The sequence below is a fragment of the Rhinolophus sinicus genome, chromosome 7 (genome assembly GCF_057876585.1).
Source record: "Rhinolophus sinicus isolate RSI-liver-muscle chromosome 7, RSI-T2T, whole genome shotgun sequence".
Lineage (NCBI taxonomy): Eukaryota > Metazoa > Chordata > Mammalia > Chiroptera > Rhinolophidae > Rhinolophus > Rhinolophus sinicus.
Window position 1 is genome coordinate 1,914,250 of NC_142507.1, and position 71,907 is coordinate 1,986,156.

The window sequence follows — 71,907 nt, forward strand, 5'->3', positions numbered from 1 at the left end:
ACAGTTGAGAGAACCATGGAGAGACAGACAGAACCCTCCTGTGGCTAAGCTGAAAACGTAACCAGTGTTAGAACCGTTTGCCTCTGGGCTTCTTATTATGCAACTTAGTTGAAAATGCTTTAATTGAAGACACTTTTATCCAATTATTCTACTTTAAGCCCAAAACATTTTCACTGGCAAAGTGGTCAAGTGCAGGGTGCTTAGTGGTCACTTAGTAATCAATGGTAATTGATGGTAATCAATCTCTTTAAACCTGTTTTATCGTCTACAAATTGGAGTTAATATCTTTTTTATGAGAATTAAATTAGATAATATCTTGAGATGAGCTAACGTGTTTTTCTCAATGCCTCACACAAAGTAAACTCTAAATAAATCATAGTTAACATTATTTTAAATTTAGACCTCTACCTTCTTTTATTGTAATAAACGTCTTAATAATACTCACGATTTGGCCTAACGGGACTATATAAACTGGAGGCAGGCCCAGCGTTATGCATATATTTTTTCATGTCCAGTATATGGCACATGGTAAATGCTCCATAAAATTTATAAAACAAGTGAACATAGTAAATATACAATACATTTTTATTAAGTGAATAAATAAAGGAATAAATAAGTGAGTGAGTGAACTAGTGACGGTCAGTAGTTTCTAGTAACTATTGCTTACTCTAAATTGTTGGAAAAAGCAGTGACATGCTATCTAAATAAATTCTGTAGAAAATTGAATACAGTTTTCCTAGAGAACTTAGGATAGCGTGGTAAGTGGCAAAATATGAAATATCCGCCATCGAACATTGTGTGGAACCATTACTACTGATAATGTAGTCCATTGCATCATGGGAAATCATCCTGGAGCCCCTGGAGGGAAATCTCTCTGAACTGTGTTAAGAACAGACTTTGTCTCTTACCCTAACTGGAATTTTAACTGAGAATCTTACAGGGTTATGTAGCATCAAATTTCAATTTCTGGAATACGCATTTAGCATTTTGCCCTAAACGGAACTCATTAAATCAAATGGGACGCACCAGCGAAGTAGCTATAGAACGAGGTGTTCCTCCTAAAAGCTTCAGCCTCTATAATGTTCTTCCCCTTTGGAACTGATGGGTTTATTCTGGGCACCAAGCAGAATTCCAACTCGGATTTCGTCATCTGTTGGCCCCGATCTTATCACAACAGTTTGTGTTTTTAAAAGAAATACTGTACAGAAAAATTGAAAGATAATATTATTTTCTTTTGCTCACAGGAAACATGCATTGTGTTTCTCACTGAAGGATGCTGGCTCACACACCCTTGACGTCATAACTGAGCTCAGAGCCCATCCTTGTTTTCGAATTTTTTAAAAAGGCCAGTTGCAAGTTCTACAGAAATCATAATTTTAAAAGCAAGAGCTCAAAACTTTGTGATGTTTCTGGTGCTGGTTCAACCGAATCCAAGGAAATGACTTAAGTGATTAAATTTGTGTCAAGTTCTCTGGAAAGAAGTAAATGATTTATGTCTAAATATTTTATGAGCCTAACGGCTGAATCTGAGAGATATGGTTTTGAAAAGCAAAAGCCGTCGAAGAATTAATGCTGTGCTTTCTTTGGTTGCTCTTCTGGAAAGCCATTGAAAGACTATGGGTACATGTCTGTGGTTGGGGAAAAGCCACTAATGGGACAGGCCCATATGCTTTCTTCTTCTTGTGCCTGAGCTGAAAATGGCCCTTGTTGAGTCTCAAGGGGGGACAGTCTTCCAGCCCCTTCAGTGGGAGACTCAGCTGTGGTTTGATGATGACAAATGTCTATTCACAAACTCGTGAATCAGTAATGAAGGGACAGGGCGGCTGATTGAGGTCGGATGTGCCTGCGTTGAGGACACTTTCAGCTGTGGTAAAACCAGTGAAAGAGGGCTCAGACTCCAGTGTGAGGCAATATGCAGCCAAAGAGTTTCTAAATAAGGGAAGACAAAAAGTTTGGCAATGGCCGTTATCAGTCTCCATATCGGAGGTGACGGTTCCATTTGCAAGGTCACTCTGATGATGGACGTGTGTATGACAGTGTCCCATCCTCTTAGGATTGCTGTGCAGCTTACATGAAATTATGCCTATAAGTCACTGAGCCGGTAATAAGGGCTCAGCTAGTGTTATCATCTGTGCAGTGAAAAGAGCTATTCTACAGAGGCGATTCTTTAGATGGTCTGTAGATGCTACTCGAGATCAGGCAGCTACGAAATAAGCAAGTCGGCCATCGCGTCTCATCCAAGTTTTGCTGATTTTTGTTTTCTTAGCAAGGTAGAAGAGATGAAAGAATTTCTGACATTTTAAGAGGGAGCTGTTGTGCATTCCACAAGTGTCAAGTCTTCTTAAAATGCAGGGGAAAATGTTCAGCGAAGACGAAAACGCTAACGCTGATTATTAGGATCAGAGCTCGTTGCCAAGTACCGTAGACACTACTTGTGAGACGGTGCATTCTGGCCTGGTCTCCCTCAGCACTGCTCCCCGCCCCGCTTCCCCTCCTCATTACGTCTTGCCGGACTGTATACTGCGTGCTTTCAATATTTCCAACAAGGGTTAAATATGGTTGGCTACGTGAGAACAAAGGAGAGTGTATTAAATGGCTAAATTATGTACATGGCTAAACTATGTACTCTAATAGTTTGACATTTTGAAAGGGTACATTTGAGGACACAGAAAACCAGAAAGAAGAGAATGCCCTTCAAAGCTACGGGGAGGGGCAAAGGAAGATGTGAGCCCCCCGGAGACACAGGGATGTAATTAGCACCCCACAGGGAGAAAAGCACTGGCTGGTCCCTAACTCAGTTATAGCACATTTTCTGAAGTGTACAGAAGGGCCAATTCTTCAGGGACCCGCTTCTCATGCCTTTATTTTTCTTATCTTGGGAATGGCGATTTTTCTCAACTTGCCTTCCTTGTGGTGAAAGTGATTTCCAAAACCTTGCGTTTCTTTTAAAAGTGGTCTCTCCGGTGGTGAGAATAAAATGTCAGCATGGCACACAGTGGGTTGATCCAACCTCAAAGGAACAATTCTTTCAAACGGAGGTTTAATTGATCCCGAAGCTGGTACTTTGAACAGTCCCCACGCTGGCACGGATGAAGGCGGCTCGCTCCTCCGCTGCCATCTCCCAGGGCCCGCGGTCCCTTCCTCGGGCCTCTCCGTGTAGGACAGTCCCTCTCCTCCCTTCTCAGCGTCCCCAGCTTCCGCTCACACGTGGCCCATCACAATCTCAGCCCCGACTCTTTCTGAGCTCGGTCTCTACACACCTAAATTCCAAACCTGCAAAAGAATCTGATCAGACCAGCTCACCGAGGCTATGGCAGGATGGCAGCTGTCTCCTCGTGATCCAAGCAGCGTGGCCAGGGACTGAGGTCACAGAGCAGTGGGGATTTGGGCCGAAAGGAGCTGTGAGCAAGCAGCAGCGGGCGTGCCCTCTGGGACACTCCGTCGCGGTCCTAGTCTTCTTGTACCCTTAGCCTTTCTCCTGGCTCTCCTTCCTAACCATGCTCCTCTCACTATTAACTGAACACTTTAGATCCTAAATGACAGAACCCAACTGGAATGGACTAAAGCAGGAAGGGGAATTTTTTCAGCTTCTCATAGCCGTCCTTATTGGAACTCTCCTCCACCTTGCTGTCAAAGTAGTTTTTTTCCTAAAACCAACCTCGATCATGTCACTCCCCCAAATCATAAACGCTTCACTGACCACCTTAATGCCGTAGCATAGAAACTTCAGGAACTTGCCTCTCTCCAGACTCATTTTCATCCACTGCTTCACATTCTAAAACCCCCACAGTGCTGAGCTATTCCCAGTGCCCAGGAGCCAGGCTGTCTCTTTCTTCTCCCCTTCGTAGGGATTGCACGCTTCGAGAATGCTCTTTTTCTATAGGGCGTGCCTCCCTTCCCATTGCATAACAAATCCCCACCTCCCCTTCAAGACTCAATTGAAATACTCCTTCCTCTAGAAAGCGGCCCTTGACATCTTCAAGAGGGTGGAGGGGGTCACTGAATCCCTAGGTACCTGAGTCACACCTGGTGTGATGCTGAGCACATGACTTACACACCTGTGTCCTCGGCAGCTCCTTCTTAGTGAGACCTGTCACACCAGGAGCTGCGTCTTCACTGGGTATACTGTAGGACCTGAATAAAGTGTTGAAATGATTCATTAATTTAAAGATGAAAACCTAGAGAGCGAACGTTGTGTTTGCATCTACGTGAGTCTGGCGTGCATACGGCGCTCCACAATGGCCGTCCACACCCTGGGCATGCTCCGGCCACCGTGGGTCACCGTGGACCACCATGGACCCTGCACCCCATCTCCCCACCCCCGCCCTGTGGCCCCGACCGCACTGCCTTCCCCTTGCCTCTCCACCCCTTGTCCTTGGCAAGGGCTGTCAGTCTAAGGGCAGAGATGCTTGTCTGCTGGGCCAGTTGGAGGGCCCCGCCCCACACCCTGCACAATGAGCTGAGACGTGCAGAAACGGGAGGTGCTCAGAGCTGAGCCACGTGTGGGGAGCGCGGACATCTGTGGAAGGGCCCGCAGCACCAGCTCTGGGCACTCGCGTGGCGGCTGCTTTCTGTCCTCTCCACCGTCTGTGCACCCTGCCCTTCCTGTGGTTTTGTGAGCAACCCTTCGGACACCGCTCCTATGTCATTTGGATTAGCTAGACTCGCTTTCTTTCACTGGCAAGTAAAAGAATCTCAACCGAAGCACCAATTATAAAAGTACCAAAGGATTCCAGTACAGAATCTGCCAGCAAACACCGCCGGCAGACTCTGTTCTGTGGGTTAATGGTTAGTTTCTCCTAAACCCACCCAGGGAAGCTCTCTGAGCCTGTACGTTTTATAGCCCTCTGCAAGAGTGCACTTAGAGACAAAAGCAGACAGACAGTCATCTTCCCCACACAGCCTATCAACACAGTTTAAATCATTGTTTTCTTTTGAGGAATCCTAGTTTTGTATTTTTCGTAAAAGGAATATGTTTCTCCCTCTCAAGAAACTGACTTTTCACTTCAAATGTAAAATGCCACGTCTAGCCAGTAAAGGATTTTGGCGTAAAGGGTTTGTGGAGATTAGGTCTCCTTCCCTTCCATGCCAGTCAGAGTGACACGGCCTGACATAATGTGGCATCTGACATTTCCACAGCAGCTTGCAATAAGCAGCTTTACTTACTCATTAGCCTGCAGTGCACTCAGCAATTCCTTCTGCCCAGAGACGAGAGGCTGGAAGATGGGGACTTTTCGTGAACATAATGTTCTATGACAGGAAACCCAAAGAGCAGACTTTACCCAGATGAAGCAGAAAGGGGAAACGTACTCGGCCAGGATGCCAAGTTCACGCTGAGGGCTGGCAGAACACTGGAAGAAAATGCCCTCGTGTGCTGTGATCACACACATACTCAGTGCAATACTGAATCATCAGAAGGGATTAAAGGGTTTTGTGCTGCAGTTTGGCAACGGGCATCTCCACCACCCAAGGTCCTTCAGGATCAACACAAGACATTGTTTAAAACTGATCTGAGGACCTGTCAGTTTGCCGATTGCGCTCCACCACTTCCTGTCAACAAGAACGCCAATATTATAAACAGGCTTTGCTACCCGGCAGTTATTTAACAAAGTAATCTCAGCTCTCAGGAAATAGAAAATAATGCATCGAGCCCAAGGGTGCACTGAGAATGCAAGGCTGAATCACACGCCCCGGGACTGAGGTTGACTAGAGCCCAGTTCACTCCTCTTTCAGAGCTAATTCCAACCGTATAAGAGTTTGTTTTATTGCTCCCAGTGGGTGAGCAGCAAATCAGATTGAATAGAAGAAAGCTAGAGAACAGCAATAAAAATAACTTCTATTACACTGACAGTGAGAGACGGCGCAAGAAAATTACAGAAAAGCAAAAACAGAACTACAAAACATGTACTTGGCTGCTGTCATTTCAAAGAAGGGCAGATGGGCTTATTCAGCTTAGTAGCCCCGAGGCAACTCTGTATTATCAGTATTGTTTTTTGACTTTCTTGTGACTTTTTATATTCTGAAATTAGAACCAAAGATACTTTCTACCAGTAGTATTTTTAGAATGGCAACTATAAATGTAACTCCTGGACATAACTATATACTGTGTACTGAAAGCAATGTATATATTAATATTATATATCATATATTATTTCAACCTGATACCAAAAGGGAGGGCTGAGGAGAGCGTGCTTGCACTTGGGTGGCCGCTGGTTAGGAACTTGTCGGGGGAGGCTCAGAACACAGGGGGTGCAGGGGGCAAGTCCTGGTACAGCGAGGTACCTGTGTCCCTGAGGGATAGACAGGAGTGGAACTCCAGGTATTCAGGTCCCCTGGGACCTTTCTTCAATCAGATTTTGTGGCAGATACTTCCTAAAAAGGCAAATCATTAAAATGTAAATTGTGAAAATAAAAACTAAAATTCCCAATGACCCAAGACAATGCCTTTTTTATTTTTATTTATTTATTTTTTTTAAGCTAGTTTGATAGGAGCTCTGTCATTTTACACAGAATGTATTTGGACCAAACAAGGACCTTAGTCTTAAACTGGAGGCTGTAACTTCAGGAGAAAATAAAAAATGAATTAACCACTAAGACAGTGGAATATGTGCAGACACACACACAGAAAATTGAAGGTCAGGATACTTGAGACCTGGTTCTGATCCCTCTACTCTTAGCTCTTCTGACTATAGTTTCCTTATTTGGAAAATTAGTGTTTGTTCTGGTTCTGAAATTCTGTTTCCATACCCATGTTATGCCTGTATTTCAGTATCCAGCTTAAAGCATCTCTTAGTTCTTGGTCTTTCTGGGGTGGCTACAACCCGGAGGAGATACACATGCGTTTCTTCGAAGGCTCAGTTGAACAAGGAAACAAAGAGACATTCAGCCTCATGATCCAGAGGAGGCCACGGAAGTAGATAGATTTCCTGCAGAGTGATTTACGGGTCGTACACCAATATGCCGATCTGTTGCGGAGATGTTGTGTTGATATTTAGTTTGAATTTGTGCTGTAAGGTGAAGAAGACCTAGAGAAGGGAGAATGCTTATCTCTCGGGAACATACAAACCAAATTGTGCTGACCCGGAGTCCTGAGGTCCAGGCAGGGCGTCATAAAAATATGAAAATGGGCGCTGCAAGTCCTGCTTGTATGTTATCGTGTACGTGACACATGACAGCATTTGTGGGGCGCCTGGGGGAAGCAGGGCGGATTGCCAAGGGTCAGAATAGACTGGAGAGCATGCATCCCGAGGCTGCAGGAGCCAGCAGCTCAGCTCCGTACTTTGACACATTGCCTGAGAGACTCTGGTTTAAAAAATGTATGTGACTTCTGTATCCCCATTAATTGTGTCATTGATGGCCCGAAAACTCCTTTTCACAAATACTGGCTTTAGGCTTACATCAGCTGACAGCATCATTGAGTCCCTAAAACTTAGTTTAACAAGGCTGTTAGCATTTTCACAAACTTGGCAAGAAAACCCTCAGTTTGCCTCAGCTTTATACAACAAGCCACTTGTAATTTCTGTTGAATCAAAAGGCCGCTTTTCCTGCGTGCCTGCAAAGGTCAGAGGCAGGGGACCGTTTTTTAGTAACCATGGGCTGAATTGGAGATGAGCCTTCTTAGGCTGTCTGAAGAGCCCTGAGGTAGCTGCTACGCTGGGTCCCTTGGATGGTCAAGGCATCCTCCTGCCTCGTCTTCGTGTCCGAGAGGTTAATCCTGTCACTTCTATCAGGCCCGTGAGTCATGTTTGAAATTTGCATGTATTTTCTTATCCCAAGCCTATTCTTTCCTAATTAATTTAGTAGTTACAATAGTTATATCCCGCTGGGAAAATGCAGAGGGAAAAACCTAAAAGAACTTAGAGGGTCAAAAGGGTAAAGCATTCCTTTGACTTTAAACGCCTATGCTCCTTGCTCAATATTCACAAAACACTTGCTTTTATTTAATCTTCCTAAGTTACCTCTCAAAGGATGCTTTTCTTCTTATGGCTTCAACCCACAGCCAATGTCAACGAGGAGAGAATGGGACCTGCCGAGGGCAGGTGGTCTGGGCCTTGCGGTAGTTTCTGCAGCCTGTTCTCATCTTTATAAGGCGTATACACTTGATGATGACCATGCAGCAATCCAGAATGACAGCGGGACTCCCCGCCTCAGCTGTGGGGAGACCTCAGGGGTGACATCACTGAGAGTGACGTCTTCTGATCGTGTCACATACGTTCCTCAGCAGTTCTACTCAGCACGTGTAAGTATTAACACTTCCATTTGCTGAAGGGAAAGGACGCGCAATGAATGAAACAAATCCAACAAGGAGCAGTTTGTGTACTCCTGAAACGGAGACAGAGCAGGGTGAAACTGTGACTGTATCCTTCCCACAGGTGTGTCGTATCTGTGACATCTGACATTATTAACAGCATGTTTTAAGTGGTAGACTTAAGAGTTGCTACGAATGAACCCCTTGTGGGGTTCAGGACAAGCCACCCCAAGATGTGCCTCTGGTATGTGGATTACTTTGAGCTAAAGGCAGTGTTAGCTTCAGGTTCAAGAGAACCTTTAACTACCTGGAAGAACTGGAATTAGGGGCCCTGTGGGTAATAAGAGGTTATCAGCGATAATCTCTTTCTGACCCACTTAGCTGGCAGGGCAAACTTATTTACTAACCATCTGCTCCTTACCTTCCTGTAGTGACCCTTTGAAGCCCCCAGGCACCTTACCTCACCCCTAGCTCAGGACGTCTTATACACCTCAGCCCCCTTTTTATCCCTGGCAGCTCGTGCATGTGGGGTTCCTGTACATATGTGCGCACTGAATTTAGTTATTTTCTCTCGCTAATCTGTCTTGTGTCTATTTGATTATTAGAGCAGCTGAAAGAACCTTGAGGGTGGAGAAAAGTGTCTTCTTCCCGCGCAATAGCAAATACAGGTTTTCTACTTCGGAATCTCTTATATTTTTAAAGAAAGGATGTGAGCAGTATTGGCTGTTTTTTTCTTTTTCTGGTCAGCTCTGTGTGCCAGGTGTACGGAAGTTTTATAGAGACTCACATGCTACAAACGGAACTTTATGCTTCTGAATGCGTAAAATACAATTAGTGGGGTCATTTTCTTCTCAGGCAAAGCAAGAATGAACCATAAGAAAGCAAGACATACCTTTTGTTTGGAGAAAAGCTGTGCATGTCTAAGTTATGTGGTGGCCTTAATAACAAATTTACCACCACTTACTGTGTTTCCCCGAAAATAAGACCCAGCTGGACCATCAGCTCTAATGCGTCTTTTGGAGCAAAAATTCATATAAGACCCGATATTATATTATATTATAATTATATTATATTAATTATAAGACCTGGTCTTATTTTACTACAAGTTAATTTTTGTTTCAAAAGACGCATTAGAGCTGATTGTCCTGCTAGGTCTTATTTTCGGGGAAACACGCAACATTTGGGGAACGACTAAACTGTGCAGCCCTTCCGAACCTACAGATCAGAGTGCACTGGAAAAAAGACACGATTTCCCATCACACACGGCCCATGTGGGCTACATACAGCTATGGGTTTGTGCCTGTGGAGGAACATGGAAAAGCAAGTGTAAATACCTTTATTAGGTTTGATTTTTAACACAACAAAGAAAGCATGGGGAAAGTACCAAGGGGTTAATTAAAATGAACATCTCAGGTCCGGTGAAGAGTGAGACATAAATGTGGAAACAAGATTTAAGGCTGCTGGGGGGAACAAATGAATGCTTTGTTTCAGAGTTGGTTTCCTGTGTTTCCCGTGGGTCTGCTATTCATGACAGTGCCGTGTGGCTTCCTTACGTGTAACTCAGACAACACAGCAACACCCTTCCCTGTTTTTCCCGGTAACTTCCTCTCACACGTTTGTCTGCATCCGAGGCCCCGCGCTGGGTTACAAAATTGGAATGTAGCTGTTGATTTTAGTTCGGTGTCTCTGTGAGATGCATTCTGCAATCCACACGATGTTTCTCATTTCCTGTTCCTTCAGCTTCGTGTAAGCATAAAACACCCCGTAGTGGAATTGCCTGCTGAATGCCAACACATTCATTTTCACCTGAGGAGGGATAAAAAAGTAACGTGGACCATCAGCTTACCTGGAATATCCCCCATTTACGAAGGCATATTAAGCTACAGATTGGCTTGTGCTTATACTGATAAATGCGGGTGAAAACAGCAGTTTAAAAAGTAAATTTGTAGAACTGCACACAGTCTCCAAATCTTAGCAGTATTGCAAGCACAGGGATTTAGAAACTTGTGTGTGTGTGTGTGTGTGTGTGTGTGTGTGTGTGTGTGTGTCTTTGAAGTAATATTTACTTGGCTTCTAGCTACTGGGCTTGTGTCCTTTAGGGGAAGTATTTTTCCTCAGCCATAGCGTTTAAAATTTTTAAAAGGTTTTGGGCCATCTAACTCCCCTCCAGGACAATGCCCCAGGCCCCTGCAATTTAGACTTAGAGGTATTATGAGCTTTCCTACGATGCTCTGCTGGCAACCTAACTTACAGTTTATTTGTGGTTTTTTTGTTTTGTTTTTTCTGCAGAAGGGAGATAAACAAAACAAAAATTTCAAAAAAGTATTTTTAACTGAGGGTAAAGTCTGAAATGGAACGATTCCTGTATGGTTTTCCGTTTTGAAAAAAAAATAAAAAAAAAATGGAGAGATACCGAGTCCCCTAGGCAGCTCTGAAAACCTCAAGCACAGTAGCCAGGAAGTGGGGGCCCGGCTCTCAGGGGCAGACACTGATTTTTCCTGCCCATAGAAGCTTCCGTCAGCCTCCTTGCAGCACTAGTGCAGTGGTGTGGAACTGTAAGAATCCTCATGTATGGGGCCGCTCAACGTGTTTGTACTTCTTTCTGTGACAGACCTGAGACAGTGATTGGAAATGTCCTGAGTAAGACTGACAGCAAGACCCGCCCCTCCCCATTCTGCTTTCTGGAACCTATCCAACCCGATAGTTTGGGTCGATTTCTGAGTTCTCTGTTAACTCCAGTTAATTCCAATGGAAGGGCCTGTGGTTTTCGAGAAATGAATAGAATACACTAGAAAAATCCTCAAGATGTGGGGGACCTTACCTGGTACAAAAAGGAAAAAAGCCCCTTTGTTGAGCAGCTCAGTAGCTCAGGAACTGATGATAAATGAATTAAGCACCCTCCTCCCTTTTTAGGGACAGAGTGTCATCTAGACTCTCTGGATGGATTTCCATGTGTATAATCCCTAGGTGCCCGTGACTTACACTGTAACCACAGATAAATCCTTCTCCAGGAAGGGAGGACCAGGAATGAGCTGCCCCCACAGGGTGGGTGTGGTGAGGACAGTAAGGTATGATGGTGGGGACCTGCGTTCTTCCCAGGGCACCACTGCGTGCACAGGTGTCTGGATGGCACAGCTCCACACGAGGCCACACCACAGGTGAGCCACAGGGCCCTCCGAGGCAGAGGTCTAACAAACACCCACACAAGAAGCTGTTTGACATGCAGAGTGGGAGAAAGAGCTTGGATAAGCTGACAGCGTTTCCATGCATAACATACCTCGTGCTCATAAAACACATCCTCCAACGACTTTCCCTCACTGCCGTCACCCACAGCCTCGAACAAAGGCTTGTATACCTTAAAAAAAAAGAAAAAACACAAGAGACGATTTTTAAACAAATTCTTGTTTCTTATAAATACCCGGGAGTGCCAAACAAATGTCTACAAGTGGACACTTTGGTCAACGTTACCCAAGCAGTAGTTTGCTGTAATCAGAAGTGTCTGGACGCTAATTGGAACCACTTTGAGCACGTCTTGTAATTACAGAAGTCAAAGGTGACGTGTATTCATCTTTTGTTATTGGTATATATTATTACAATTAATACAGGTTTTTCCATTCTTAAAATGTGTATACATTTTTTTGGCACCCTCTGTATGTATGAAGATATTTTCCTAACAATATAGAAATTGTGCATCAATTTTTTAAAAACCTGCCGAGGTTATGTTTCTTAGTAAGTCTTCCCCCCTCCCTCCCCCAGGAATACCTCAAAATCTGAGTGACAAGAGTGTGTGGATGGGTTTGAAGCCTACTGGCTTACTCAAACCTCCAAGGGGGTTGGGGGAAACAGCTCTCCCAGTGTACACTGGTTGATCAATATGGGTTCCTGGGTTCTTTGAGACAACTGATAAAACTCACATGGAATTTCAGGTGTGGAAGACGTGGGAATTAGGGAGAAACTCAAACTTTAGTATTAGGCTACAGAGCCTCTTGCAATGACATATGAGATGCTACAAAGGTTTATGCATTGTCCACTGACTTTTCTCACTCCTAGGGGTCTTCAGAAATCCATAGGGAAAGGTAAGCGGCGTGTCCCTCCAGTTTGGGAAAAGTTACCCGGCGGGTCTGTAGGGTACTGTCTGCAAGCTAGAAGGAATGGAATTGGGAAGAGGCGTGTCAGGCTGTCCCAGAGCAGCTGGATGTGGCTTTGGGACGGACGTAGCAGCCCTCCCGGTCCTCTTCCCTGGCCACTGGGCAGAGACTGGTACAAACAAGTTTACCCATATTCTCCCTTGTATTTCAAGTACCTCATCCTGTTTACCCACTGGGCACTTGAAAGGACCGCTGGCTCAGGCAGTTTACGTAACTTTGACCTGAGCTCACATTTCCAGAATGGCGCACCGTCTCTTGGGGAACTTGCTTTATCGGGCACTTGAAAAGAAGTGCTCAAATGACCGTTCCTTGGAGACTTAAACAAGTACTCGCTTGGCAGGAACCCGCTTGGGTTAGAAACCTGGGAGACACATTACAGCAAGAGATACCGCTTTCCACCTTACAAACAACATAACTGCTGCAGATGAGACGTGTAGATTTGACGTGTGCCTTCTAAAGTGCACGTGATGGAATAATGCAGACATTTAAGGAAGCTGGGGTCGCCACGTACTCCATAATTGTCCGCCACCATCTTCATCTGTTCGAAGTCTTCTGCTTGGGCCAGCAGGCGCAGCCCTTCTGGGTAGAGCTTGCCACAGGTCGGGTAGAGGGTCTCCCGGTCACCTTTGCTCAGTTCAGTGCCAAAGGAGTTGAGAGTGATGGTAAAAGCACGTCTGTCGGCCTCAAACTGAATTTGCAAGACAAAAAATTGGTGAAATCTAACCACCTACTAAATGCTATAAACAGAACCCTATAGAGACAAAGCCATTTTCACGGGGATTTGCTTTCCTTTCGGGTCGATGTCTAATTATAACACGGACATGTGCTGTTAATGTTCCCTGAGTCTCTTCTTATACTGAAGCGACTGCATTGGCCATGGACTCCTTACCAACCGTTAGCTCCCAGGCCGTCTGCAGTTACTTACCCACATGTCTCTGCCACGTAGGCCACTCATGTCTCCTCCATAAAAATGGGACTAATACCTACTTGTGGGGTCCATTCAGGGGTAGAACAAGATAAGGTAGGTGGCCGTGCCTAGCAGGGTGTTTGGAACAAAAAGAGCGTGTCGGACATGTTAATAATACATCTCTCTGGTTGCTGGTGTTAGTTTGGTGACTTACAGAATGAAGTGGCGTGCTACCTCCCATTCGTTTGGACTTGCGTGGTTTGGGTTTTCTTTCTTAAAGTCCTAGGTTCTATATCAATAAATCTAACTCTGTAGCTAAGCATTACATGACTTGGGGCAAGTGACTTTCATCTCGGGCCCTCAGCTTCCTCCTTTCTTAAGCTGATGGGGTTTGGCCACGTGACCGTTCAGGTAGGTCCCAGGCGCTCATGGCCGGTCGTTTCTGTTCTGAGAACCTCTAGGCTCCTGAGCCAGCAGCCCCTGTCAGGACTCTCCTGTCCAGCGAACCACTCAGTCTGCCTTGAAATTTCGTTCTGTGCCTTTGGTCTTCGGGTCCGCCTCCCACTGCTCTGACCATCCCGTGTGGACCCGTCCTTCACGGGCTCCTCTGCCTACCACGGGCGTTGGCCCTGGTGCCCTGGGCAAGAAACGCTTCTCTCTGTACCTGAGTCTCCCTGCGCCACCCCACATCATCTTAATATCTACCGGGATGTTTCTCCCTCTTCTAACATTTTTGTGGGATCATGTCCAGCTTATTCATTGCTCCTTTTGGTATAACCAGTGCCCGACACACAGGCAGATCTTAACTGTTCACTGAAGCCAACGGAATGGTCCATGATTCTGCTAAACATTTGCCAATATTCTCCACGAAATTCCTACCCAGGGTGTGTTTCACAGAGTAGTAACTTTGGCGTCAACCTGGAAGTTTGTTAGAAATGCAGAGTCTCAGGCCACTGTCCAGGCCCCGGAATCTGCATTGTGACAGGGTGCCAAGGTTATTCGGAGGTACACGGAAGCTAAGGTGAGTATCTACGATACCCTTTTGATCAGCTCACTAGGCGCTGACAAATCCAGACCTGCCACAGGTTTCACTGGAACTTCTGTGTTAGAACAGGTGTTTCCTAGAGCAGTGAGAGTTGGTTCCTTGCTCCTTCCCCTGACTCGCATGGAAATTGTGAGTGAGCCAGACACTGGGAGCGGCCTTATTTGGAAGCAAAGGCAGCTGCCTCTGGCTACCGAAAAGAACCAGTCCTGTCAGTCGTTTTAGATCTTGCAGGAATAAGAGAAGAAGTGCAAGAGGGAGATTTCATGACAACCAGAAACCCTGGAATAAAGCTCACAGAGGGAGAAGCAACCACGGAGTGAATTTTGGCAGATGTTTTTCTGCATGCTTCCTAGTTGGAAGATGTTAGGATTTTATGGAGAGAAGCGGGGCAGGGTAGGTGGCGCTGAGACCTGCAAGGACTGGCCAGAGCCACACATGGGGGGGGGCAGCGGGAGGGGCAGGAGGGGCAGGAGGGACAGGTAGCTGGGCAGAGCCCTGAGAGACTTCACAGGCCAGGCCAAGGGGAGACTGATGGAGGCGATGGCTCCCTGAGCCCTCCGCACGCTTCCTAACTTCTCGCGTTGGTAACACATCTTACAGGATGCATGCGTACAGGACGCGTACTCCACTCCTTAACGCTCCGCATGGAAATCCTACCTGCACAGCAGGGTCCCATCATATGCAGTCTTTTCCAGAAGGAGCCCTTCTGTTTCCTCCCTTATTGGGTATGGTTTCCTTTGCTCTCATTATACTTCAATTTCCCTTTTATTCAGTGTATCTGCCTTCTGTGTTCTTCTCGTCTAGACACCGTGTGTGTGTGTGTGTGTGTGTGTGTGTTCTTTTAGTGAAAAGAACTATAACTTTGAATTGTAGGATGGCTACACTGCCCTTGACTATCCCATAGCAGACGTTTGACCCAGCATCGGCTTGTAGAGGAGCGTGAATGGGGCAGGATTCGGTTCCCTCAAGCCCTGTGTCATGTGAGGGGGTGGCATCCTGCTGGGACATGTATGTCAGATATGCTGTCTTTCTTCCCTCCTCCCTACAACACTCATTCATTAGGAAGCCACAACTTTGTTGTCGTTGTTGCAAAAGATAACAATGTACTGTGGACCTGTTCAGCATCATTATCAGCTGGCTGATCATTCTTGCAGGTTCACACCTGTGGGAGCAGTGGGGGGAGGGGGAGGTGCGGGGGTGGGGGGACAGTGACTGAGCTGCAGTCGAGCCCGGCCTGGTCAGCCTGTGCTGACCGGGGAGCTGAGACAGACATTCTGTGCTTACTCTCCTGGTCCCCTCACCTCTGCAGGCTGAGGAGGAGAAGTAAGGCAGTGCCTGCCTTGAACATAAGTCAACTTCTTTTTCTGTCGAAGTTACAGGCTTGTCATTAGGTCAGATTTTTGCATGCAGGCGAGGTACATGCTCTCTCCCACTAGAGTCTCCTGTCCAACGAGATTTCGTGAGAATATATATATGGGAGAACTTTATAAACTGGAAGTGCTCTCCAGTGGCACGGATAAAACGGGAGGCAGTTACATGAGCCGACATATTTATATAAGGCCGGCAACTCTCTCCTGATCCGATCATTAGAAACATAATCGTATGCCGTGTGTAACTGGTGTTTCTATGTAAACGTATGAAGAGAGTTAAACGGATTTTTATTTTTAAAGCAGCTTGGAAGAAAACCTAAAATTGTAGCATCAAGTGTATAGGAAACGGATGGTGAGAACACTGGGTGTGAGTGCGGTCGTGCCGTCAAACCCGCCCAGTGACAAGACTTTTAATACTCTGCTGTCCTTTTCACGCCACCAAGGATGACAAAGGCATCAGTCTTATCTAGTTCTGAATTTTTATAGCATGTGCAGTGCCACTTAGCACTTACTTTTCTACAAAGACTGGGAATGGTGAATTCAACATGGGCGGAATGTAACTGCTGGATAAACATAGGAACTGGAGCCAGGCTGCCTGGGTTCAAATCCTGACACTACCACTTTCTGACCGTGTGGGATCAGCTACGCTCTGAGCCTCCTCTGTGCCTCAGTGGCCCCTTCTGAAAAACATATTAAACTACCTGCCTCGTTGTGTTACTTTGAAGTCCAAGTGAATTCATGTACTAAAGCTCTTAGGATAGTATCAGGCACATAATAAACATTAGCTATCCATAGTGCCACTGTATACCCTGTGTAAGTTTTACCATAACTCGTATGTCACACCTTTTGTCAGAATAAAGATATGAACCGTGTCTAAACCACAGGAATTATGCCATGTAGAAACTATACTTTTGAGCCATAGAGAGTGTGGCTTCTTAGAGGGTGGCTAGCAATTAGATGTATGAAGAGAAGGGGAGGAAGCTTTATGGGGCCACCAGGTTGCTTATGTTCTGTGATCAGCATGTCTGAAAGACTAACTCATTTCTGACGTTAGTAGGCCACAAAATAATAAATGTTGTTTATTTACCAATGCTCACGTTCTGTGTAACATGGACAGGGACACAACATGTTTCCTGGAGGTCTCCAGCGACAAGCTTTTTACTCCCAGGACTGCTTTGGCTCTAAGAGTTTCAACAGGGGATAACACAGTGTCCATAACTGTAAAATATTTAATGATTCGATGTTTTGAGGGGAACTAATTTTCCAACCTGCAGTTTCAGAATATTAGGTTAACATGTATACAGATGAAGTTACTCTGATTCTCTCTCTCTCTCTGTCTCTTCTCTCTCTCTCTCTCTCTTTTGCCTAAAGGGTAGTTTTTAATCAGGCTTTTCTTGAAATCAGAAGTCATGGAACTATTTAAGTATCTACCCACCAATGAAGTCACTATAACAGAGACTCTAAGGATTAAAGATATTCTTTGGATAAAACTTGGCTTCACAGGGCAAAACAAGGGCTTTTCCAAGCATAGAATAATATATATATAAAATATGTATCAGAATGACATAATAATATATATCATTCTGATCATATATATATTATTTTATATATATTACTTTGTATATCTTTATTTAAATATATATGTATTTATTTTTTAAATTCAAGTCACTTATAAAGCCAGGAAGAAAGACCACAGACAACAGTGCAAATGATGCCAGGACACCCCCCCCCCCACCCCGAGACCCCTCTGACTCCCAGCCTGAATTCCCCATGCGTTTGCGGAGCCACATTTGCAAGCAAGAGGCTTCTGAGCACAGATAAAATCTGTGATGATAAAGAGGGACTCAAAAGCGTGTAATAACATTGGTTAGGAAGGGAGAAACCAGTGGTGGCATTTGGCACATCATTAACTAAGCGTGCCAGCCTGAAGCCTCTGACCAGAGCAGACTCCTGTCAGCTCTGGAGTGAGTGCCAGGGCTGCCTGCAGAAGCTCGGGGGTCATATGAGCTCCCACAGTCCACCAATTGCCATTGTTAACTCAACTTTTAACTAATTCTGATCTTTCTTCATACGGCGGCAAAATGAATCACACCCAAACTTTTATACGCATTATTCTGTTCTAATTCCAAGATAACTCTTCCATGTAGACAACTTGGGAAAAGGCCACTCTTAACAGAAGACATCAAATAATATACATATAATAAAAAAAATTGAGTATTTAATTTTATATAAAGGAGCTTCTAAGATAAAGAGCCGTAAGTAGGATTATATAAATGAAACATGTATAAGCACATCATTTGGCATAAAAACATTCAAGGACTCTTACCTCAAGAATGGGACACATAATTTCTGCTGTGACATCACCATGATTCTTACAGAATTTATAGAATGCCTCCAGGTAAGACTTCAAAAGAAGAAAGAGCACAAAACAATAAAATAAATATATTCTCCTTTTGGAAATCAGCTCTTCATGGCTTATTAAACACTGTAATGGAAATTGAATCACTTCTCCCAGAGGGAGATACTTGATAATAAATTTGGAACAAATTTTTCACATTGAAGCGTGTTGTACACCCTGTAAAAGAAGCCTGTGGACTGACGAAGTTGTACGTAGCAGCCCTTATAATCACTGAGAAGCTTGTTCCCATGGTTCACCCCTGCTCCTCTAACAAGAGTGCCAGAACCTCATGAGCTTAGCAAGTCACTCTGGATTTGGCCCTGTGCTGACTTTTCATCGCTGAGGGCCCAGCAGACGCCTTTCGGAAGGCTCTGAGGGCAGAGGGCTCACTGAATGGCAGCGTCTGGGCTGTGGTCAGACCGCCTGTATCTCTGTCCCCACATTATCACTCACTAGCTGGCTGACTTCTGCCAGGCAACCTTACGTCTCCATGCCTCCGTTTTCTCATCTGAGGAGCAGAGACAGCACATCATTTGCTCAATGGATGGAGTGAAGGAATGCTGGCAAAGCACTGAGAGCAGTGCCTTCTGTTAGCTGTATCTAAGGGGTGCCTCCTCTAAGCCCATAAGTCTCTTGAGAACAAGGCAAATGGCCTGAATGCCACACTTCTGGGAGGACCATATGTTTCAGCATAGCATGCTGCATGCGGCGTGGCCGTATACATTTATTCAGCCTCCGTGAGAAGGTCCAAAGGGACTATGGCCACACGAGTGAAAACAGACAGACTCTGCTCGGCCCTGTTCCACAGAGCTGCCCACATGGTCCAGACAGTCAGGTGGCCAGATTTTGCCAAGTGGCACATGTGATGTAGTGTCCACAGTTGGTCATGTTGGTGTGCTCTCCACTGTCAGTAGGTTCAAAGTATGTGGACAAGTTAACCGTGCAATTCAGGGACTCTAACAGGGTGTGGGAGAGAGAAGGACTCTAGATGACACGAGGGTCACTGTGAATGCTGGTCACTTTCACGTGGACTGATGTACTTCACCCCACTCATCTACCCAGCCATGCAATCAACACCTTATATGTTCCAGGCGAAGAGCTGGGGGCACAGAGAGAATGGGGTGTGGTGCCGCCTCTCGCCCACCTTGCTGGCTGGGGGAGCTGGCATGCATGTTGGCCAGATATGCACGGATTCGTAGTTGCAGAAGCTGGCTAAGGGGCAAAGTCACGTCCAGTAAAGAACTCTGCTTATGATGTATTACGTAACAAAGAAAAACATAATATTTGGGGAAGCAGTTACCTTGTAGAGTTTATTGCGCAATATTTCAATATTCAGTTCATCTAGAGTATTTTCAGACATGCAGTCTTGAAAGAATGGAGCTGGAAAATAGAAATTATCATACAAAATAAATTAAAATCAAAACTGGTGCAAAATGTCCCCTGAACGCACCCACCTGTGCTCCCCCGACTAGGACCGTGTGGACTCTGAGTCCACAGACGCCATCAGCCTGACAGTAATGACATGACAATGGGAGTGATGGTTTACTAAGCACTTACATGTGTGAACCCTCCCAAAACATGGGACATACTGTAACTTACTCAGTCCTTACGAATTGCTCACTTTCAGACTTACTTTTTGAAGCCCTCCCCCCCCATTATCTAATAGGAATACTTACCATCTGCAACTTTACTATGTGCCAAGTTTTGAGTTGTACTTAAACTGCATCTTATTTAGTTTTCAAAACTCTAAAATGAGGAAACGGGGACTGAATGGCCCCAAGTCACCTTGTTGGGACCAGGCAGAGCCTGGCTTCATGCTCACAGATGTCTGATTCCAGACCCACCCTCTTTCCTCTGTGATATGCACCCTTAGCATCGGACACTTGAAGGTGACACAATTCTATTTTCTTTTTAAAACGTCTGTCCTAAACAGCAGTAATTTTGACAAATCATCAATAGTACCTTGCTGCTATCCAAATTTCCTGACAATAATGCCTCCAAAATTGTCCCATCAGCATCTTGAATGCTACAGCTATTGTCAGTGCTGAATTCTAAAGACATTAACATTCATTTCGTCATTGCTTCTGGTCATTTGACAGATGGGCGTTTCTGAGCATCTCAGGAAAATGGCATTTCTAAACTTCCTAAAACAAAATGCTTTCTACACGAAGCCTTATTGAAACACAAGTTTCAAATGAAAGGATTCGGAATTAATTACATAAAACCTAGCTAGAAAATTAATATTTTGAAAAAGTACAAGTTTTGTTCACTTCTTTGCTGTGGTCTGGTACAAAGTACAAGGGTTTGGGGTGGGTGGGTGGGTGGGGGTGAGCCTCAGCTCGTTTTTGGCTAGAGATGGCTCATCTGTGACGCTGGCAGGTGACTTCATTTGTCTTGCTCTGAGGAGTGAATGGTCTGTACTAGAAGATTCCTGCATGTCCCATCCACTCCAAGCAGCCTGTATAGTATGACCCTATTTACGGAAAAAACTGTGACTTGGTTGTACATTTCCTAGTGACTGTGGCAACACACAAGGGCAGCTCTAGAATCATGTATGCGGTCCTACCTAGGGGCGTTTCCACCAGGACGGCACTAAAGAGATCAGAAGGTGTCTCTGCAATGTTGACCGCTTCCATTTCCGTGAAACGGCCCAGTGGGTGGCACTTCACCAGAATTTCCTTCACAGACTTCTTCTGCAACGCGCCGTTCATCAGCAGAATCACGTTATCGATCATGTAGCTGCACCTGGTAAGAAGAATGGGGGGGGGGGGAACCCGCAGGGGAGTAAGACGCAGCCCCTGGACAAACACAACATCAGGCTGATGCTCTACGCGGAGGAGATGGGTGAGTCTCTGTTTGGAACTCCGGGGCTGGAGAGAGGTGGGTGGGTAAACATCTGACTCTGGCATGTCCGAGTTGGAAAAACCATATCCAATGTTGTAACAACGAATTGACGCTTCATAAAGCCGTGGCTGGTGAGACTACAAGAAGATGAGACAACTACACAGTAGCTGTCACATGGGTGGGGTGGGGGTGAGGGTGTGCACCGGTCGGCTTTATCAGCATGGACGGTTGGCCTTCAAAGTTGAGAAACACAGACCTAGGGAGTTTCATTCTACTTTAAAACCTGACTGTTTAAATCTGCAATGAAGCCCATCATCAAGAATTCAAAATTTAAAATATCTGAAAATAAGTTGAAAATGTGAATATACTGATTCAATTTAATAGTAAATATTTACTCTTAGTTTTTTAAAATAGTCTGTATTCCTTTCCTTCTGTGAGAGCAGACAGTGAACTTTTTAGCCCCCCTCACATTCCCCCCAACCCAGCATCCCAAGGTGTCCACGGGTTCATATCTTATGTTATTTCTTTGCCCAGGCTGAGCCCTGCCAGAATATCCTGGGTGCATGTGCTTGTCCACTCGTGCATTCGGCATCTAGGATATTCAGCAAGGTCAAGAAGTAACACACAGTCCTTTCCTTCACAGAGAGCACAGTTTAAGGGGGGAGCTGGACGCGGAATCCACGACAGTAACTGGTATGATGTATATACGCTCTGTCAAAAGAATTACAGGGTGGTGCGGGCTTGCAGAGCCAAGTGCTCAACCCGTCTGGAGTCAGCCTGCCCAGGGGGTGACGGTCACGCCGCCACCTGCAGCATAAGCAGATGTCCAGGCAGAGGGACTGGGGCAGGGGGAAGACGTCTCTGGCAGAAAGATGCACGTGCAAAGCCCTTTTCTCTGGGGCCGATGACAACCAGATGCGGAATTTGGGTGCTCAGGGTGACAGGGGAAGCCAAATGCCTTTAAACAGAAGGGGGTATTATGGTCTGTGTGGAACATGGATGAAAACAGGACAAGTGGTAAACACTCACTAGTGAGGTGCTTTACACAAGTTATTTCATCATGATAACAACACCGTGATGATAATAGGTACTATTTCTATTTCAGGTCCTGCTATTACTCATTTGACAGATGAGGGTAATTTGACAGAGGCCCAGAGAGGTAAACATATCGTCCATGAGGACACAGCTAATAGATGAGGGAGCTGAGACTGAAACTCTGGACTCTTTCTCCTAACCCTCCTCTACGCTGTGTTTAGTTGTCCCGACGGCACATAGGTTTCTGGGTCTCACGGACTGTGGGAGTGATGAAATGTGGGAGACCATTGCAGGAGAAGAGGTTGAGGTGGGAGCAGGCGCTCTGGGCAGAAAGAGCTGGCAGTGCCCGGGACGTAGCCCAGAGGGGACGCTGGGCAGGCCTCTCAAGTGAAGACAGCTGTGGACAGACGCTGGGCGTCAGCAGGGCTCGTGTGAAGGGGGAAGCGAAGTCTTGTTGGGAATGACTGGGATCACGTCCGCGCGTGTTTAGAGTTCCGTCCTGAGAACTCCAGGAAACCCCAACATTTCAGGACCTCAATGGAACCTGAGGAAGGCTGACAGATGGTCGGAGGAAAGCCCAGGGGAGAGAATTCTAGGAAGTTCTAGAGAATTCTAGGAAGAAGAGGACGGAGCATGAGAGGCTACAGGGAGGTCAGGGCAGACATGAAGTGAAGTGTCCCCAGGACACAGCCACTAAGAGGTCATCTGAGGACAGCAAGAGCACTTTCCATGGACTTTGTTTGTGGAAGGGAGGGAGAGGGGAAGCGGAGGCCGAAACCTGGTCGCTGTGTGTTTAAAGTGAGTGGGAAGGAAAGAGGTTTTTAAAACAGTGCAAACTACAAGTTGCCTTTAAAGGAAGGGAGAGATAATGATATGGAGACCCCGCGGGCAGGCAAGCTTTTGACTTCCATTCTGGGTGTTGTATTTTTAACACGGGAGAGAAGCTAACATGTTTTGGTGCCCAGGGGAAAGAGGCAGCGAGAGGGTGAGCTGTGGGTCAGGGAGCGAGGGGACAGCTGATGGGAGAGTCGCGGTCCTCCCGTGATGGGACAGCGATGGCACTCAACCACTGCCACAATCCGGGCTTGGAAATAACACCTTCCGCTGGATAAAAATTAATCCAGCCACTTGGAAGCAGTGTCCTGGAGTCTGGGGGCTTGGGTTACCAACCTCCTGAGCCAGGACGCATTTCCTCCTGGAAACGTGGAGCTTCCACAATTTGCCCCAGTGAAAATTCTACCTACAGAAGCTTTGAAGCAGACAGTTATCCCTTTATAAAAACCACACGGCTATGAAGTGTCTTCCCCTCTCAAACAACAGACCCAGAGTGAGACATTATGGAATTTTAGAATCCTTCTCTCTGGAAAATTATATTCTAGTGGGAGTGCTTATTTAACTGTCCCTGATGGCTCCAAAGCTATTACCTGACAGGGGAACTGCCAGCACTTAATAATCCTGAGCAGACATTGAATTGCTCCCCACACACGTCTGTAATGCAAAGGTGTTTGAGCTGCCAACATTCCCAGTCTGCAGACGATGGCTAGGCCAATTGACGGTCAGCCAGTGTCATTGGTGTGAGTACAGCTGTAGCCCACATCGAACCCCAAGCTCACACCTGTACAGTGTGTGGGTGGGTGTGAACACACGTGTGCATTGCATCTTTTTATTTTACTAATAGAGACTCTAGGCCCCATACAGCAAAGAGCAAGGGCTGTAGAGATTGGATCCTGTTTTATTTCAACTCATTCTTTAAGTGGCCTTGTTTCTAAGATGGGACAATACACCAGTTCTCACAATCTTGTTCAGTAAATGAGGTGAGAACCCAGGCTTGGCTCAAGGCAGGGGACAGGAGGGGTTCTCTTTCCTGTCCCCTCATCCCATCACACATATGCACAGGTATATAATAAGATTGGCTCTTTGGGGCGGCAGGGGGACAGTGTGCCCAGAAGACACGTTCCTTTCTGTGTGCCCAGAAGACCCTGTCATCTCTGTAGAGCTCCAGGGCCATGACCCTGGCAGCCACCACTGAGGTCACTGACGGTGCCGAGTGATTTCTGAGCTTAAAGATGACAGGAACTCACGTGGTGCAGACCCGGCGTGTTTCAGCTGACTGCGCACAAGTGGTGACAGAGCCGGGAGCAGGGCTCACTCACGCAGCTTACTACTTCTCCTGCTCACGCTCGAGACAGACACCCTCACATACAGCCCCTGCTAAATATGTGGTCCTATATGTCTGATATGGCACCCGCGGAAATCATGGTGTCACCTAAAATTGCGACTTAGGACTAAGTGCCTCAATTTCACAAATTTTAGGTTGTAAAAATAGTCATCTTTAAACATGCCAACTCTTTGTGAGGTGTTTACTACGCGCCAGGCATGACGTGTGTGTTCTCGGCCTCGCGACAGTTCAGCGCTGTGCAAACCACTAGTGTCACTACCTCATGGGTGACATGTAGTCGCAGTTCACACTGATGGAAAGAGGCAGAGTTGGGACCGCAAAGCCAAAACTGGCTCCCTGGTAGGCTGGGATAAAACGGCTCATGCCAGAGAATTTGTTAGCTTTTCCTTTGCGTCTCAGAGCTCTGCTTTCTTTCTCTGTTTACTCCCAAACTTGTATACTCTCTTGAGAAGAACTAAAATACCTTTCCTATACAGCTTTCCACCTCCGGGCTGAGAGGACAGCTGTTAAATAGTCAGATGATGCAGAGCCATAAACTTCTCAAGCTGTAGGAACCGTCTGAGGATGAAACTTTTAAGAATTAATTGTCATGACCAGTAGCCGAGAAATGACTGCCATTCACCAAACACCTTGGCATGAGACAGAAAAAGAGAAGTGTCTTCTAAGTGCCCTCAGAGAAGCTCAAACAAATCCAGAAGGAATGTGTCAGGTCATTAAGGAAGACGCAGCCACCAAGAGATGGGCACACGTCAAAGCTGGCGGGGTTTTCACAAATCCTTCCAGGCCTCGGGGTCAGATGGTGGGCTGCACGCACACCTGTGTCATCTGGCTGTCCCCAAACCATCTAGATACTCAAGGTATTTGCAGTGCAAAGGAAGACATTCATCATTGGAGGGACATGAGGGAACCAGAGATTTCAACACATTTCTAGAAGATTTGAAACAAATAGCATCTTACTGATGGCTTAGAGCAAAAAGAAAGTCACAGGTCAGAATGCACACATGATAAAGCAGCTGCAGTGCCGGGAAACTTCCAGGAAAGCGTCAAGCTCGGATTGGCTCAGGAACAGAGATGGGCCTGAACAGTAAGGCTAAGAGGACAATTAACGAGGGAAGGGTAGACTCCCACCCATTGTGGTCACAGGGTCACTGCAAGCTAAACAATGCATAGGACAGCAGTGTGTGAATCACAGGGTGTCACAGAAGGAGCCCGGGCTTTGTACACATGCCTCTTTCTAGGCCCAGCTCTGTGCCGTAAAAATCAGTTTGAGAGGAGCTCCACCTGCTCTGTCTGAAAATGGAAATATTTACTCGAGTTTGAGTGGCGGGCATCAGGACCAGTAATATACAAAAGCACCAGCAGAGTGGATTTGACCGAGAAGGAGAGCTATACGCTCTTAGAGATTTTTCCTGTAAACTGGACTTTGGCGGGATGGGAGCAGAAAATTATAAGCCACATAATCTTTAATATAAAAAATTCACAGCGTTGACAATCTTTTCTTACGTCTGAGATTTCTGCATCTGTAGTTTCCCACTTACTTCTAGTCAGTAGCGTCCTCCCTAAGTTTCCCTATTGCTCTTAGAAGATAAGGCGTTATCGGTCCAGGTGTGGAGAGAAGAAGCTGAGGGGTGCAGTCATTCGGAAGATGGAGCATCTACAAGACCATGCATCGTGTTACCGGTTGAGATATTAGTCTGATGTACACCTAGTTTATAAAGCCTGTCGCCATCCTATTCTGCTTCTTGCAACCCTAGAATTACCCTGTGTGGTCATTCTTGCCTATGATGTGTCCTTTAAGATTTCTGAACCGCAAGAGGTTCCATGTTATCTCTTTGGGAATGTAATCATTAATCTCGTAACACGGGTGGTTAACGAGTCTTCCCACAGGATAACTGCTTTTATTTGACCTCCCCCTTTGGGTGTGACTGGGCAGCAAATAACTGGGTGAACTTGGTGATTGCAGTGGACTGGTTGTCTGAAAGCATTGCGACTTCCTGTGGTCTCAGCGCTCATTGCTACCGGGTCCTGCCTACCTGACAGGCTGGGTGGGTCTGCAACACTTACTACAGCGGTCTCCATGACGACGATTCTGTTGTAGGTCACCAGAACTGCAGACTATATTTGCTGGTCACACTGGTCCGTGTGGAAAATACAGGGACATGAAATGCATACCCAGGAGGAATTGTTCATGTGGGATGTATATTTGCTGCATGTGAAGTCATTTCACTCCTCGGTGAAATTGCTCTAAGACAGGTGCCCATCGGCCCTTAACGGGCCACCCCAGTTACTCCTTGTGACATGCACAGTAAGGGCCATACTGTGGGAAGTACTTTCCAATGTGTTAATTGTCCAGTGAAAGCTTTCCTTGATGACACTGGCAGCCAAGTGTGTCAGACTCCCTCCAGCTTTGTTCCGTCCCACCCTCAGCGCACGTGTGCTCATGGGCAGCTGTGCTGTTTGGTCTGATTTGCTAAGTTAGCCTGTTGAGAAATATCCCCATACACATTCTGCTTACCTCTTGAAATAGGACATTTTGGGTAACATTGTTTATTTCCCTGAAGTTTCCCTTTTTTAAATAGAGGAAATGAAAATTGAAATAATTTAGAAACGCAATTAATTTTGCTGTCACACTCATTTTTCCTTCTAGCAAAATACTGAAAAACTACTCATAAGTCAGCATTGCCCAGGAGAGTGTATTTTAGAATAAGACTGCTGATCACGGCACAATTCCCAAACTCTTGGGAACTCTGGAACGTTTAGAAAACTTTTCTCTAATACTTAAGAGTCTCCGCCATCTTGATGTAACCCAACTGTTCAGATTAAAAATTCCTCAAACTTGTTCATTTCTTCCTACATCCGTGCCCTGGTTCCTACTCTTTTCTAGATGTAGAAAGCTTCCCTTCCCCACTGATTGCTAAAACTTGAGATCTTTCTCATCCTTTAAAGCCACATTCAAAGACCACATTTTTCATTAAGCTTTAAAACGGTCTCCAGCCAGAAGTGATGTCTTTTTTTCTCTCTGAATTTCTGTGTTTATATTTATCCTGGGGTGAATTTAATTTTCAGTACACATTGGCAGTAGCCGTGGTGAACATGAGAAATCGTTGGCTCGTCCATTCACAAATATTTATGACATCCCTAAGGAGATAAGACCTGGATTCCAGGACTACTGCCAGTGTCCAGTTATGTGTCCCGGGTGTCATTTTACCTGTTCATCTCAAATGAGATTTTTTTTTTTTTTTTAAGTAGCACTAATGCCACCCATCTTTATTAGTGACAATATCCTTAAAGTGAGGGACTGTGTTTGGTCCATTTTATGGCCTCCGAGAGTCAAGAACCATACTCGTGCAGAATAGAAACACAGCGATGACTTTTTTTCAGTCAACGAATACGTTTTCCTCTGTGTTCGTACAGTGATGTTAATTGGCTGCCCACCGGGTAAGCAGAAGTGAAGGAAGTAACTGCTACCTGGTATCTTCTAGCATCCTCGCTGCCTAGTTCTTGATTTTTCTGTACTTGTCCCTTGAGGAAATGTATGACATTAGAGAGATTATTCCAATGCCATCCCTTCTCTAGCCATGATTATAAATGTTACGTAAGTCATGGGGAAACACCAACGAGTGATTCTTCTGGCCAGTTAGATGGGTAAACTCCTACGTCTGTCACCCACTGCTCTCCACCTGGTCAGCAGCAGTGGTGGGTGGAGCTCGTCTTTATTATAATCAAAACACCAGTCACAACAGGTTTTAGAACATCTTATCTCACTCTCACCAGGAAAGAAAAAAACAGAGCTGAGAGGGTAGGAGAGAAACAGGGCTTTCATATATTGTTGGAGCAGGAGAGAACAATTGGCTAATATCTATTAAAATCTAAAATCTGCATATCCATTGACAAAGCAGTTTCGCTTCTGGGAATCCATCCTAAAGAAATCCTGGCATGAGAAAGCCAAGATATATGTACAATGAAGACACATAAATGAAACCACCTAGATGGACAGAAGGGGATGGTTAAACAAATTATGGTGCACCCAACACAATGGTGTATAATATATGCTTTAAATAAGATAGATCTATATATACTCATGTAGAAAATTCTTAATAGGTGATATAAAAAAGACAAATTGTATGTAATACATATAATATGATCTCCCTATTCTAAAATGAACAATAAAACTAACTATGTATGTATAGTTGTAAATATATATATATATATATATATGTTTGTTTGTTTATTTACAAACATAATTTTTTTACAAAAAAAGATTTGGAAAGCTATGCGTCAAACTTATGAGTGGTTACCTCCGGTTTTTGGCCTTTGGGAAATAGGTACTGAAGTATATAGTCTTTATCTCTGTTTCCTAATTTCTAAAATGCCAATAATATTATCGCCACTTGATAATGAATTTAATACACGTAAAGTGATTATAAAAGTGCTGACTTGTAGTGAGCACAAAATTGATTTTAATACAAACTCTTTTACTTTAAACACTTCTTTTCAATTCAAAAATGAACTAGAGAAAATAAGATCAAACTGGGCAGTGGCTATGTGGATCAGTAGAAGGGTGGATTTCCATCTCCAGGCGACAGACAGCCTCAAATCTCTTACTGAGCAATGGATTGCCGGGGAGAACCGGTTACTGGGATCAGTCATGCCCCCTAGTGGTTGATTGTTGCCTAACCAGAAAGTTGACAAAAAGCAGAGGAAAGATTTTGTTTCCCGCTGGGAGAGAACCGTCGTAGGGATAATGCCCTAAAACCTTTCACTTCCGTCGCCTTCACATCCTTAACCCTCGGACGCGAGTTTTGCTGATCTCATGTGGCAACCGTGCTGTTGGCTCTGCTCTCTGCCTCATTTGCATCTGTTTTTCACCCCTAACATATTGGCCAATAAATAACCAATATTCAAGTGCTGTATAAAATATATAATTCTGAGTGGGCTGGAAGTATTTTTCTAGTTGTGTGTAAGGTGCTGCTAAATACAGGATTACATATGATTCAAGAAATATTCAGCGCCCGTCATGTACTACTGATTCTAGATATTGATAGAAAAAAAACTCATTCAGAGTTTACAGTGGAGAGAGTAAATTCAAACACGTCTATCACTAGTACCACTCTCGTGATGCTCACACTACCAAAACTGCCTTTCTACTCCCAGTTTTGTATTAAATTCTACCCAGGGCTTTGTGACTGCCTGCATTCTTATATAGTTTTTAAACATCACTAATGACTAGAGGTATTTGGAATTTTAAGCTTGTTTTTTAAGAAACAATATATTTTAACTTGACCAGTATGGTAGTTTCCTGTGAATAAGGAAATTTGCTTAATAACACTAAGGCAGCTCCTTCCAGGTTTAAGACTCTATAATTAGGAAACAATAAATCACGGAATCATCATGTAAGAAGAACCACTGACCAGACAACTCAGAGTCAGTCTTAGAGCATTTCCCCATATATTTGGGGGCAAATTTCCATCATGTGAGACCTGTCACGCAACCCAAAACGTACAAAACCTGGCAGCTTTCTGACTCAGTTAAAATTAGGCTGCCACCGTCCTGGGTAGATTTTCTGAATTCATTGACAATCTGAGAAACTAATCTTACAAAGCCTGCTGCTAACATTTATATAAAATCATGATCCCTCCACTTGTTAGATCTGTGAGCCAGCAAATTCACTGCTCTTGAGCTAATTTGCTCGTCCTTACGTGGTGATGATGAGGACTGAGTAAGTCTGGCCAGGAGGGTTCAGGAGACAAGATGCGAACCTCCCGTAGCAGAGCCCTCCTATAGGGTAGCACTCGGCAAACGGTGTCTAGTATTTTGGTTGCCACTTCTGCTACCACACAGGCCATCTTGCCTTGCAGCTCAGGGACCTTGAATGTCTCCATAATCACCCATAACAGACATTTTCACAGGAGGCATCACAGGCCACTGAAGAGTAGATGAAAACTTGGATCCGACTTGGTCCTAAGCCCAAGCCCTGTCCACTTTACCCCAACCATTGTATGTGTGTGTGTGTGTGTGTGTGTGTATGTGTGTGTGTGTGTGTGTGTGTGTGTGTGTGTGAAGGGGTGGATGGGGATGGGGCAGAGTCCTGGGAGCAAACCTGGCCCTTCTTTCCTCCCTTTTACATATTGCATTTCTGCTTAAGATTTTGATTTTTAGGGAAGGATCTTGCAGGTTATCAACATACACCCACAAAATATTATCCGATGTGATAAAGCCCATCTTCCTTACGCTGCCATTGGGGACTTGCCATAAGCTGGCTGGAACTTCCTTCTCTGGCCTCCCTTCCCCCTGTCTCCCCTTCCTTTTCGGCACCCCGACCCCGGGGTTACTCATGAGTACGTGGCATTCTTGCCACCCACAGGCATCACCCGGATTCCCAGCCTTCTGGTCTCCAAACCGCCCCCCATCCCCAGGCACAGCAGCAAAGTCAGCCCTTCTGGGAAGGCTTTCCAGAATCCTCTCAGAGAAAGTGCTCGGGCTTTGGACTGAGTTAGGGCCAAATATATACCCAGTACTTATCCCTGACTAGCTGTGTACCTGTGGATTCCTAAAAACTGTCGGCAGTCGTGTCTTGCCAGTAATTAAAGCGCTAACCCACCGCGCCAATAGGAGTTGCAAGGGCACAGCAGAAACTCAGCGCCACCCGCACATCTCGGGCACACCCGTGGTCGCAACCCACCTAGAGCTACCTTGGTCATGGCCGCTTATTGCTTCTTTGTTTTTATTTGCTTATTTACAGAAATGGTATAAGAGCAACTGGATAGCCAGTGTGTGTGTGGGGTGGGGGGGATAATTTCAGCGGGATCCCTAGTCCCGTTCCTTCCGCAGAAATACATTCCAGATGAACCAAAGTTTTAAATGTAAAAAATGAAAGATCATCAACAACAAATGAATGGAAGAAAAGACAGGTGAATTTATTTATAACTTTGGAGTGGAGGAAGGATATAATAATCAGAACTCAATGAATGAAAAGAATGATGAGTGTAGCTGATTAAAAATGTTCACTGTTTCTACAGAAAAAAAAAAATTAGATTATACCAAACTGAGGATAAAAAATTTGTAACATATCATGAATGGCTAACTTTGTTCATTTACAAAGAGCCCTCACATAGCAACAAAAAAATGCTGAATACTCCAACAAGAACAACAAAAAATAGGTAAAGTATTCAGTCAGGTAGCAAATACAGGTGACTAATGAATTGAAAGGATGTTCAATTATGCTGATTAAGAAATAGAAATTAAAGCAAAGCGATATAACTTTTTTAACCTATTGGATGGGCAAAGATGGTATCTGATGTTGGTAATGGTCTAAGGATACAGGCTTTGTCATGCACTGTTTTTGGGGTGCAAATTAGTGCTACTTTTGTTAAGTACAACTTGGACCTCTTTACTGGAGTAGAAAAAGAAAATTTACTACCATTGCTGGATGGGGGCTCCTTAGCCTGCTGCAGGGAAACCAGGAAAGGACACATGTGGCCTGAAGAACAATCTGTGACATTTCAGCCACACCCAGACAAGTGATCCAAAAATGTCACCTAGTATTTACCATCCGTCCCAGCAACACAAACGATTCAAGCATCAGCACCACTTACCATTTTTTAAAATGAGAACTGAAAACACTGCTTTATATGGAGGCGGCCACCACCACCTACCTAACCATGTTTGTAAATACGTGAAATCCATGTTCTAACAGTGAGCGTATCAGTTGCTGAGACTTGAATGTATTCAAACTTAGCAAACAATAGAAAAGGTCTTAGGCCTCCCGCTAGCCAAAAACCCCACCTGAGACCCCACCTGTGCCTGTTGGCATCATTGGCACGGCCACACTGGAGACTAACGGCTTCCCGCTACCACTTACGTCATGTAGGTGAAAAATGTGCTCAGGGGGTCCAGGGAATGGTTCCGGAAATACTCAAATTCTCTGCACAGCTTTTTCCTCATCTCGGTGTCAATTTTGGAAACAGTCAGAGGGTTCGTTTGGTTAGCCAAGAAGTTTCCATAATCCGTGGTCTGAAGATGAATCTTCAGATCTGAAATTTGAACGAAACCCCAAATCAGGTTAGATTTTGAATGTGCATGAATAGCTTTTGCAACGTTAATTGGATGCATTTATGATAAATGCATATTTAATTCTTCTTACCTCACTAGACCTTCACATAAGGTCTCTATATGATGTAGACTTGAGCGCTAATCTCTAAAGCAATAAAAAAAACCCTCAATGTGGACATTCTAGGGCAATATAAACATTTTCAGTGACCTGAAAAATCTAGCATCGTTTCGCACCGCTGATGAGAACATGAAGAAGCCCTTGATCCCCAGATGTCAAGTAGTTTTTACCGGAGCCAGTTGTAGTCGTTGGGAATAGCTGCTCGGAAGCTGTTGAGGACCGTAGGCTGCAGCCCAGCTCCGTGGGAAGAGACGGTGCTGGGTGTTATCAGCAGGTGTGGGAGAGGTGGAAGGGCAGCGTCAGATGAAGACACAGTCCCAGGGGCGAAGGGCCGAGTTTATACAGTAGAAGGCCTCGAACTAGCAGATGGGTCTCCTCACTCTTAAAATCCAACACCATTTCCGCAGCGCCATGCCAGCATTCTTGAAATGGATCGAATTCCAACGTTCTCTGTTGTTGCTTCCTCCTGAGCAAACCCCGTGTTTCGCAGCATGTGTTCTTGGCTGAACGCTGACCCCATTCTTCTGCCAGAGTCCCCCCTCTCCGAGACCCTTTCCAGATTTGTTCATCATAATGCATCCTTCAACATTAAAATAATACTTACCGGTGACCGAGTGCTTGTGGTGTACCAGGCACTGGACTAAGCATGTATTATCTCATTTAATACTCATGGCAATCCTGGGAGGTAGGAATGATTTTCATCCCCTTTTACAGATAAGAAAACCGACGCTCAGCGTTTCCTAAGTTGTTCAAAATCACATTGATAAACAATTCAAAGCCAGGTTTATCTGACTTCAAAGCCACTTACAGTCTGTATTTTAGTGCCAGTCCATTCAATTAGGTTATCCATTGTTCAGTAAAGCGTTACTTCTGCTGGGCAGAATTATTCCATCTCACTCATCTGAATTTTGAAGTACTTTGGTAATACTTTAGCACAGCACCTGTCACAAGATGTGGGCAAGTCTTAAGTGTGTTAGCGGCAGAGGCAGTTCTGCTGGCTTCGTTCCGTCCTTTATCTGTGGCTCCTGGTGAAGCACCCAGCCCTCAAGTGTTATTTCATGTCTGAATGTTAAAAACATCTCAGGCACCGTCTCGCACCCAGCGGGAGCCAATATGGCATCCTGGAGCTCACTGGGTTTTTGATTAAGTATCTGCCCTGTGCCATTACCACAGGAGACCCAAAGGTGGACGAGCCGTACTCCTCGTCCGCAAGGAAGCAGTCTGGTCAGGAAGGAGGCGCCACAAGCACAGGGTTCGACCGCGAGCCGGGTTCAGAGACAAAGGTCAGGACCTTGACTTATGGTCCCTGGGGATGGGAGCAGAGGGCCTGGGAAGGTTTCCTGGGGGACGTTAAGCCAGAGATGGACATTAAGGGGCTATGACGGAGCGAGAGGAAGGCAGTCGTGAATGAGTACAGGTGGGGCGTGCGCATGGGCTCACAGCAGCCGGGTGATGCTGAAGGACTCAGGGGAGAGGAGGGGGGGAGGAATAAGCAGGGGTGTCCCCAGGAAAGCTCGGTAGGACATCCTGTGTCCTGAGGTAACTGATGTGCACTGACAGCTCTGGTGGCTGTGTTGGGGTTGGGGGTAGGGGTGGGGGGGATTCGCAAGGAGACATTCAAGTGCTTCTGAGGACCTGCCCAGTGCCCAGGCCTTCCTGGGACCTGCAGGATGCATGGGGACGGCGTTTTATCTGACTGCAGAGTTGACTTGCTCATGTATCTCCCTAATTCACTTCAATGTGCAAAATCATACTCCTCTTGTTCCGTTTGCCACGTCTTGTTTGTCTTTCATTCTGGCAGTTCTGGTGTGTACAGTTGGACAGTTTGCGTTCCTAGCGCTGAGGGATATTTGGCAACAGAAGGGACACACATGGAACTTCTTTCCAAACCATGATAGTTTGCTCGTGTGACATGTGTTTCTTTTAAGGGATAAAACTTCCAAACCTTTCAACTGCCAGCGAGACCCTGAAATTAAATGTCTCCAGCGGTTCAGACCCCAGAGGAAGCTTGTAATACTGTACTCGATGGACAGGCAAATGCAGTGCAAGGAATACTTTTGCCCCAGAAGCAAAATGACCCAGGGGACACTTGCATTCAGATTCTAAGGAAAAAGTCTCAGGATCTGAAATGTTTGCTCCGAGAGGCTGATTGCCTGCCAGGAACAACAGCCATGGTTAGGCGTAGGTTTATCCTTTGCAAAATTGGTTCAGTAACTTTTCCCCCTGCATTTCCCCAAGTGCTTCCCTACATAAGTATGTGAAGAATAGGACTTTGTAGTCAAATAAATGGGAAGAAACAGGCTTCTTAACGGCAGGAATTGCAAGCCCTTTAACGCATTCATTTCAGTGATCTTGGGTACAGAAGCTCCCCAGGCACCAGGAAACAGTGCGACCACCCACACAACACACTTCGGAAAATTATGCTGCCTTTCCATCCAGAGAAGTTGTGTGGCAAGTGGTGGTTTTTTTCTTTGTTATTCAAATGAGGAAGTGGAGTGTTTTCCAAGCTGTGGGATCGCTACCGAGTAAATCATTCCAAGAGCTCCCAAACGGAACTAGACTAAGAGGCTGGATTGGGTTCTTATAACACAGATCAGAGCATGTCACATGGACGAGTGTGTCTGCAGGTGTGTCCATGGGGTCACAGTGTCATACCTGAGACCACCTGGCTAGTGAGATAGGGCAAGGATCTGGGACTTCCTGGTTGTCTTCTGGTAAACTGTTGGGCAGATCAGGTTTAGAAAATGTCGAGAGATTTGGGGGTTTTGTTTGTTTGTTTTGTTTTTTCCTGGCAGCTTCTTGTTTGGGCCTTTCTATAAAAGGGAACATCCAGACTTTTCACTCTCCACGTAGGTGACGCCAGGGGAGCAGCTGCAGAGGTACCTGGGAAGGGTTCGATCCTCGCCCCACACTCTGCTGGTGCTGAACTCAGAAGTCATCAGGCCTTTCTGAACTCAGTTTCCTCATCTATAAAATGGGTATGGAATCTATGCTTTTGGGTTGTTGTTGTGGGGATTAAACAAGACGTAGGTGATGAGCCAGCATAGAGAAATCACTGCATAATGTTATTTCTTTCTTCTTGTCATGTGTACCCATCTACTTCAAAAATAAGCAGTGATGCTTAGGGTCCTGCAGCCATCTCTTAAGTGACTCTCCCAGGCTCACTTCTCCTGCCTTTAACTCATTCAGTGTAATCTTTCCTAAAAATTATTTTGATCTCGTAACAATCCCACAAGTAGCTTGGAAAGTTTCTGGCAGATTAAATAAACAAACGAACAAAAAAACATTCACGACACTTGTAGAAAGGTTTACCATGGATGGAACAGTTGTGATACACATTCTGTTACCCGTAACAATCATCCCTATTTCACAGAAACGGAGGCTCAGAGAGACAACTTGTGCATGTTTTCCCTGCCTGCAAGTATTTGACTGGAGGTCAGGCACATCTCTTGTCTTTATCTCACATCTGGAAGCTCCATTGTCAGATCTTCAAAGTCCTTCAAAATGTTTCCCAGCTAAATTCCAGCCTTATCTCCAGGTATTCTAGTATTGCAGCCAAACTGGTTTACTCCCCACCCACTCACCTTTATTTTTCTTATCTGTAACTCCCGTGTTTCTCTGAAAATAAGACCTAGCCAGACAATCAGCTCTAATGCATCTTTTGGAGCAAAAATTAATATAAGACCTGGTATTATATTATATTATATTATATCATATCATATCATATCATATCATATCATATCATATCATATCGTACCTGATCTTATAGTAAAATAAGACCGGTCTTATATTAATTTTCACTCCAAAAGATACATTAGAGCTGATTGTCCAGCTAGGTCTTATTTTTGGGGAAACATGGTCTTTAGTGTTCCCTGTGGGCCTAGAATGTTTTGTCTGCTCAACTCTCCTCCCCTCCCCTCCCACCCCCAGCCCATTGGCATTTTCCCAACCTGCTCTCCTCCAAAGTCTGGTTCACTTTCAAATACATCTTCTATCAATAGGTTTCAACTGTTCTTGTGTTTTTGTTGTTTTCACTTGTTTATGAGATCCTCTCAACTAGATACCATTTAGAGAGTAAATAATGTCCTCTTTTTAATGTCCACCTAATCCAATTTCTATCACACAGATGCATTTCAAACATTAACAGATTCAGTTGTGGTGAAAACCTGGGACGGAGGAACCAGCGGCCCCACAGCACTTCCTTAGAGAGTTCAGTGCACGTTCCAAGGGCTGAAACGCCTCATTTTGATTCTTATTCACCAGAATGGATATTTCCAGAACAAGTTGCTGTGCTCTGAAGGGGAATAGAATCAAAGACACAGAATCACGAATCACGTACCGAACACCTTAACCACAAAATGGGAAGCATTATTTCAGGAATTCAAGAGTCTTACAGAACAGGGGGGAACTAATTCTTGCTGCATAGACACTGCTGCTCAGGGGTGCTTAGCATTTCCTGGGAATGCTTATGATGTACAGTTTACAAAACACCTTCAGAAATCTCTGGTTGCCCTGGAAACTGAGGGTTGACCAGGGAGGGAGTTGTCCTGTAAGCATCAGATAAGGACGCAAGAGCTGCAAGTCCAGTGGTGCCAGGAGGCAGAGAGCCAGACTTGAACCCAAACGCAGACGTTTCTACTGTGGTTTAGCACTCCTACTATGTGTTTTAGAACTCCTACTATATGCAAAACACAGCCTGAGGCTGGTGGAGCTGGCGGGAAAGTATAAGGTGAAGTTTCTGCCCTTCTTTATTTAATGGGATTTATTAAAATTTCAGCTTTATTGAGGCCTGATTGTAAGCTACTTAAAGTGTACGTTTGTGGTGATTCGGTACTTAAACACTGTGGAAGAATCCCCACACACTGAACCCGCATACATCTCTACCACCTCACATATTTGCAGTTTCTGGCCTCAGAAGCTTTGCACTATAGGAGGGGCTAAGGCCATTATTCATTCTTGACTTAGGCCCCTACCTGATCATTCAGGGGGCTAGATAGACAAGGGGACACGTCCTGCCCCAGGGGGACACACCTGTGCAGTGTCACAGCCGCTCTACAGGACTAGGTCCACTGCTAGGTACAGCAGAAGAAGGTGTGTTCTCCAGGCAAACGGAATCTGTCACCGAAGGAAACCTTAGAAAAAATAGAGGGTTCTGGCGAAATGCTCACCGGGTACGGATGGGACAGACCGCTCGAGCCTGTGAGTTAAGCGAGAAGCTCATGCTGCCTGACGAAAAGCCATGTTGCAAAACATAACTCAGCCGAGTAAATTTAAAGCTTGCATTGGCTCGATTAAGCCATTCATAAATTGGGTAGCATCCCATCCAGCAAACAGAGGGGTGCTCCAAGGAGTTGTGCAAAAATGGGAGGTTTTTACAGAAAAAAGGGTGGGCAAGGGAGCTATTAGTGAAAGAAAGGATTAGTTTCAGTTTGTTGTGGGGGAAGGAAATGGCCAGGGCTTTTATTAGGCAGGTGCCTCTTCTTCCTATGGGGAGTGGGGAGGGCCCAGGTGAGAGGCTACCTCATGGAAAGTTCCAGACTGGTTGATGAAGGTTACATTTCTGGGAGGTCAGGTAGTAAACCTAGGTTTGGTGCCATGGGTTTTTAGCATGAGTGACACCGTTTGGGGCCTGTGGTTTCTCTTCAATGGCCACTGAAGTGTTTTTGAACAGGGCAGCGAGCATCTTGGACATGCACTTTTAACACAAGGCAGAAAAGATAGGTGCTATCATTGCAGGTATAAATAGTATCTAAAGGAGCACGGAGAAAGCCCTTAGAAATAAGAGTGTTCCTTCCATAGATATTTTTAAAGTTAAAATTAGGTTGTCAGAGGAGCGGGGATTGGGGTGGAAAAAGTGGGTGAATTGGGTCAAAAATGTATAAACTTCCAGTTACAAAGTCAGTCAGTCATGGGGTTGTATTGTACAGCATGGGATCTCTAGGTAATACCCCGTTTCCCCGAAAATAAGACCTAGCCGGACCATCAGCTCTAATGCATCTTTTGGAGCAAAAATTAATATAAGGCCCGGTATTATATTATATTATATTATATTATATTATATTATATTATATGACCCGGTCTTATAGTAAAATAAGACTGGGTCTTATATTAATTTTTTGCTCCAAAAGACGCATTAGCGCCAACTCTCCAGCTAGGTCTTATTGTCAGGGAAACATGGTAATACTGTACTACATTTTTGAAAATGCTAAGAGAGTGAATCCTAATAGTTCTCATCACAAGAGAAAAACATTTGTAACTATGTACAGTGACAGATGTGAACTAAGCTTACTGTGATCGTTTTATAATATATACATATATCGAATTGTTATGAAATTAGTACGTTATATGTCAGTTATATCTCCAACAATTTTTATGAAAAGCAGGTGTTAGATATAAACACGGGTAAACAGTGACAGGTGTCCTCTACTTGTCACCCATTCACCACCCCCACCCACTTATTTGCGGCCCAGGTAACTACTATTTTTAATTTCTTTGGGGTCCTTTCACAGTTTCTTAGACAATCATATAGAAAATATGTTTTAAACTGACTTGCTTTGCTCATTAAAAAGCATCCTGTCCACAGACCTCTCCCCCTTGCCTCCTCAGTTAGTGTAGCTACGCGATCTTTCTGTATCCGTCCTCTTGAGCACGTCCTCAGGCTCGCTCCTTTTTCCCTGCTGCAGAATGTGCCATTGTGTGCCTGCCCATAAGTCACCCACCCAGGGCCCTGCAGACAGGTACTGATTTGGTTCCTTCCCTCTTTCGCGATTCCACACAGAGTCCCGGCCGAGTGCACTGTATGCATATCTGGAATCTGGGTAGGAGCCACCCACTTGCCCTGCTGAGGGGCGTTATTTATTTTATTCCCTAGCATGGGAGCCCTTTTAAGGCCTGCCTTTGCCATCTTCGCTTCTTTGGCACTCACTCTATGGTTGTTGAATTAATTCCCATGTGAAGGCACACTTGGAACAGAATGAAATCCGCATCCCTTGAAAAGGACAAACTTGTTAGTGAGAGATAGTCTGTGCCTCCCGCTCCCTTCTGAAAACGGTGGCAGAGAGGATACAGTAAAGGCTCATCCCAGAGACTGCTCGCCACCCCTGCGAGCAGCACTTTCACCATGTATTTTAGAAAACACCGTTCACTACCAAACTCTAGAGCTCTGAAGTATTAATTCTACCACCCTGTCTTTTCTGAAGAGGAAAGAATATTTACAACAGTCTTGTTTGTAACTTTTTTTTTTTAATCTGATGAAAATAGCAGCATTGCTGTGAAAAGATACGGAGGAAACTTAAATGCATGTGACTAAGTGAGAGAAGCCAATCTGAAAAGGCTACACATTGTATGATTCCAATTTTATGACATTCTGGAAAAGGCAGAACTGTGGAGACAGTAAAAGGATCTGTGGTTGCCAGAGATTGGGAGGCAGGGGGAGGGAGAATAGGCAGAGTACAGATTTTACGGCAAACCTAAAACCACTCTATAAAGATAGTCTTAATACAAATACAGCAGTGCTAATTCTTTCAAAGAATATTTTATGGCCCTTTGATGTTATAATTTTGGTTCAAGTCTCTTTTAAAGAACTTGGAAGTTTCTGTGTGGACACACCTCCAAACAGACTGGTGGAACAGGCCACGTAGACCAGCTTCCCACTTGCCTATGGGAAGGACTGAGTCACAGAGGGTCCCAGTGACCGATTCACCATCAGTCAGGGGCAGGCACTGGAATAAATGAGTATTTCTGAGCACACACACACAGTTATGCACAATTATAAATATTAGGACTTTTCAGAGCTTGTCTGGACAATCCTCATTTTCTATCTTCCAATCCCGTGTGTCCCTTGTACGTGGTTCTAAACAATTTGTTGATCTCAGGACACTTTTCCTTAAGACCAGAGGACTTTAAAAGACTAAAGGCACATTTAATTTTTGCCGAGTTAGCTTTTCTTTTACAGAAAGTACCTGCTTTGACACAGAGTACCCGCTTGACACTACTCTGTGTTATTCATCATCTGTACGGGGCATATTGTATGCACAAAGAAGCAGAAATCCCTGAGTCCTTAACGTCTGTCCCAATACGTGTCTCAATTTCTTCTCTTCGACTCTTCAGCCAGCTGGGAAGGTGGCTGAGTTTCTCTCAGTTCATGCTCACACGCAACAGATCCAGAGCTGTCCGCATGTCCTTTCCTTCCCGACAGCCCCGTGAAATAATCGGGTAGGGCGGACCTTATTATTTTTACTATCAAAATGGCGCTGCCATCAGTGGGGACCTATTCATGTATCTTCAACTCACGCTCAGTCACAGACATCTTAGGGGAAAACAGATGCGAATACCTGTGTCCTCAACCCCTGCCAAGAGTGTTTGGTTAGTCACAGCCACTATAAGCCTCAGTGTTCTTAGCAGTTAACTACAGACACGAAATCCTTATTTTATCCAGACTGATGTTCTCAGCAGTCTTTCTAACCCATAGTTTGAGGGCTCTCGCTTCATGTTCCTGGGAGCCCCCAAACAGTACATTGGCACAGATTAAAAAATAGTTGTGAAACAAATGGTTGAAAAAATATGTATTATCGGGAGGAAAGAAAGATAGAAACCACGAGACACAATGACAGTAAAAAGATGGTGGGTGTGACAGGGTTTCTTAGCCAGGGTGCAGGGATCGCATTGGTGGTCCTTGAGCCACTGATACCATATGGAAAATTCGGTTTGTGTGCCCCCTGTGTGTTTTACCAAGACAGTTCTTGACAATGAGTTGGCTAAACCTTGTTGTGTATCCTGAAGACATTGTCTGTATTGTTTGTGTTTAAATTTGCATTCCTTTACTTACTTAAAAGCTTGACTGAAAACTAAACACAAATTATTCAAATTGCTTCTCTCAGAAGCACTCTTGCTGCCCTGCTTTCATTATTTTTTTTCTACCTCAAATTATTCAGATTTTCTAAACACGATTAATACTCTCCAATCACCAAAGTCCTAATATAATATGCTCAAGTCATTTAGGGGTTAGGATTGCATTGTAATTATTTGCAGCCAACAGAGTTAGTTATCATCTCAAAGACTTTTCTAGCTGTTTCCATTGCTAACAAAAGGAGAGGGTTTCTGTCAGCGTGGGCAGTTCTCCCTTCACTCTGGCTGCAACCGGCAGAACCACGAACACGTGACCTCAGGACCTGAGCCCCACTTGGGAAGCTGCAAAGTCACCTTCACGTTTTCCAGTTTGTTTTTCCTTCTAGTACTTGTCCTGCCAGTCTCGATTCTTACTGCTTTCTTGCTTTTTCTAGACTAATCTGGAAGTTTTAAAGCACCTTATCATTGACATATACAATATTGATTTGATTAGTACGTTTCAGAATGAGCGAGTGTAGCCATTTTTAAGAATGTAAACACTGTATTTGAGATGCGAAATCTTTGGCAAGGTTTTGAAAATACTGTGGCTTAAAGATAATTTTCAGAGAGGAGGGGGAGACGGGAAGATGTCAAAGGGTTCCCGTCCAGCATTGAGCCTGTAGTTCACACACACACACAGACACACACACACACATAATGATGAAAGGCAGGAGGAAACGTTTGGAGGTGATAGGTTTATGGCATAAATTGTGGGGATGGTGTCACGGATGTATACTTATCCCTAAACTCATCCACTTGCGTATGTGAAATGTGTACAGCTTTTGTATGTCAACCGTACCTCAGTAATCAGTGGTTTAAAAAAAAGATAATTTCCATTTGCAAAGTCCTTCACAGTTCTAACATGTCTCTCAAGTGTTACCACATTTATTTCTACAAACAACCAGCAAAGCAGGCTTTGCCATGGTTACCACGAGGCTTTGAGCCCTAGGTCACCTTCCGAGGCTCGGCAGAGGTCAAAGTCAGGACTTTTGATTCCAGGGCTGGCCCCACCTCATGCCCCTCTGTGGATATTTTGAAACTTCAGTTAAAGAGAAACATGAAATAAATTCTCATGTCAATAGATACTGAGAATATGGGGAGAGAATAAAATTCTCTGGTCCAAAGTTCTTAGCATTTTTTTCCCCATAGATCCCTGGGCAGGTTAGTGATGTCTTTCTCCAAATAATATTTATAAATATGTAGACTGAAAATACATAGCATTATGAAGGAAACCAAATATATTAAACTATAATTATCAAGATATTGTAAAGCATGTAACACCGTACTTCTTGATTAATACATTGAATATCAAGATTAAAAGATGAGTGCAATAGCTACTATAATTTTGAAGTAGTGAAAACATCAATGATATTTTAAAGCATCTACAAGAATTGGCTAGGCATAGGAAAAGACTAACTTCTTTTGGTGACAAAATACCAACCCTGGTAATTTGTTGCCTACATTCATAGTGAAAGGAAATGCTAAATTCCACTTAGAGAATATTGAACATGGAGATGTAATTGTTTTTCTCGTCCGTGTTCATGGACCCCTGCAGTCTGGGCCTTGGGAGTAAGAACTTGCTCTGGGCTCCCAGGCCAGAGACCATGGTCCCTTTTCCATGCTTCCTGGGGGCAGCATCGTTTCCTGGCTCAATGGCCAGAGGAGCAGGGCCTACCTTCCAGAGTCTCGCACTGGACCAGGTTGATGTAGTCCTGTTGCGTCAGGAGGCTGGCTTTGCATCCTCGCACCAGGCCCTCCAGGTAGCCGTGGTCCACATTAAAGTACAGCTCGGCGCTTTCCAGCATGGGGACAGTGATCACGCGGAAACAGCTCTGTGTCCTGGGCAGCCCCTGAGGATGTGCACCAGTCTGGGAAAGTGCTGGCAGTTCCCAGGAGTTATCAGGAAGCCGGCTATCAGCTGACAGTCAGGGTTTGCATGACCAGTTTCCTCCAGTTTCAGTGACTCTGAACACAGCATGCTCAGCTCTGTATTTACAGCAACAATGAATCAGCCAGAGAACCATCCACCCAGGAAGCCACCACTACTGGGAGGAGGAGAGGAAGGGAGGAGGAGGGGGTCAGGACCAGCTGGTCCCACCCAGCACCACCAGCCCCACCGGCCCCTTCCCAGCTGTGCCATTGGAAGACCAGAAACACCTAAATGTTTTGTAAACATTCCTCCCACCATCGGAGCTTCTGAGCTTTCAACTGTAAATTACATGTGTCCTAAGTTTCTTCAGGACTATTAATGTGAAGAAAGAGAGGGCATTTTTAAAAAATTAAGTGATGTGAATGGATCCATTATGAACAGGCAGTTTGAAGAATCCTGAGAAGCTAATTCAGCAACACTGGTGCTTGTTAAACAAACTAAAGCAATCATCCCTGTTTTTGTTTTAAACTTTAAATCATTTTATTATGGGACATTTCAAACATATGCAAAAGGAAGCAATACCGTAAATGACCCCCGTGTATCCTTCACCCAGCTTCAATAATTACCCGCTCACGGTCAGTCCTGGATCAGCTTTCCGGGGACCAGCAGGCTTTTTCTGTAGAGGGCCAGATAGTAAATATTTCAGGCATTGTGGGCCATACAATCTTTGTTGCTAGCACTCAACCCAGCCATTGTAGCAGGAAAGCAGCCACGGGCCACACAGAAATGAATGAGCATGACTGTGTTCCAATAAAACTTTATTTACAAAAACAGATGGGGGGCCTGATTCAGCCTCTGGGCCATAGTTTGCCAACCCTCCCTGATCTGTACCTTTGTCCACTTCCTCCCCACGCTGGGTTATTATCAAGTAAATCTAAAATACCATATTATTTAATCCGTAACTATTTCAGTATCTCAAAAAGATAAAGATCTTTTTAGAATAAAATCACCATTCTATTATAATACTTAAAGTTATTTCTTAAGAGTAAATCTATAATAAATCTATGTTTAAATGTTCTCAACTTAATTTTTTTTTTCCCACACTTGGTTTATTTGAATGAGGAGATGTGAAATTTGGTTTACATATCACTTAACTTTCTTTTAGGTACACCTCCCCTCCCACTGGCCCTGCATTTTGTTTAGGAAATTGGGTCACATGTTCTACAGAGCTTTCCATGGTTTGGAATTTGCTGACTGCATCTTGAGGTGTCGTTTAACTTGTTGCCCTGTCTCCTGTAATTCCTATCAGTTGGTAGTTAGATCTGGAAGCTAGATCACTTCTATGTCAGTTTTCTCTTTGTTTCTTTTTTTTGAAACACAGCAGTACTGAGTATTTCCATCAGGATGCCTGTAATGGCTGTCTGCCCCCCCCCTTTTTTTTTTTTTTTTTTACATGTCAGTAGCCACTCCTGATCACCACCTAGATCCAGTTCCATTGGGAGACACAAAGCAATCTGCATATGGCCACTGCCTGTGCCACGCTTGGAAGTGCCTCAAGAGGCCAAGATGCAAATCGATGCCGACTGTCACTAGTGCCGGGCTTAGGGCTGCTCAGCCAGAGGTAAAGGACATGCCAAAGCCAGATGCTGCTTGTCTGGGTTTTGTGAACCTTTGAGAGACTTTAGGAAAGTCTGTAGCATGACCCAAGACAGGCCATTTGTATGGAGAAGCCACTGAAAGTGGCTTGAGTGGGTCCGAGAATTGAGTGGGGTGTGGTCTCAGGGAATCACTAGGGCGGGGCAGACAAAAGGTGCTGGCCAGTGTAATGGAGACTCGGATATGACATCTGCGTGCGTGTGTGTGTGCGTGTGTCTGCACACAGGGAGGGGGAGGGCTCAACAAAGAAACAATGGCTTCTGCCAGCTGCCCTTCCAGCCCTCACTCTGCAGCCAGACCATTCATTTCCCCCCATATGTCCCTGTCACTTCTCTAGCTGCTGCCCCAGTGCTGGAGCTCAGAGCCAGTGATTCTGTAGGCAAGTCCATGTGCGGTCCCTTTATGAGGAGCACCTGGGAGTGCAGCCGCCCTCCATCTCACTCAGCCACAGTTTCTGCTGGTTTTTCACAGTGAGCATTTACGGGGACTTCTCTCCCCGGCACTGGAACCCTGGGCTGGGGGTCCTGGTGTGGTGCGGGGACCCCTTGCTCCTTCTGGGGGACCTCTGTAGCTGAGATATCCCTCCTGATTTTTAATGGTCACACACAGGTGTGGGACCAGCCCGTTCCGCATCTCTGCCCCTCCTACCAGTCTCGAGGTGGCTTCTTCTGTATGTCCTTCATTGTAGGGCTTCGGCTTAGCAAGAATTCAGGTGATGCTCAATGATGGTTGTTTTGTAGTTTAGTTGTAATTTTGATGTGGTCCTGAGAGGAGGCAAGCACTGCGTTTACCTACTCCACCATTTTGACTGGAACTCTCAAACTTTTCAACATCAACTATTGGGTGTCCTTGTGCACAGTTCATGTAAGCAAGGCAGGACAAATGCTTAACTGGTTCCATTTTCTTATCAGTTTTCCAAATAATGAGTTGGGTTTTTTAAAAATCAAAGGTATTGCTATTAACTTCTGGATTTAAACTCAGTCACCATGTTCTTTGGCTCTAACTCTGGTAGTTTTTGATAGTTTCCTTGCTTTCTGTAACGACGGGATGTTCCATGCTCATTTTGTACATTTTCCGCCCAGACCTGGACTGGGCCACTCCTCCGAGGTGCTCCGGTTTGACCTCACCATTCTGCATGCGCGTTCAGTACAAGGCCAGTCTCTGCAGTGCTGTGGGCAGGATGGCAGGTGGTATGATGCCCCACACTGTTCCCTGGAAGCCAAGGTCACCACACACGGGTGGCACTCAACAGACAAGTTCAGCAGAGGCAGTGCTTTTGCAGATGGGTTCAAGGTTACCTTTCCTTAACTTTTCCCTCCAGTCCTGAAGTGTTTCTAATTAGAACATGTCAACGCAAAACAGACCTCCCCTATCAGTGCAAGAAAAACATCATGCTGAAGAACTGAGTCTTAAAGCCACAGGAACTTAACTCTTGTGTATGTTCTCCAAGAATCTCAGCCTGATTAGAGTGGATTTCAGTGAGGAAAAACCAGAAAGCCTGTGACTGAGACAGCCCAGGAACTCTGCAGGCAAACCCCAGGCTGCCCCGCACCGATTCAGAGCAGCTATCACATTCCCCGCCAGGGGGCGCTCCTGCTCCAACTTGCTTCTCACAAACCTGCCACTGGTCTTCAGAATCCCTGACTTTCCGGGCTATTTCAGCCAGTGGAATCCCTATGGTTGAGGTTAGAGGTGGGACTATTGACTCTTTGTTGATTTTCAATAATTCACAGTTTTAAGGGTGTCTTAATATTTTCTTCTTCCTGTAGAGAAGACTACAATTCATTATTTTAGGTGTTGGCTGGCTGTGAAATCTGTCCTGTTAGGGATTTGCAATGCGCTATTTGCCCTAACAGTTCACCTTTTGTATTTTAACAAAATGATATTGTTGCTTTCGTATAGTATAAATGAAACCTGGGCCTGATATAGCGCAGGTCTCCTTCGTAATATCTCATATTGCTCTTCAGTGACCCTATTTCATTTCTTATTACAAAATCTGTCCTATGGCAAGAATTTCTAATCTGTTTAGACAAGTGCAAGAATCAATCATCACTCATCGTATTTAGATAAAATATGTACATAGGCACCACTATAAAGCAAAGGTTTTTTAAAAGTTCAAAATCCTGGAATGGATGTTTGTTTCAAAAACGTAAGGGCATTAATTCGGACATTCATCCAAATTCTGTATTCTGACTGACAGAGAAATGAAGAATCACCTGAGCAAGATGACCATTTTCCTTCTATTTTGTATTTTGTTCTGTATTGTTTTCTTTTCTGCTCACCAGAGCAATGCAGACTTTTTGCCAAAGTCCAACCGTTACAGAAACATATGAGATGGAAGTTCCTCTGAGACCACACTGACGAGATAACACTGATAAAAGTTTGGGTGAACATTGATAGAGGTTATTTAAGCTCCACGTCATTTGCGGCTCCTGGTTGCTCGAGTTGATTTTCCGAAGGGGTCATTTTGGTTTCGAACCACAAGAGGTCACCCTCCCATTGTAGCCGGCGTGTTTTCATTGTCTTTCCCTTACCCGTAAGATTCTTCCATTAGAAAAATGTTCACATCACCGTGTAAACAAGGGACTTCCAGTTGTTTATGTTAAGAGATTGTTTCCAGACATCCCACTACGTGTCCAGGAGTTCTGTCGCCATCCCCTCCCCCCTGCCCCCTTCCCCAATCTCTCATCACAATGCAAGTCCCTTTCTTCCTCCTAAACAGCAAATTACTTTTTTACCTTTTCATCTCATTTCCCAGTCTGGTTTCACTTGCACTATTTATTCAGAGCGATTTACCTTGTGTTGAGGGTCCCTGAGAGGTATTCTGTGGAGGGGGTGGGGAGGGGGGAGAAAAGTTCTGTGAACAAACAGGTTTGAGAAATTGCAAAAGATGCCACATCCGGCCTCGGACCATCCAAGTCCATGAACACTTGGTGACGTCTGTGGGAAGTCCCGTGGTCATTAAAGCTGCTTAACTTTAAAACAGCATTTTCTAAACAATTGATTGGACAATAGCCCCTTTGTTTGGGAAATTCATGCCTTTAACAACCTGAAGAAGTAGTCTTCTTTGGAACACGATTTGGGAAATTTCCGATTTATAACATTAATTATTTTTTAAAACGTTATAAAACTCATACACCATACTGTTATGTAAATATTCAGTGCATTTTTAACTTGAAGAAAATTGTATATTTTTTTAATTCCTATGTATTTTAGAACCTAATGGCTCTACAAGATTCTTTGCTCCCCTCCAAATAGTTCCCATTTTTAAGTTTTTTTCTATTTTGGTGGCAGAGATCCCAGGACCCATTTTGCTATAGCAGTAGCTAGTATGGTAATTACGTGAACTAATGATGAAAACTTCACGAGTAGGAATAATAAACGGCATTATTATGCTGAGAATACTATTTCTGCTATGAACTAAGAAAAATGAATTACTATCAGTAGGAAGGTCATTATTTTACATTATTATAAGTCTAGGAAAATGTCACAGAAGAAAGATTTGTAATCAGAAAAGGTTCTATACTAACAAAACTCACAATCTCAGAACAGAAAGGGACCTCAGAGGTCATTTGCGATAATGTCACAGCAACCACAGAAATAGTCGCTTACGGCTTTTTCAGGCTAATCATTAAATTTCCAGATAGCTCCAAGTATTAGAAATACCTATTTTCTAGTAAAGAAAAACATATTCCCATAGTACTCCAATCAACTAGTTGTATTTCTGCAAGGTATGGGGTTTTTAAAAAATAATTATTTTATTTGGTTTGACAGTTCCTCTTAAAATTGTTAAAGATGGCTTTTGAAATGATTTGAAATGATTTTTCCCTTTTCTGGAAATTTCTTGATGTAAGAGTGCTTCAAATGCTGCACAGAATAGAGTTATAAAAGATATTGGAAGTAACGAAGAACTTAGGAACGTCAAAAACAGCCCTTTGACCTTACAGAAAGGGAAACCCCGTTTCCCAAAGAAAGGTTAAGGAATTTTTTCGTTTCTTGACAGAATCACAAATCAATAATGGCAGAGCTGGGGATAAAATGAAGATATTCTGACTTCAGGCTCATGATTCATTCTACAATTTTAAAAGTGATTTATAAACTATTCATAATTTTATACGAATATGAGGTTATTATTATACAATTCACCTTAGAGTACATTCTCAAATAGGTTTTTTTCCTAGGGGGAAAGCTTCCCCCAGAGAGTACTTCTCAGGACGGCAGGGTGCTGAATACACGTAATATAGGACCTCACCTCTAGGTCTCGAATGCTAGAGTCAATGAAGAGTGGTCAATTGCAAAGTCGCAAAGCAAGGAGGCAAGAGTGGATGTTGCAGTCTTGAGTGTGAGGTGTGCAGGGCTGGCTGGCAGGCTGGAAACTCCGGCAGGATTTCTCTGCTGCCGTCTTGAGACAGAGTTCCTTCTTCTTTTGGGAAATGTCAGATTTTGCTCTCAAGGCCTTCAGCTGATTGGGTGAGGCCCACCACATTAGCAAGTGCGATCTCCTTTTAAAAAAAAAACACACAACTTTTTGGGAATTTGATGAAGTCAGAACTAAGTTACTATGTTGTCCGAAGTCTAAAGAGCATATATATAGGGGTGCAGTGTGAATGTTTGACTCGCAAATGACTAGCACCAAACGACTTAGAAAGAATGAATGCAGGCAGTGATTTTCTGCATGGGGCACAGTTAGAAAGCGGGGCTCCAGACCCCTTGCCAATTCATTGTGTGGTGCAGCTTCGGATGCCCACGCCTGCCACCATCTCCTTCTGGGTCCTGCCTTTCCGCACAGACTCACCAAGCTGACTCACCAAGCTGACTCACATGGGGGCCTCCTCAGAGAAGACGCCGTTGACCGACAGTCATTCTCATCACATGACCTTCGTTTTAGGTTTTCATTGTATTTACTGAAGGATATTTCATTTTGATTGATTATAGTATTTTCTGGGAATCAACCTGGTCATTTGAAATTAAGTTACAAAACCTACGTAAGAGCAAGAAAAACGAGGGAACGTCAGCTGAGCAGTGTTCACACACAATTCACCCGCCTCAGTCCTGGCCACTCATGACTTTGACCCCAGATCTCTCAGAAACAGGTCTTATTCCTCCCCTTTGGGAGGTAGGAAAGCAGTCGGGGAGGATGGTGCTTTCTCAGAAGGAAACAATTCAGCCTGAGGGGGTCTCAAGGTCACCTTGGGTCTTGTGTCTTTTCTTTTCTGGGAGCTGCCTGGACCTAGGCTCCTGTGAGTCACGCTTGTTGTACGTGTCAGTCTGTCATGTGGCCATCACTCTGGACTGTGTCTTAGCTGAAATAATTGAAGACACATCTCAGGTGCTGTGGCAGCACCAGTGGCTCTCGGAGTCACATCCCGTGCCGTGAGGCTATCCGAAGGCTGTGTCGCGTTGGCAGACGGTCCGCTCCAGCCTGCACCACGCTGGTGTTTTAAATCTCTGCATGTTCTAGCTGTTTAAGTACAGAAATGGGCCCAGAAAATGCACACAGACCGCTTTGGAAAAGCAAACGTGTGTGCAAAAATGATGTTTTGCCGTTTCTTCCGTGTGCCTGGCTGCAGTGCTTTGGGGCACAATCATTCCGCTGAACGGCAGTAGGACAGAGCCCCTCTCGTCATCCTTCCTCGGGGCTGCTGTTGAATTATAAATATGACAGGCAAGCTCGCAAACCACTTTTGTCCTCCCGGCATTTGCCCGAAAGGGTAAGTTCCATTGCCCATTTTAATCATCTCTCTCTCTCTGACATCTTACTTTACATGGGGAGATGAGCAATGCCTGCTGTGAGGTGCTGCTCCCAGGCCTTTCTGAGGTTGAAGATGGTGTATGAGCGCTGGGGCCAGACAGGATGTCAGATCCCAGCTCTGTTTCTTTACTGAAAACCATTTAACTTCTAGTCTGAGGTTACCCGTCAGGAAAATACAGGCGGTGGTCATTGTATCCCCTAGTTCTCAGGGTTTGGGTGCAGATGAAAGGAGGTAGTGCTCTCGGACTGCTTAGCACAGCACCTGGCTGCTAGGAACCTCGAATAAACATCAGCTGAAATGACATTCCCAGTTTCTTCTGTCAATGCAGAAGCCGGAGCACTGGCTTGCCCGCTGAGCACTTTATAATTATTTACTGAGAACTTGCACACATTAAAGGCTGGGACCGCAACACAGACAGATAGGAAATATGTACGTTCCTCCTACTTACATTTAAAAAAAAAAAAAAAAAAAGGTCTAAAAACCCAGGTATGTTAGTTGAAAGCATGTAGGTAGGCATTTTGATTTGATTGGACAGTGTGACCAAAGAACACCACACACTGAAGTTACAGATTTAAAACTCACAAAGCTCTAAAGACATTTCAATCAGCTTAGCATTTCTCCTATAATTCACTGATCAGACGAGAAAATAGATACAGAAAAAGCTGGCCTTCTCATCGGAATACTGAGTGGTGTGGTGTCTACCAGCCTTGAAATTGATGTTGGTGCGTTACTGTCAGTATTTATAGCGTGTGTCCTAGCTTCCAGGCAGTTCCCTGAATGAATGCATTCATCTGTCACCTACCAGCAACACAGTCATTTCAGATAAAAAGAGGAAAGCTCGCTTGCCTAGCCCTGGCTGGGCCATAGCTTTGCTATGTCCTCCGATTGTCTAAGGAGAAAGTGTGCCATTCAGCACTCTCCATCCTTTGTCCCAGCCCTGTCTTCTGGACCAGCCGCTTCTCCAAGGATGGCCTCCGACTCCGTCGTTTTGGTTCTGGCTTCCATTCCTCTTCACGCCCATCATGATCTAGCCAGGCTGTCATCTTCGGGCCTCTGTCTCTGCTTCTCTATCAATTCTCTCTCGCTCAGAACTTCCACGCCCCATCTCCACTGGCAAAGCCCTTTGCATCCCTGAGGCTCCTCCAGCAGGACTTCCTCTTTCAGGTCTTTCCCGGTCCCTCCGCTTGGGCCTGCTTTCCCCTCTTCTCTGAGCCTGCAAGGCTGGTACCCATTCCTGCACAGCTCCCTGCCCAAGCTGTGGTACAAGATGTGAGGGCCTGACGCCCTGCTTGCGTGGGCTGCATGGGGCACGGCTGAGGCAGAAGCCGCAAAGAAGTCCTCCTTCCCACCGGTGGGGTGATGTCGGGGAGAAGAAATACATCTGTCTGGGCTCCGAGGAAGATTCGGAGGAAAGGCCAAGCTGGGGGCGTGGACCCCAAGCAAACGATATTCAGTGGCTGGCAACAGACCGGAGCTCACTTCCCTCCCACACAACACTTCCCGGTGAGGCTGTGGGGCCACGCTGCTCTGGACGTCGTTCCATCATATCTCTCCCTGCCCCAGGGCCCTGGCTCGTCTGCAAGGCTGAAGCTGCATCTCAGGCCGGTCTGTGTCCAGTTAGCACAAAGAGGACGCAGAGCAATTCAAGGGAAAATCATTCCCTCCTGACTAAGTGGGATAGACTCTGCTCACATCCATCTGCCTGCCTTGCAGTGGGGAGAGAATGAGTCCCAGGGCCCCCCTTAGCTGCAAGTGTGGACGGCTGTGATCTGGCCCGTGCCCAGGAGGCAGAGAACAGCGCATGTGGTGAGCAGGACGCAGTCAGCCTACTTCAGTCAGTGCCTAGGAGTCCAGCCCAGCGAGGACACAGCTGGGCTCTCAGGGCCTGGCCTCCCCCTGCGTCAGAAGCCCCCGGGGGAAATGCAATCTAATGCTTGCACTGAGTTTGAAAAGGAGCAAAGCATTAAAATATAACATCAAGATATGTCCTGCCACAAAGGTGGGACATTCTTCACCATTTGGAGGTGACACGGGGGGAAGGCAGAGAGGGACAAAGAGGGAGGGGAACCAAGTGCATTTCTTCCAGCCCCTGGAGCCCCACAAGCCGGAGGACTGATTAAAACGGAAGCAGAGGATTGATTTGAATCTCCCTCTGTTGTCTCCCGACCTGACTGATGAAGCGTGAGGAGAACCCGTGAAAACTGCTGATGTGGAGAAAGGACCAGCCTCCTTCGTGTTTTTCTGAAGAGCCACACAAAATTAGAAAATGCTGAAATTCTGAAGGCTTAAGCAGACAGCTGCACTGATAAGGAGAAAGGAAAAATGGAGAGCATTGTGAAGGAGCACGAGACCCCACATTATCCAGTGACAACCCACTCGGAACTGTCATTCCACTGAGTGAGTTAGGGTCTAGGAGGAAGCCAGCAGCACCCCCCAACCTCCTCCACCCCCCACACCCCCCACGACATTTACTGCCTACAGTGGAAGTGAGAGCATTTTCAGAGGGCCATTTTACTAACCTTTGTAGAAACTGCAAAAGCTCTCCCAGAGAATGAGAGCCTTATTTTTTTTCTGCTGAATATAATAAGGTCGGTAATAGCTTTGCTTAAATTGTGGCAGCCCAGAGAACACAGAGTGCTTCTATTACTGCAGGAAATCGAGTGAGGAACAGGTACCCACCGACGAGGCTTGGAACAAAACACATATTTTTCAGAATGACAAATGAGAGGTTTTACTCCTCCTGAAACAGAGACTCCATAACAAATAAAATACTTTTAAATTATACATAACTTCCTTATCCTAAAAATGCCTGCAGACACGGAACAGAAACTCTAAGAGACTAAGAAGGCTCAGTAATGAGGGTACTTAAAACCAATAAAAACTGAGACTCAAGAAAAGGAGAGTTTGTTTTCGATATGAAAGAGACGTCGTTTTGATGGGAGAGATGGGGAAGGCTGAGTTTAAGGCCATGGAAAAATGACACTTTTTAGGAAATCCGTGTACTCCGCTCATTGGCACATTAGTGCCCATTTTCTCACCTGAACTGACAAGAGAAGAGGCAGCAGTTTTATGAAGCAGAAACCTGGGGACATAATGGTTTCTGGACTCACGATGTGCCTCCGGCACGGAAGCTCCTGTACCGCTGTTCCTGTCTTCTGAGCTGTCCCTTCACATCCTGCCCACGTCTCTTCCTGTTCTCTCTTCATCCTCTATAAACACAGCCCGACCTTACCCTCTGAACTTGGAGCAGTGACTGCCTGTGACATTGCCGGGGGGTTAGGTTTTGCTTCCTTACACTACTAGGTAGTTTTGGAAGTGCTTGTCCAGTCTCCCCTCATTTGTGGTGCCCCACTCCCCACTCCCCACAACGTCAGGAGCCGGGCAGAAGCAGTGTCAATTATGGATGTGAGAACCCGTGAGACGTAAATGCGATAGCGTGGGGATTTGAGAGCCTGACCTGTCTACTGAGCGTGGCTATCGTTTTACTCTATTTTAACACACACTGCCATGGAGCTTGCTCTGGGCCAGGCGCTTTACAGCAACACCCTATTTAAGGCAGTGACCCGAGGATGTGGACATCGTACTCCTGGGCAGACACGCTCCTCCTCGAATGCCGTTCGTGCAGACCATTCAGGGGTATTATTTCCCAGTTTACGTTTGAACTCCGGCTGCCTTTGCTGTCATCTGCCACTTCCTGGCTTTCTTGAGACTGAATTGCATCCACTCACAAGTGGTCAGGAAACTCTTCATGGGCCCTGGTCACTTGAGCCAACATCTGGCTTCTGGGAAGAAAAGGACCAAATCTATGATCTGTCTGCCGAGTCTTCCACTGATGGGTGTGTGTCTCCGTTTTCCCAGATGCTGTAGGAGTGGGTGGTGGTGTGTGCATGTTGGGGTGGGGGGAGGAACTTAATCCTTGTGGTGGTCGCCTTCTCTTGTGCCGGGCAGAGGAAAGAAGGGAGTTAGGTCTTTTTCCAGATTTGTCCTCCAAAGGCCTTTGTGCCCTTGGAGGCCCAGCCTGGGACTTAGCAGTTGTCTGACATTCGTCTGTAAAGTGGGAATAATTGTGACCACCCACTGGTTGTTGTAAGGATTAAATGAATAATTGTGCGTCCATGTGAAGCATTTAGAATAGTTCCTGGCAACGCATTCCAAAGCTCTGGGATGTTGTCATTCTTTAGTTTAGTTTTGTCACATTTCTCTTACGATCAAAACAAAGTTTAAAATTTGTTCACGATATTGATAATTCTTTATACTCTTTGGGAACCCTCCAGACCCTAGAACGTTGTTGTGTCTGTAGCAAACACAGCGAGAAACACGGAAGGGAGGTGGAGAAGTCTAGATGTTGAAGCTGACCTCACCTGACCTTGGTCTCAGAGCTGCCATTTACTAACAGAGTCTTAGTTTCCCCATTTAATGACCAAGACAAGGGCTGAGTCCTACACAGTAGAGTCGTTGAGGAAATTAGATTGTACCTGTGTGCAGCATAGATACACTTATATACATGGTAAGTATTCAATAAGTAGCAGTGACTTCATGATACAGTGACGTTACACTTATTTCTCCAAGCCTGACATCGAGAGGGTCAGTATGAAAACCTGGCCAGATCCTAGAAACTCATAAATATGAACAATATCCAGTGCGAAACCAAAAAGAAACTCAGGAACATGGTGGGAAATATGCCTCTTTTCTAATTTCTGTGTCATTCTACATATTTCTATTTAATTATGTAAGCACATATTCAAATATTTTAATGACCCTTTATAGTAAATCAATTAAGATGATATTCCTTCACAGCCAGAGAGTATAATCTCAGCTCCCAAATTTACAGAAATATCAAGGAGCCCTGGAGCTGGGTTAAATAGCTTCTAATCTGTAGAAATCCTTGTGGGAAGTTTGTTTTTGCACATTGATATCTTTTGTAGACAGCCTGCAGCTAAAGTGGATGAATCTGGAATTATTCACCATGAGGAACTCTGTGTTGAGTTTAGAGAAGCATAGAGAACTTAGGCAGGCGCAAGGACGGCCCCACTCTGTTTTCAAATCAATGGCTGCCTTGTAGTCAAGGCTACGGTGACGTATTCCAAGCCCAGAGAGACAGTCCAGCTGTGGAGTGGGTGGAAAGAATACGGATTTATAGACCACAAATCATTCTCAGGTGTTTGATGATACCTCAATAGCCTTTCAGTTTCTGCAGTTATTAACCCAAACCCAAATAAATCATCCTTCTGTTTTCCAGCCAAACTGCTTTCTCTCTTAACACATCAGTTACTCAAGTAAGAATAGGTCTCTAAATATTCACATAGAGTTTAAGTGGTTTCCAAGGGAAGAACGCAAGGGAAAATAATGGTTTAAAAAATATAAAAAAGCTACTGATACATTCCTACCATGATAAAACTTGTTGCCTTACAGCTGCCAACGGTTTGTTCCCCCGCGCTCTTCCCAGGATTTCACAAGGGAGAGCCTCAGCAAACTGAGGCCCGATGGAATTGTATCAGTCCCTCCCCTTCAATGGATTCCTTGGAGATGTGCGTGTGTGTGTGTGTGTGTGTGTGTGTGTGTGTGAAGGCAAAGTACAAGCTGGAACACAATGGGAACTTTCGGAAAGACAGCCAGCAGGCTAACACACAGATCTTGAGATTAACCATCTTTTACCTCACAGATCTTGAGATTAACCATCTTTTACCTCACAGATCTTGAGATTAACCATCTTTTACCTCACAGATCTTGAGATTAACCATCTTTTACCTCACAGATCTTGAGATTAACAATCTTTTACCTCTTTAGAAGTTTACCAGTAAAAGCTATGCATTGGCCCGATTTGGCGCTCAGTCCCTGAGGCTGATCCCCTTGGCCCCGCTTGCACTCTATTCATGGCTACTGTCTTTTCTTAACCCTGCACTGCCCTTCTCCCTCCCCACAACCCTCATCATGCAGGACCGACAAAAATTCACCATGAAATTCTTTCTTTCATGGGCTGCCAAGTAAGACTAGGAGGAGTAATAGCTGGGGGACCTGTAAGTATCTTGTTTCTATTGACTGAACAGAAGAACTGTAATTGCTATAGGAATTCCTATAGGAACAACTGGTGTAAAACCAGAAAATGTTCCCTTTAATTGGTTGGGAATATCACCCCAAATCGACCTTCATTAACACTGCTTGTCTCCACATATCAACTGGGAACATCCTTTGTTGAAAAAAACAACAAAAAAGGTACTATTACTTCTGTCAGATCTTTACAAAAGTACTGCAAACTGCTTCATTCCTTATTTTTTGGATCACATACACAACCACACACACACGCACACGCAATCTGTAGGACATGGACTGACCATAGTCACCTTGTGTGGGGTTTGGAGGAGAAAGAAGATGCTCAAAGGAGCTGCATGAAGGTGCTGAAGGAGGGAAGACAAACAAGCACTGTTCACAGAGCCTGCAGGCAGATTAGCTCATTAACTAGGAAGTCCGCAGTTTCTACCCCAGGGAAAAGGTGTTTGCTAGGAGCACACAGCAGGCTGAAGAGTTTCTGGAGATACAGACGTGACTGGGGCTCCAAACATGGCTGAGTTTCACCAGTAAACAAGCTGATACATGAACATGATTAATTAATCCCCACTTGTGGGCTGACATTTTGGTAAATACCAAAATACCTATCATCTATCTATCTATCTATCTATCTATCTATCTATCTATCTATCTATCTATCTATCTATCTATCTATCTGTCTATCTGTCTATCTATCTATAATCATCTATCTCCTTTTAGTTAAAACCTTTTTAGCTGAGAAGCGTCTAGTAAGAGAAAGTTCAGGAAGCTTGGATGGAGGTTAGGGACAACATTTAAAGTGTTCTGTTAACACTGGACGAGGCTGTAGCTGTGTGAACTTTGCTGTTCTATATGTGCCATAATAGCCATGTTATTCATTGTTAGGATGATCAGGAATTATTTTAACAATAATAATAATACAGAAGAAAATGATTTCACCAGATGGCATGAGAAAAATAGGAGTTGAATCCCTGTCATTTCCACTATTTTTTCCAAGCTCTATCTCGTATGGGATAGTCCCATTTAATAGGCCTCAGTGCATTTTCTTGTATAATTTACATAGAGGAAACCTCACTTTTTGGGGGGTGCAGTCCTATGAGTTTTGACAAATGCAGAGTCCCATGACTGCCACCACAATCGAGACACAGAAGAGCTGCGTCACCCCCCAAATTCTCTCATGCTGCCAATGTGTAGTCACCCCCTCCCTCCACACATAACTCCTGGCAACCCCCGATCTGTTTGTTGTTCCTATAGTTTTGCCTTTTCCAGAATGTCCTATAAATATAGTCACTCACATAGCATTTTTTTTTTTTTTGCCAGTATCTCCAAAATCTCAAGGAGAGCTCTGCTGTTTTTAAAAAAGGAAAGAATAAATCGAAGGTTTCACAGCTGCCAGGTGTAGTAGACTTGTCATAGTGACATTTCATTATTTCATGAAAAACTATATGTGAAAGGAGGATTCGTACGATTCCTCGACTGTGAACCTACTGTTGGCCCCTGAACGATGAGGCAAGCTCGGGTACCCCGAACGAGAATGGGCGAACCTTAGATCTCATGGGACACTGAGCTGAGGCTGCCTCTGAAACAAGAAGGGGTACTAGGTCTGTTAAGGAAGACCGTTTTCTGTTGGCTTCTGGTTGAGCTGATGGTAGACGCAGTACTTGATGAATGAGTGAGTGGTCTTTGAAACTTTCAAATGTGCGCGTGAGGGCTCGTTTTTAGAGGAAAGAGGTCGCTGATATGGCTTTCGTGATGGGTTTCCAGGACCTGCAGATGGTCCGCAGTGTGGTCTCGGGGAAACTTAGGCTCTCCGGGTGGAGGGGCACGTGTGGCAAGCTGCATTCCCTTCTGAAAACCTTGAAACCAGTTTGGGTAAAAGCCTCACAGTTTTTCTTTCCACGGAATGGCTCTCTCCTGCTCTGTGTCCAACCCTCTGCTTTGTCGAGGGGTCAGAAAGTCATGGCATTGAAGCGTCCTCGGGGCCTCATGTCTGCCAGCCCAAGTCCATGCCAGGGATTGAAACAGCTCTGGGCTACGTTTATTCGGTAAATGGTTTTGGATAATAGTGATATCGATTTTCTGTTTTTTAATTTCAGGTTTGGCCTTTATAAAAATCTGCAAAGTACCCTTTCAGTGTAACCACAGCTCAGTAGGGTCCCTGGGGTCAAAAAGCGTATCTTGATGGCTACATCTCACTGTTCTAGTGTTCTTAGACTTGGAAATATTTTACTAAATTTCATTTAAAAATGTCTCTGAATCCATTAATATTAAGGGGTTGCAAATACATAGAAATTGTTTAAATACATTTAGCAAGATAATATCTTGAAATATTACTGTTTGTGTTTTACGTTCCCCCATTTATTATGCATGACCTTTCTTCCACACGAATTCAAGGAGTAAGATTGTTTTCCTGGGGACAAAATGTCAAGAAGTAGTTTGTCCATCCTTTTTCCTTTTTTTTTTTTTAAATTTAAGTTATCCGAGTCCCAGCCTTGATGATCAACAGGAAGAAAGCCCCGAGGTAAACAAGCCCCAGATGTTATGAATTAGCAATAGATTTGGAAAGAAATGGAAGGACCCCTTGCTGCACCCACTCTGTCCCCACATCCCTTCGGCTCAGAAACAGGGTTTCTAGGAAGAAGGAGGGTTTACAGAAGGGGAGCAGGCATTAGGAACTTCCCTTCCAGGAGACTGGAGGGATGGAGCAGGAGAGAAGGGGCCCGACTGGACCCCATGGGAGGAGCGGGGTGCAGGGGGAGACGGGTGGGAGCACGGTGCTAAGCGAGGCTGGCAAGCCCTTCAGAGAAGCCCAGCTTGTTGCTTTGGGGCCATGGGTCCCTTCACTGTCGGCCACTTTGATGACCCCAGTGGATCCCCGGACACACTGAGGCCCCCTGCAACAGAGGGTGTGCTCCCTCCATACTCAGAAGGGAAGGGGCCGTGTAAGGGAAAGTGCCAACCCTGCAGCTTGGGTGGGACTGGCTGGCAGTGAAACCAGCAAAGAATAAATGATAATTATTCAGCTATTGAAAACAGGCAACCTCATTAAAGTCTCTGTATGAGATTACTAAAGCAACAAAAATGCAGAGCTCATTTCTGGCGTCTCCTGCTTGCCCATCAGTATTCATCTTCTTCCCTTGGCATCTGCCTCCCACGTGCCCGAGAGTCACCGTCAGCGCCCACCCAACCCCTAACACAGGTGTCAGCCTAAATGTCAGGACAGATTTGCATTTCTGAGTGACAAAGTGAAAATCAGAAACTTCCCTTGATTGAAAGGGATGTCTTATGGTGGAGTTAAAAGTTTAGGAGATTGGATGGGAAACTTGATAGAATAATTAAAAAATGAGCTGTTGATACATATAGCAACGGATGAATCAAAGTGATTATGCTGAGTGAGTGAAAGAAGTTAGAAAAAAGTACGTATTGTATGAGGTCTGACAATTAAGTTCACAAACTTGTTGCAGCAACATTGCTGACCTTTGTTGAGATCAGAGGGATTGTTCATTATGAATTTATACCAACTGGACAAACAGTTAGCCAAGTTTACTATTTGGAAGTGCTGAAAAGGCTGAATGAAAAAGTGAGACGGCCTGAACTTGTCGCCAACAATTCATGGCTCTTGCATCACAACAATGCACCAGCTCACGTGGCACTGTCTGTGAGGGAGTTTTTAGCCAGTAAACAAATAACTGTATTGGAACACCCTCCCTCCTCACCTGATCTGGCCCCCAGTGACTTCTAGCTTATTGCCTGCAAATTATCCTTTATTAAAGCTATAAAGGAAGAAACGAATGGACAGAACTTGATGGAGCAAAGTATTCCTTCAACCAGAGTAGACAACTGCCCACCCCACCTACTCAGAGCATCAGCTTGAGAACAGAGGTGTTGCCTATCCTTGGAGTACAGGAAACTACAGGGCCAAGAGGTAAAGTGACTTCCGAAGGACCCCCGGTTTGAGCGGCCACCCCAGCCGCGTCACCCCTCGCCCCACCGTGCTGGGCGGCATTCATGGCAAGTGCCTCAGAGAAGCAAGGCTTCTAGCTGTGAGCTGTCCTGTCTTCACAGAAGCCGTGCCAAGCCTTAGGCGAGCAGCCATAGACGTGACCCGTGGTGGGACAACATATATGATCATCTAAATTAGGGCTTTGTCCTTAGCCCCTGCAGCTAAATTGATAAGTCAGCATTTGTCACTCCCTCTCCTGTTTGTCCTGTTTCTCTGAGTCTGTTAGTGAGCATCTGTCATTTAGCCTTGAAGAGAGAACGGTTTCCGAGTCACACTTTGTGTTTTTAGGACCTTGTTCCCTTGCAGGTCAGGACCTTCTCTAGAGCTGTTTGGGGCTGTCGAGCTAACTTAGCTTAGCATGTTTAGATTTGAAAGGCTCCCCCGCCTCTCTGGTTTCTCACATTCCCTCTGGCCTCCCCTGCACCTCAGGACACCGAGTGGTTTCCCATGATGAAGGTCACAGGGTGGTCAGAGATGCCCGGAGAGGCCCGAGGCTGCCAGACCTCTGCCAGTGCCGTCCCCTGGGGCTGGTTTTCCTACCCAGACTTCCCTTTGTTGTCTGGAAGGAGGAAGCCTTCTCAGGGACCAGAGTTTGCTTTATTGATAAGCAAATTCTCATTTCAGTTATTCAATATTTCAACACCCCCCCACACACACACACACACATTGAACATTCTCTCCTTCCACGTGTAAATTGTAAAACTGCGGTGCTTAGAACATTTTCCATGTGATGTCTCAAAAAATCATTTACTGGCTGCGTCTCGAAAGAGGCTGTACATGGCTTTCTAGTGCCTCGGAAAGTGTGCTGGGGTGGTGTCTGCAGAATGGTTTCTTGGGGCAGATACACAGGTGCCTCAAGTATCTTGGCAGATTCCAGAATCTTCTGCTCTTCAGCCCCATGCAGGGAGACCATGCTGAGACCCAGGAAGAGGTTGGCTGCAGCTGCTAAGTCAGACAGGAAGGGACCAGCAGGAAAATGTACCACGACTCAGAACTCAGGTGAGGCATCAACTGAAGTGCAGAACTCCAGCCCTCAGAAGGCTTCAACCTCTAACAATGGCGGGGAGAATCTAAGCAACCACTGGCTGATGAAGTCAGAGCCAGAAAGCCACCTCGAGAAAGGTGTGGATGTGAGGTTCAGCACTGAGGACCTGAAAGCACAGCCCACGCAGACAGCGTGCTACGAAGGTATTTGCCTGTCAGGCCCGGAACTCCCAGAGATGTGAAGCTGGAGGAAGATGCCTTCTTCTATCATAGCTGCTGCAGAGGGCCAGGCATCGCAGGGCTTGTGAAGATTGTGAAGGAGGCCACCCAGACCACACACAGTTGGCAAAAAGCCATCCCTAGTATGATCCGTCCAGCAAAGAAGACAGCCCTAAATGGTCCATGGTGGATGTACCGTTGGTTTGGATGATGAAGCATGTCTTTCCCCTGGCTGAGCTCAAAACCCATCACCAAGCTCACACAGCCACGGGGAATCCTTCAAAAGCGATGGGGCTCTTCACTCCCCAGAGCCTCTCTGTTCAGCCCCTGACCCAAGAGGACTTTGAATTTGTTTTGAGCCTGGAGGAAAAGGCATCAAGTTCATGGAGACCCTCGCTGGAATCGGCAAGACACTGCTTCAGAGAAGTGAAGCTTCTATGAAGACACAAGAAGGCTTGCTTGCTATAACCATCTGTGCTATAACCATCTGGGGTTTGTACATGGTGGGTGGGCGGGCAGATGTTGTGCACTTTTCTCAATAAAACACTGATATCAAAAAAGAAAAAGATCACCTACTGGTTAAACATTCTGTCCTCTGTAAGGAATTCATGGTTGAGGGCTTGGAGCAAAATCACACCACCAGCCTCTTCGTCACAACGGGTAGAAAAGATACAGCCTGTGCAGTCTTTTGTAGAAACAGGCTTTAAATAATTAAAATAAACCTCAATCGTCTTTTCTTTCTAGAAGAGGTAATGAGTCTGCTCGTCTCTACAGATCTGCCCCAAACCAAACAAACAAACATGAAGATCAGTCAAACTTCACCACCATCTGAGATGCCTCTGTGGATTTCAGCCCCTGAACCCCCCCCCCCAAAACTAGAGGACCCCACATCTGAAGCACAGCCTGTCTGCCCCTCCTCTTTCGCCCAGAACTGGTCTAATCTCTCCCTGCCTGTGTCTCCTCTAATTCTCAGCCCCGAGGTCAGGCAGTGCTGTGGTGCAGAAATTAATTCCGAGTCCTGAGAAAAGCCGATACCTGACGATCTTAATGCATTTTTAATATATTTTGAGGTATCTCCTCGCTTCTGTTTATTTTTCCTCCTGATAATTCTCTTCTGGGAAGAGAGCAAAGCAAACCATCAAGAAATCGATGGGGATGTGCCCAAAAGCCGCAGAACACAGGGCTTGAGGTAAGGGGCTGATGGGGGGTTGTGAAGTCACCCCTGAAAGGGGGGAAGGGGCCATAGCTGGGCTTTGGTCCAAGGAGCTGTTAGGGATCTTTGCTACAGGTGTGGGGGTGGGGAAGCACTCGGGTTAGACCTGAGAGTGGGGGGTGGGGAGGAGTGGGGGTGTCAGCCCATGTAGCTGGCACCAGCTGCGATCCTGGTCACCTCGGAGACCATCCAATCCTTTTTTGTTTTTTTCTTTTGCTGTTTTTACTGAGATCCGTTGGATTGCTAGTTGGGTAGTCTCCAAGCAAAGAAATCATTTTTTACCCACTCAGGCATGTGAAGTTACTGGTATGCTGACTGTTTACACTGGGCATACATTTCACGGGTAAAGCCATCTCCTCTTTGGGTCCTCTGTCAGAGGGGACAGACTCTTGGCTCAGCAGCCAGCTGAGGGGATTGTCATCCATAGAGCTGACGACCAGCCGGTTCCCTCTGGAGTTGCATCACGAACCCCACACCCACCACCCCGGACCCCGAAGCCATTCTGAAACCATCACAATGCTGCGCTGGTACCGAGGGCTATGGGCCCTTACGGAGAATTCTAAAAACCGAGTAAAGAAAACACAAATAAAACCATTTGGGAGTCAAAGCAACACAGAAGGAATTAATATTGAAAAAAGAAGAAGAAGAAGAATACACATTTTAAGAAAGGAAAAGACTGTATTAAAATTACGCTGATGGAAACTACTTTGTAATTGTAGAAGTCACACGTGACTTGGATTCATCTCTTGTTATCGGTAGATATTGAGTATTACAGTTTTAATACAGTTTTTTTCCTTTCTCAAAACATTTTTTTGGCACCCTCTGTATATTGTGCAAGAAGCCAAACCAGATTATCCAGACGCTCTTTAGGGAGAGAGGCCTGGACAAGCAGCCAGGAAGCTGTGTAAATCTGAAAAGGACACTTGAACCTGGATATGTCTGCAAACTAAGAAAAGAGACCACTTTCAGGACTGGAAACTCGACCAGTTCGCTTAGGAGTCGGCCCCTTGCCCATCCAGACCCCACAAGGAGCCACTTTGTTGCCAGAATGATCATGGGTTTGTCAATAACCTGCGTGGGGACCCTAATTGTCCACCTTTTAAAATGTGGGTGTTGGGAAAGTTGACCTGTAAGTCCCTTTTCAGATCCCACTTAGGGTCCTTGTCAATAGAAAACAACACTGTACATATTTTTAGAAAACAAATATCTAACCTACAATTTCCTGATTTCCATTTTATTCTCTCCTATTCATTTAAGGAACTTGACTGTGAGACTCTTAGGATTGTGCTGGTGCGTCCTAACTTCTGTATGAGACTTAATGGTTTTTGAAATACATTTTCATAGGAAATTATTAGTTTTAAGAACTAAATTTTTAAAAATCGACTGTCCATTCTCTCATTGAAGGATAACACTTAATGTAAATTCTATTATCCGTGTGTGTGTGTGTGTGTGTGTGTTTTGAACAGACAACGTGGCCCATTTTTTTTCATAAACCTAATTCAGGCTACAGCTGTCCATAACACCAAAAGCAATACGATTTAAAAAATGTAAATCAGATGATTAAATTTTTGGTCTATGCAATGCCTGGAAACAAAGAAACCCATTGAATATTTCCATTGGATTGGCAACATTTACAGGCTGTTCTGAATTAGCTGATGCTGTCTCTCTTTAACGTCCCGTCTAACCACTGTCCCTTCTCTCTTCTCTGAAGTCCTGCTGGGCTGACGTTGGCATGACCAAATCAATCGTTAAGCTCCAGCCTGTTTCGTGTTACTTCGTAACTTTCTAATGAATGAGATGTGTCTCTCTAAGGATACAGCGCTTTCTCTGCTGGCCGTCAGTTAACTGCACAAGTTGTCAAGGAGTGCGGATGTGGACGGACAGGCGGGCCCCGTCATCCCAAACCACCTGACCCCGAGGGCACTCTGACTCTCCCCTGCTGTCCCGTCCCACTTCTGTTTCCTGCCCCCTGCCCGCATGCTGTCTGGGTTGTCCCTCATGAAAGCAGGGATAGGACTGTGTAATTCCAGGCCCTCCTGCCAAACACTGCTGCCACCCGTCAGTGCAAATAACAGAAACTAAATTTGTCTAACTTCAACGAAAATCATGCTTATGGAAAAGACAGGCAAGAGGTCAAGAGCTTGAAGGGAAGAGCAGAGGCTCCACGTCTGGCACAAACAGTCAGGCCCAGAGGCCTTTGCTGCAGGACGCACTGGAGAGCCTTCCGTAGGCACAGTCTCTGCCACCTAGCAGCTCCACCACTGCTTCTACTTGTGTCACTCTGCTTACAGTTCAAGCATGCCTAGAGCGGAGCGATGGGACCAGCGTTAGCTGCCCAACCCCCAGCACCACCACACTGTACCTGAGCAGTGAGGAGAGGGGCCTGACAGCCCTGTGCAACCGTTAACATTTTTAGAGGGAAGGAAGGTGCCATAGTGAGTGCCCAGCAAAGAGAGGGGCGGGAATGCGGGTGGCTCCAAATGGCCACTGCCCATCAAAGGGCTCGGTAAATATTTGGTGCTTTGCTGCCGATAATTGAGCAAATGCGAGTGTTAAGATTTATTTTTCCAACTTATGTAGTAGGAAACAGTATCTTTTCATAAACGTTGATGCTAATTTTTTATAGCTTTCTACCTTCCAATAAAACCATACAAGAGTGCTTATTCAAAGTTACAGAATCGGAACGCCAAATACCACCTTCCACGGAATCTGATTTTAACATACCATAGCGAATGGCGGCCTCTCACAAACCCTTCGTTTCTGTGTCCCATTTCGTCACGGCCGTGCAGGAGGCACGGACGCAAGTAGCCTGTTTTCTAGAAGCACAGTCCTCCAGGCACAGGGGGCGTGGGCGGGCTTTCTCTGTGAGTGTTACCGATACTATCATCTCAGTAATCTTCACGGCTGTGGGACTGTCACAGAGCCCTGGGCTACCTGAGTCCATTGCTACCAGTTTCAGGGGACTCTAGGTCACGTGGCTCCCTGGTGCCCACACTTCTGCTCTGCCTCATGCCAGGCTGCTTAGTCCAAAGCAGTGACAGAGGGACAGTCCTGGCAGAGCGGGGTTTGGGCGGGATGGTCTGCTCCTGGCGTTTACGGACTCATTCATTCCGTTACTCATGCCTGCACCAAACGTTCATTTAGCATCTGGTGTTTTCCCTGGCGTGTACTAGGTTACAGGGACAGAGGGGACACTGCAGCCATGGGTGCTTTGCAGTCAGCACCTGCTCTGGCTGGTCAGCGCCTCTCCCACACTGTTGGTTCCAAGTCTGCAGTATCGTCCCTGGTATGAAGCTGAGGAAGTAAAATACAGGTCCTGCTCTCAGGAAGCTTACGGTTTACTAGAAGGGACAGACCCATAAGCAAATGACAGCAGCATAAGAAGCGCATTTCTTCTGCTGATGGTTTGTTTTTTAGTTCAGTCTGTTTCAGGCTTCTGGACTTTCTTTCCTTTTCACGGTAACAATGACAGCCATCCAGAAACAAAGTAAAAATGCCCTGTGTTAACTACTAAGACACAGCTGCAGCTGTTCGCTCTCTCCCAGGGCCAAGCCTCGCGCTCTGATGGCTTCCTGGAAATGACTTATTTTCCCAGGACTGCACCATTCATGCAGGCAGAACTAATTGTGTCATGAGATACCAAGGCAGAAAGGAACAAAATGAGCAGCTATTTACCAGGGTAGCTTTCTACATTATAGCTTTCTACATTCCAACAAAACCAATTATTTACAAGGGTAGATTTTCCTGCAACTCTAAAAACATGCCTACTGAGAACCTACTAAGTGTCAGGCTGTACTGGGGTGTGTGGGTCTTTCACAAAGACTGACGGCGCATCTTTGAGACACTGCACATGATTCAATGTGGCTCAGGGCAGAGCAGTGGGTATAGAAATCTCTGGTCCCAGATAAGTTTATTAACCCGTCCACATGCGCTGACTCTAACCCGTCTTTAATCACTTAGCAATTAATGCACTGCATACATTTACATTCTTATCTAAAATATTCAAACAGCACTGAAGTTCGCCTGCTAGAAAAATTCTCTTTACTTCCCATAATCCTACTCCCCAACCATTTTTTTTTTTTTTTTTTTACTATTTTATAATGAAAAATTTCCAGCAAAGCAAATGTCATGAGAACACCACATTGAACATCTATGGCCACCACTCAGTAACCTTTGGTCACGTCCTCAATTTCCGGCACGACGAGGTGTCCCAGGGTCCTCGGGTGCATTTCTTATTCCAGACCTGAAATCAGGCATTTCTCCAAGGCACTACACTTCCTTTACTGGAATAGAGACTGAGAAATAGCTATTGACTTCCTCTGCCATAGATGAGGCTTCTGCTCTCTCACGTCATTCCCTGTCCATTAGTAGCCTGTATCCTAATTGTCAGTTAAATCAATATTCACTGATTACATCATTCTGATCATGTAACATGAGCCACAGAATGTGTTGTGACTAGATTTCTATTTTTGTACAACTTTCTGACTTCTTCCTGAGCTAATTATTGCTTTTCTGTTTGTTGTTTAATTTGCTTAGTTTTCCATGTACCTTATGGGATATAACTTGTTCTTGTCAAGTCTGCCAGCCGTTTCTTAATGGACTTTCCCTTTCAAATACATCAGCAAACCTATGGGATTACTGCTGGACTTTTCTCTCTGTCGTTCTGGCTCAGACTGTACTGAGAAGCTACTGTGAGGGAAATTTGGATGTTGTTCTCTGTTAGATGTCCTTGGTTTCCTCCTGGATCCCATGTCTTCCTCTTTCTTCATTGATCCCCTTACTTCAGGGGAGAACCTCTGCCAGAAATTCCTGGGGAAACCCCAGAACTGGAGCTTCACATACCTTGGTGAAGTTTCAAAGAACTTGGATGCCCAGAAAGGTATTTTTTCTACCATTTCTCTTGACTGGATCTCGGCTGGGTATGGCACGCACGACTGAAAATCCTTTTCACACAGAATTTGGTGAGGTTGCTCCTTTGTTCCGCTGCCTAGGAGTCCACTCTGGTCTTTACTAGGTGACCCTTGATTTCTCTCTGACAGCGGTGGGGTCTTCTCTTTATTCCCTGTGCTATAAAAGTTCACGAGGACGACCCCTGGGTACATTACCTTTTGTTGTTTTTCATTACGCTGGGCACTCGGTGGGTCTTTCAATCTGGATGGCAAATCCTTCAGTTTTGTGAAATAGTCTTGACTTCTGCCCTTTAAGTTTCTTCCCTTGGGAACTTCAATGATTAGATATTTACTTTTAAACCCGTGTGTTGAATATTTTTTTTGCTACACTATTTTTTTATTTTCCAAGAGCTTCTACTTGCTGTGCTCCTTTAAAAACAAAAAAAACAAAACTAGAAACTTGTTGTTCCTTGATTCAGTGTCCGATCTCTCTCTAAGGATAAACGAATATAAATATATATACTAAGTACGCATCTATTTATTTGAATGGTGTGCGATTTACATGGTTCCTGTATCTGTGTCCATGTGCTACATGTCTGATGAATAGAGGAAAAGCCAAATTATTTCAGGACTAACAATTGTTCAGAAAATGTTATCAAGCGTTTCTGATTTGGAAAAACAGAACTCGTGCAAAGCTAGCAGAGTTGGTTAGCTTGTGCAAGAAAGGATTTGCTATCTGGGAAGGAAGATTTGTTGTTTTAGTAAGTTGTGCTTCAAACAGGCAGTTATAAAAATGGCGATGCCGTGAGCCATTGCAGTCTGTCCATGACGTGGGGATGGTGGTGCGCAGCACAGGGGCCCCTGGGTCCCCTGCTTGATGGCACAGGGGTGGTGAAGCCCAATGTGAGTTGCTGTGTGTTGTTAGCATCAGCTTACATGTGGAGATTTGGGAGACAGCACAACCTTCCAGCTTCTGTAAACTCACCCGCAAGCTGCCCTCCAAGGGAAGGGTGTGGTTATCATCACTTAAAAATGGCTGCTGGTTTATAGCTAACAGATAATAGAATATGCCCTGTGGCATTGTTGGGTTTTTTTCTTTCAAACCTCTCCTATGCCTCTGAAGACATCTGGGTACACCATTTACGCAAAGAACCGCTCTGTGTCACAATATACTTGTTCCAGATCCAGCGCCGCTCAGAATGGCAGCTTGGTTTTCAAAATTTCCACAAATTTTAGTTAAATGAGCCATTCTCTATCGATAAAATAAAGATCTCTTTTAATGGTCACTGCCCAGTGTCCTTGCTGACCCTCGGGTTTCTCAGTGTCGTTGTTGAACAGGTCGGTCCTGAGCCTCAGGTAATTTCTTACCTGAGCAAACATAGCTCCTTATGCTTAATTTTTTCCCCTCCGTTTAGATGACTAACTTCGTGAGACTTGGCATATTTTAAACAAAACATTTATTTCCTACAAAACACCAAATCTAATGGATAATTTTCTTTGCCCATTTTGCACATTCTTAAGACTTTCTTCTTTCCCTATGTTTATTTAAACTTCTTTATTTTTAAAAAATTTATTGGGGGACATTGGGGAACAGTGTGTTTTTCCAGGACCTATCAGCTCCAAGTCAAGTTACTGTTTTTCAATCTAGTTGTGGAGGGTGCAGCTCACTGACCCGTGTGGGAATCGAACCAGTGACCTTGGTGCTATGAGCACTGCGCTCTAACCAACGGAGCCACGCGGCTGCCCCCGTTTATTTAAACTTCTGAGTCCCCATTTTTCTAGACAAACCAGTGCTCTCTAGCTAGCAACCCCGGCATTGGTCAGCATTACGGAATATCACCCACCAGAAGGAAGGAAGGTTTAGACAGCTGGAGTTTTCAGTGTGTGTGTGTGTGTGTGTGTGTGTGTGTGTGTGTGTGTGTGTGTGTGTTGGTCATGGGTGCACAGCTGGACAGCCCTACTCATCTCTTTGTCACCTGTCTGGTACCCAGAGGTGGGACCTTGCTTCTGAGAAGATTGACATGGCGTCTGGCTCCTTTGCTTCTGTATCCTATAAGGAGGCCCCAGAGAAATCTGAATTTGAATCTCAGCTTTGCCAAGGAGAGCTGTGGGCCCTTGTTTACTTGTCTATAGAACAGAGAGAATATTTTCTTCCTTATCGTAAAAATGAGGAATAATCAAGGCCGTGCATGTAAAGTGTCCAGCAAGGGAAGCGCTAATACCCCCAGCAGTTGGATAAAGAAATTGTATGTTATTTTCTAGGTTATTTTTCTGGGTAGAGAGCAATATTGAGAAAAGACCTACTCCTTCTAGTGGCATTTTCAGAATAGGGCAGGAAGCGATCTGAGCTGCCAGAGACTGCAAACACTTCCTTCTCACAGAGAACAGGCAGGCGATCCAGAAAGAGAAATGGAGAATTTTCAAGTGGGGAAAGCTGTCTCCTGATCGTGCCAAATCTATCTTTTTCACTGGCTGTTCCTTTGGCTGGAATAATATTTCTATGACTGGCTCCTCTTGTTTAGATCCTAGGTTAAATTTGGATTTCTCCGAAAGAGTTAGTTCCTGACCACTCAACTTAAAGCAGCCCTTATCACAACGGTTTGTTTATTTTACATGTCAGTTCATCTGTACACCCCCCCCCCCGCCCCCAACCTCCACCTCCACGAGGACATAAGCTTCTTGAGAGCTGGTCCTCTGCCCATCTGGGTCACTGAGTCCCAATGGGTCATGCACACATGTATTTGGCACAGAGCAGGTATTCAAAACTGTTTGTTAAATGAATGTTTAAATGGGCACCCCATGTTTTAATACTACAGAAAGTACAGAATGCCAGTCACTGACTTATTAGTAGTAATTCACTGCTCTCTATCTATGCACAACACGTACAGATGGTTGTGAAACTCAATATACGTTCCTCGAATAAATCAAAGAGCAAGGAGCCAATCTGGTCGGTTGTTGATAATAAGACCATCAATGCCGAGAATGTGTTTTAGAAGGAGTTTATCAACGGCCAGCCCCCAGGCTGAGGTGACACAGTGAACGGAGGGTGCCAAGGAGTTTCACTGGCCAGCAGTCAGCACTCACTTGCTGCCCATCGCTGCCCAGGTCCCTTCCTCCAGGACACCTGTCGTGGGCCTCAGTTCTTTTAGCAGCACCTGATTCTGGCCCTCTAACTTTCCATCAATCAAAACTTGTCTACCAGATGTCTCACTCCCAAACGTACATGCTTTCAGCTCGCTAGTTCAACATGTAGTGCTTTCAACAGCGATGGATAGTTCCTCGTCTCTGACTTCTCGTGCAACCAGAACAATAAGATTAGTTAGAATGTATTGTAATGTCACTGTCCCCTGGCCGTCCTCCAGGAATGACAGTGGACTTGCTCGAGAAGGACTCATACTCATTAACAATACCGAACATTTATTGACTAGTCAGTGTGCCTCGAGCATGTTTGTAAGGGCTTAACGTGTGATTTCTTATTTACCTCCGTTTTATAGGAAAGTTTTACAGAAGGCCAGAGAGTTGAAGTAATTTTGCCCAAGGTCAATAGAGAGCAGAGCCAGAAATTTCATCCCAGCGACTTTGACCCCATCGTCTGAGCACTTGACCCCTGAAGTACTCTTGTTCTGGCCTGAGTGTGAGTGAGCGCTGGTTACTAGCTGACCTAAAACACAATGGGAATTGTCTGCAATGAGTCTCAGCACAAACAACCCAGAAACAGTCCTTTCCCCTTGCTGTGGATAATCCACTTGGGAAGCGCAGCTCAAAAGGTGATCAGAGATCATTCTGAATTGTTTAATTCTTTATAACAAATGGCGTATCTGACTAAGTATAACTCCAAAGGTGAAGCATTGTATTTTGTCAATTGCTCGTTTTCTTTTTCTACGTGGAGTTTTCCATCAGTCACCACTAGATGGCGCATGAGTAATGCGAACCGTCCACGTCTCTTCTTGAGAGACATTAACCCAAAACAAAAGGAAGAAAAATGCAGCAGAGAGAGATAAACGTGGGATTTAGACGCAGTAGGACATAGTAACATCTTACACGG

General features: G+C 45.1%; 1 protein-coding gene, 1 long non-coding RNA gene and 1 pseudogene across 2 annotated transcripts; 1 reads left to right on the forward strand and 2 right to left on the reverse strand.

Moving 5' to 3' along the window:
• Nucleotides 1–2,846: 2,846 nt before the first annotated feature.
• On the reverse strand, nt 2,847–5,942 carry LOC141568579 (uncharacterized). Its single transcript, XR_012491739.2, has 3 exons — nt 5,167–5,942; nt 4,059–4,134; nt 2,847–3,273 (listed from the first exon to the last, which is right to left on the reverse strand). It is a non-coding gene; the product is annotated as an uncharacterized LOC141568579 (long non-coding RNA).
• A 3,626-nt stretch (nt 5,943–9,568) lies between these two features.
• On the reverse strand, nt 9,569–43,157 carry ATP6V0D2 (ATPase H+ transporting V0 subunit d2). Its single transcript, XM_019726264.3, has 8 exons — nt 42,906–43,157; nt 32,036–32,207; nt 20,683–20,861; nt 19,417–19,496; nt 18,045–18,122; nt 12,908–13,084; nt 11,526–11,603; nt 9,569–10,054 (listed from the first exon to the last, which is right to left on the reverse strand). Exons 1-8 carry the CDS (start codon nt 43,033–43,035, stop codon nt 9,893–9,895), a joined length of 1,056 nt encoding a protein of 351 aa, XP_019581823.1. The 5' UTR covers nt 43,036–43,157; the 3' UTR covers nt 9,569–9,892.
• An 18,311-nt stretch (nt 43,158–61,468) lies between these two features.
• The window catches only part of LOC109444719 (thymocyte nuclear protein 1 pseudogene), a 21,731-nt pseudogene continuing 11,292 nt past the window's right edge, over nt 61,469–71,907 (forward strand).

What these genes read in the sequence shown, in the direction of transcription:
- ATP6V0D2 (XM_019726264.3), bottom strand. Translation starts at nt 43,035, where the DNA reads ATGCTGGAAAGCGCCGAGCTGTACTTTAATGTGGACCACGGCTACCTG. An exon ending in ACATTTTTCACCTACATGAC is followed by an intron (nt 20,862 to 32,035) that starts GTAAGTGGTAGC and finishes TCTTCTTACCAG; the next exon opens with GTGCAGCTACATGATCGATA. An exon ending in CCTGGTGGAAACGCCCCTAG is followed by an intron (nt 19,497 to 20,682) that starts GTAGGACCGCAT and finishes TCTATTTTCCAG; the next exon opens with CTCCATTCTTTCAAGACTGC.